The sequence below is a fragment of the Amaranthus tricolor genome, chromosome 8, assembly GCF_026212465.1.
Source record: "Amaranthus tricolor cultivar Red isolate AtriRed21 chromosome 8, ASM2621246v1, whole genome shotgun sequence".
Lineage (NCBI taxonomy): Eukaryota > Viridiplantae > Streptophyta > Magnoliopsida > Caryophyllales > Amaranthaceae > Amaranthus > Amaranthus tricolor.
This window is the reverse complement of record NC_080054.1, coordinates 22,698,263-22,769,102: the sequence shown is the minus strand read 5'-3', so window position 1 is coordinate 22,769,102 and position 70,840 is coordinate 22,698,263. Positions and strand designations below refer to the sequence as shown.

At 33.6% G+C, this 70,840-nt stretch overlaps 8 protein-coding genes and 1 long non-coding RNA gene across 10 annotated transcripts in view; 1 reads left to right on the top strand and 8 right to left on the bottom strand.

The window, feature by feature from the left end:
* Positions 1–305, bottom strand: part of LOC130821001 (BTB/POZ domain-containing protein At5g66560-like) — a 3,568-nt gene extending 3,263 nt beyond the window's left edge. Inside the window, exon 1 of the mRNA XM_057686592.1 lies at positions 1–305. This exon is cut by the window's left edge and continues 128 nt beyond it. The gene's annotated coding sequence lies outside the window, so the exon portion shown is untranslated.
* A 5,867-nt stretch (positions 306–6,172) lies between these two features.
* On the bottom strand, positions 6,173–12,077 carry LOC130821234 (uncharacterized). Its single transcript, XM_057686916.1, has 6 exons — positions 11,698–12,077; positions 8,189–8,448; positions 7,739–7,939; positions 7,503–7,593; positions 6,834–7,104; positions 6,173–6,685 (listed from the first exon to the last, which is right to left on the bottom strand). Exons 1-6 carry the CDS (start codon positions 11,979–11,981, stop codon positions 6,380–6,382), a joined length of 1,413 nt encoding a protein of 470 aa, XP_057542899.1. The 5' UTR covers positions 11,982–12,077; the 3' UTR covers positions 6,173–6,379.
* A 2,615-nt stretch (positions 12,078–14,692) lies between these two features.
* On the bottom strand, positions 14,693–22,181 carry LOC130820575 (wall-associated receptor kinase-like 14). The gene is made up of 3 exons (XM_057686003.1): positions 21,020–22,181; positions 16,851–16,922; positions 14,693–16,321 (listed from the first exon to the last, which is right to left on the bottom strand). The coding sequence occupies exons 1-3, from the start codon at positions 21,729–21,731 to the stop codon at positions 15,021–15,023; spliced, it is 2,085 nt and encodes a 694-aa protein (XP_057541986.1). The 5' UTR covers positions 21,732–22,181; the 3' UTR covers positions 14,693–15,020.
* Positions 22,182–27,609: 5,428 nt separating this feature from the next.
* On the bottom strand, positions 27,610–28,136 carry LOC130821658 (uncharacterized mitochondrial protein AtMg00810-like). Its single transcript, XM_057687447.1, has 2 exons — positions 27,766–28,136; positions 27,610–27,700 (listed from the first exon to the last, which is right to left on the bottom strand). Exons 1-2 carry the CDS (start codon positions 28,134–28,136, stop codon positions 27,610–27,612), a joined length of 462 nt encoding a protein of 153 aa, XP_057543430.1.
* Positions 28,137–33,213: 5,077 nt separating this feature from the next.
* On the bottom strand, positions 33,214–35,799 carry LOC130821029 (anthocyanidin 3-O-glucosyltransferase 2-like). The gene is made up of 2 exons (XM_057686630.1): positions 34,603–35,799; positions 33,214–33,850 (listed from the first exon to the last, which is right to left on the bottom strand). Exons 1-2 carry the CDS (start codon positions 35,654–35,656, stop codon positions 33,408–33,410), a joined length of 1,497 nt encoding a protein of 498 aa, XP_057542613.1. The 5' UTR covers positions 35,657–35,799; the 3' UTR covers positions 33,214–33,407.
* Positions 35,800–49,752: 13,953 nt separating this feature from the next.
* Positions 49,753–59,611, bottom strand: LOC130820846 (CDT1-like protein a, chloroplastic). Of its 2 annotated transcripts, XM_057686386.1 has the most exons (7): positions 59,279–59,611; positions 59,066–59,185; positions 52,990–53,218; positions 51,768–52,397; positions 51,166–51,343; positions 50,993–51,083; positions 49,753–50,464 (listed from the first exon to the last, which is right to left on the bottom strand). In XM_057686386.1, exons 1-7 carry the CDS (start codon positions 59,422–59,424, stop codon positions 50,407–50,409), a joined length of 1,452 nt encoding a protein of 483 aa, XP_057542369.1. In that variant the 5' UTR covers positions 59,425–59,611; the 3' UTR covers positions 49,753–50,406. The 2 variants fall into 2 exon arrangements, with proteins under 2 accessions (XP_057542369.1, XP_057542370.1); XM_057686387.1 differs by lacking the exon at positions 59,066–59,185 and having other exon boundaries at positions 59,279–59,561.
* On the top strand, positions 50,334–53,027 carry LOC130820847 (uncharacterized). The gene is made up of 3 exons (XR_009045271.1): positions 50,334–50,466; positions 50,945–52,384; positions 52,892–53,027. It is a non-coding gene; the product is annotated as an uncharacterized LOC130820847 (long non-coding RNA).
* A 2,308-nt stretch (positions 59,612–61,919) lies between the features above and the next one.
* Positions 61,920–64,235, bottom strand: LOC130821257 (APO protein 1, chloroplastic). The gene is made up of 2 exons (XM_057686945.1): positions 63,551–64,235; positions 61,920–62,962 (listed from the first exon to the last, which is right to left on the bottom strand). The coding sequence occupies exons 1-2, from the start codon at positions 64,009–64,011 to the stop codon at positions 62,131–62,133; spliced, it is 1,293 nt and encodes a 430-aa protein (XP_057542928.1). The 5' UTR covers positions 64,012–64,235; the 3' UTR covers positions 61,920–62,130.
* A 1,219-nt stretch (positions 64,236–65,454) lies between these two features.
* Positions 65,455–69,134, bottom strand: LOC130820737 (uncharacterized protein At2g23090-like). The gene is made up of 3 exons (XM_057686236.1): positions 68,949–69,134; positions 68,792–68,832; positions 65,455–65,793 (listed from the first exon to the last, which is right to left on the bottom strand). The coding sequence occupies exons 1-3, from the start codon at positions 69,019–69,021 to the stop codon at positions 65,674–65,676; spliced, it is 234 nt and encodes a 77-aa protein (XP_057542219.1). The 5' UTR covers positions 69,022–69,134; the 3' UTR covers positions 65,455–65,673.
* Between the last annotated feature and the right edge of the window lie 1,706 nt (positions 69,135–70,840).

The window sequence follows — 70,840 nt, the reverse complement described above, 5'->3', positions numbered from 1 at the left end:
TTTTTTTGGAAACTTAAAAGAGAAATGATAGAGATGCAGATGTATGGAAAAGCATGAGGGAACTGAAACTGAAAGTGTGTAGAAAGAAGGAAAATACAGAGTGGGTGAATGGTGAATTGGTGATGATATTTGTGAAAGTGGGAAATGAATGATAAAAATTGTATGGAGAGTGGAGGACGGAGAAACAAAAGAAAAGTGGTTTTGAAGATGAAACAAGGATTTTACTGAGTTCTATATTTCATATACTCCGACTTCAAATTTGTACTAGTATTTTTTTTATTCCAAATAATTTACGAATATTTATTCCTCCATATTAAAATAAGGTTATTCGACTTTAAAAACTTTCAAATAATTAAGTTAAATAATATAATTTTAAGGAAAATTTGCAAAGAAACACCTTATAAAACCAGTTTTTTTTTAAAAAAACACCTTTTAAGAGACTTTTTATTAAAAAACACCTTAAATCAGTTTCCGGTGACTTTTGTCAACTTTCAGGTGTTGACTATGCCATTTGAGCTCAAAAGTCAACGCCTGAAAGTTGACAAATGGCATAGTCAACGCTTGAAAGTTGACAAATGTGTTTTACAAAAACCTGATTTATAAGCTGTTTCTTTGCAAATTACTCTAATTTTAATGGAACAAAAGAAGTATAACATTAAATTTAGACTTTTTGCAAATAATTTTACAAGGTTAGGGCAAGTGAACTAACCATAGTCTTTTTCCTTGTATTTATCGTTTACAATATTTTATTGTCATTTTTTTTATATTTGTTGTATTCTTTTGAGTTTTTATATTAAATTTTAAATATATGAGAATTTTTTTAGTCCTAAAATGTAAATTCAAAGAAATAAGGGGAATTATAAACTAATTTTTATTATAATAAAATTTAAAATATCCTTCTATCTGTAATCAAGTTAGAATTTTCAACTTATTATTTATTTATCTAATTTTTATAAAATTTATCAATTGGTAAAAAAGTCAAACAAAAATTTTAAGCTATAATGAAAAGTTAATTTTGTTAAGCTTTTTGATGGCCTTTGGCTTATATGTCTATTTTTTTCTCTAAAACCAATTAACAACCAATAGGTAATTTTATCAATTATTTTCAAAAATAACTAATTTATTAAACTAGTTTAAAAAGTCAATAAAAATAGCTAATATTTTTCGCAGATTAAACAAACCAATTAAAAATCCAACAATCTATAACTAACATCCAACATGCATTTGTCAAACACCATTATAAAGAAATAACAAGAGTGCAAATGGCCGAAAGACTCTCTCTTTTTCACCCCAATTGCTTCATATATTTTTTGCACTCTATCTAATATATTTTTGCAATCTTAATTAATATATCCATTTGTATATAATTAGAAATTATAAAACATTAATATTAAAATTTATATTTAGACAAATCATATAAAATTTCAATTTAGTATGTTTTAACTAATAGTACTAATAATGTATAAAATTACAAATTAAAAGTCATCTAAATTAGTGTAAAAAACAATGCATAATTAGAGACTAGAGTGATTAGGAGGGAACAAAACAACTAATCAGACTGTAACCACTTCTCCTTTTCTTTCTTCTCTCTAAAAAAACTTCTAATCTCTATAGTTGGTTTGAGGCTATCATCAACCATTTGGTTAATGGTAGGGCTCTAAATTTGTCTGTTTTAACCATTCATTAGGTTGATTTTACCCATATATTGGGTTTTGATCTCTCTCTTCATGAGAGTTTGAAGTTATGAAGTTTGGTTTGTAATTGATTTGTTGGTAGCGATAATGCAACAAACACCAAAATTGCAATTACCATCAACTACATTAAATTCAATTCTACCTCAAGACTACAACAGATCGAAAGACCCTCCTCGTAGAAGGCTGTGTCAAACATCGATGTGAAAGAGGACATTCAGAATTGTCAGATCTCATACACAACGATCATAGTTTTGTTAATTTTGAATTATTTTTGGTTAAAGTTGTTATGTATTTGCTAATTTTTAGTTCTAATGTAAATGTCATATGACTCTTTATTAATGAATTTGAAATTATTTAAAAAAAAAAAACAACTAATCAGACTCCTAATTATTATGATAGATTGATTGATGGGTTACGTGGTGATTTTGTACTCATCATTGATCAACTACTAAAACTTGATTACTTGATCAACTTCTAGTGACCAAGTGCATCAATAGATTTTTTATTTTATAATCCTAACTCGAGTCAGTTTTTATAATTTTTTAAAGTAATATTTTTTATCCATTGAAAAATGATGGAATAGTATTTTTATAATTTTACAGAAATGTATAATGTGTAAATACTACTTATACTATAGGGGCTGGTTATCTACCGTTCAAAAACAAGTAGTAGTAGCTTTCTGTTGATTGAAATCAAAGCTATTATGATTATTTTTACTTATTTTTATTAATAATTAATAATTATAATCTATTTATAAGTAAAAGTCTTATATAGACTTAATTTAGACTATTAGTGGTACTACAAACTACAATAACTAGTATTTTCCTTTTTTTCGTAACATTTTACTACATTTTAATTTTTCATACTATTCATACTTTTATTAATTTAATTATTTATATCTTTAATTATATATAATAAAAAATATTAAAAATAATATTAAAAATTATTATATCAAGATGAATCAATAATCAATATCGTCACAGTATCTTTGGGATTAAAGGAGTACATATGGTAGCGTTGATTAGGTATTTACAGATCTTACTCCTGCATCCCCCACATACAGTCATAAATACTAAATAATTAGGTCGGCATTTATTTCGTTCTTTAATGACAAATTTCAATGTCTACATTTTAAATTGAATTGCCATGCTCTACACTCCATTCCTCTAAACAACATTCAAATTAAAATAAATAAATAACACTAAAACATTTTATTGTTTGAATGCTATTAAGTAACTCCCACTTTAAATATAATTTAAAGAGTTGGATGTACGCAATTTTATTCTTATAAGCGATAACATTAATAATTAATACAAAGATTGTTTCTGATTAACTTTTGGTAGCAAACATCAAGTGTATAACTTTACATAAATAAAGAGTGAACATGATTGGATGAACCATTTTACTATAAAGATCTACAATAATAATCTTAGCGATTGCATTAACAATGAATACTTCAACAAATTCTATAATATAATAATCTTAGTATATTTATATGATTTTTATTTTTTCATAAATATTTTATCTCTGTATAAGTATAGTCTTAGTTGTAACAAAAAAAACTAATTTTTATCCGGTAAGATTAATAAAACAGTTTTTACAACTCTGAAATTAAATGAGAGATATCCTTAATAATTCTTTATTTATCATTTGGGTTTATATTTATAACTCAAATACGTGAGAATCTATAACTGCTTTTTAAGTTTAAAAATGCAAACTCAATGGGGGAGATGGGGAGGAATGAGGATTTGCTAAATACTTCATAATGGTGGAATGGAATATGCTCTTCATGGTTATAATTTGTTTGGTAGCTCAAACAAACTAAAATGGTTCGCAATTAAAAACTTGTATGTTTGACGACAATAAGCTTTTAATTTACCAAATGATTGGACAAAAGGTACAACGGCCAATTAGGTACAATACAAACTCATGTGAAGCCAAATCCTTGAAATTAGTACAAGTACTTCAATTAGTTATTGATGGTCAAATAATGATGGCTAGTTGTTATACACTCGTGAATGCTAATCAGATTGCAAGTTGACGTTAAACAACTAATTGTTGTTACATAGAATATACGTATCTAGTTAAAGTTTATTGACTTAATTGTCATGTATGTTAAGAAATTTAGAATATTTGTTATAAATTCAATTTAATTTTTGAAAGACTAGTTAATACTGACATAAGTATAAGATAATAGTGATCTAAATTTAAGTTTTTAACATAATAAAGAGTTATAAAAGCATCGAATGAGACGTTGGTGACAACATGATGAGTCTTTGGTGGCCACATGATGAGTTGTTGGTAGCAGCACGATGAATCATCTATTGTTCAAGACAAGATATAAAGTTTGGGAATACTTGTAAAATTGAGGCAAAGGAACCGACAAGTTATCATTTGTTCTATCCCAAAAAACAACAATGCTTAGGTATGGTTGATGAGTTATCGCCTACATTATAATTGTTCTCATGTTCTTTTACGGTGTGTTCTTGTACAATTAAGTACCATAATATCTTAGTGGTGTATAATTAATTGTTCCATGTAACTAGATGTTTATTGACTATATAAACCCAATGGGATTTACATATTGGATGCTTAGGATAGAATACTCGATGGCGAGTTGCACATTGGATCCTCCTTATGAATTGTCAATAAAGGACTTGTGGTTCTATAAGTTTTTTGGACATAATTTTCTTTGTGAAAAGGCTATCAAACTCTAATAATACATTTAGAAAATGGTATTAATGGTAGGAATGATAATTGAAATGAGAGCTAAGATTGATAAGGTTCGAAGTACCTTGATAAACGATAACATTTGCAATGAACATAACAATGTTTGAAAGAAATTAAAATGCAAAAATTGATACAATGATTTAAGGAGGTTCATCTAATGGTGGCTACGTCCTCCGTGGTGAGTAGTTTCTTGTTTATATTATTTCAATGGAGTAAAAACTTACTCCTACAAACAAAGTATTACAATTGAGTAAGAGAATAACAAAGACTGTGTTTAGGCTTAAGGGTTAGTGTTTTGACATGTTTAGATGAACAAATGAACTCCCTATTTATAGGGGAGATCACACTAAGCAACATTCAATACATTAAAGCTATGAATTAATAACAATGAAACAACTCCAAGGACTTGAAGAGTCAAAAACAACATCCTATGAACGTCGAAAGGTTCGCTCGACCAAAGCAGGGGCTCGCTCGGTCGAGCGGTCTGGTCGAGCGGACTACAGGAAGCTACTGGATAGATTCTGTTTGCTCACTCGACCCAGCCAGGAGCTCGGTCGAGTGGCCTTCAGGAGGCTTCTAGACAGTTTTGCTCAACCTTGCATAGTAGAGCATCTTTTCCACTTCTTCATTAAAACCCATAACTCCCATGATTAAGTCCTACTTCATTACCTTCATAACTCATGAATTAATCCACACTTTAACCACCATCATAAATCACAAATATTAAGTCACAACTTAATACACCCATTCAAGTCAATCATAGGATTCCATTCCATGAATGTACACATCAATTGTGCACTCAAGTCACATTATTCTCAACAATAATGAAAGTTTGATATATTTTAACTAGAAAAACTAATTGAGAAGGTTTATAATCAATATTTTCTTACTCTATCATTCTATTTACTTCAAAAAAGTCATTCTCATCCATTACTACTTATAAAGGTAGTACTAGGTGGTGATAAAAATTATGAAAAAATTATTCATGTTTGAGGGTGAGAACTCCCACTACCACAGCTATAACATAATACATATCATGAAAACTAAAACTTAAAGTATTTCCATTACCACAATTCAATATAAATAACTTAACGGTTTGTAGGTAAATTTCCTTACACTTAGGCCTAGCTAAGTCTTTAAAAGTCTATTAGGCTTGAAAAATGCTCACAAAACAATAATCGAATACCTCACAAATGGTTTATATTGAAAATTTCAGAAATTAGAAATTGTTTTATAAGACGGTTTCACCATAAGACACGCCTAAATTAAAATCACATCTAAGAAGTATATTTTATGAGAATGTGAGCTCTTTAAACTTATTTCTATAGAAATATTGTAATCAATACCTTCATCACCTAAGCAACCTCCCCACCAGGCCAATACAGTTCCCCCAAAGCCACACCACAGGCCACAGCACACGAGACGTTGATATAGGCAACAAAAAGGACCACGACAATCTCAGCTAAGGGATTTCAAAAAATATAAACTATCAGGTCAGGTCTAGGGCCAAATCTTGGAAACTTGTGGGTAATTTTACAAGAAAGTAGCATACATGTATCTTGTAACATAATATCACATACAAATCAATACTAATTACTAATCCGGGTCAATTGGGCAACCATAGCAAATTAATTTGTGTGCAACCGGATGATCCAGATCAAGACACGGGCCACTAAATAGATAACTGCATTTCTGAGGACCTGGGTTGTTGGGTACCCAGTTATAAACACCCCTACCCTCAGCCTTCGTAGGTAGAAATACTAGAGCATACATTAACATAGCCAGCAAACAATTTTGAGGAACCAATTGTCAAACAAAAACTCCTTTTGGGGAATCAAAGCCAAACTAGAATCCAAGATTCTAAGGCATACATGCATAAAATAGTACTACAAAAATATTAAGCTGTTGACGATCAGAATTATCTAACATTCAATTGCACTAATATCTAAAGTTGCTCAAGCAGGAGTGACGGCAGGTCGTTTACTGGCATTTGATTCTACATTTTCAGAACTCAGGTTCACACGCTTCACCCCCCTGCCCACAACACCAAGATGTGTGACTCCATTGGTTCCATTGGCATGAGCAGTGGATACCGTGGGGTGATCAAAATCTCCATTGCCCGCAACACCACCAACACACAATGAACTTACTCCTGCTGAAGCAGAGGTCTGCTCCTTGGCCCTTACTTTCGCCGCTGCCAATCCCAGTATATCAGACAAGATAGATGTTGGGTTCGACACTAATTGATGCAAATCTTCAAGCTGGTGACAGAAGCACAGTTAACTTAGAAGTTTTAGATGAAAATCTAGTAATAGAAACTGTTGAGGAACAGGAAATGTGAGCATATGATTGAGCAATTGCTCTATATCAGCTTGTCTCACATATAGAGAGGGGATAGGGGAAACTTGCCTTCTTCTCCAAATCACTGGAGAGTATCTTCAGTATTTGAATCTCCGCTTGTTTATCAGAAACAGAATTCTTAGAATCAGAGGTAATGGGTGAATGATTGGGACCTTCACCAGCATTGGATGAAGCTGAAGTAGTTGATCCTGGCATGCCTTTCAGTTCATCTACCAGGCGCTGCATCCTTGATTTACAGACGGATACAGCCTTCTCACAATAAGGAATAGCTTCTTGAGCCTTGGAGCCAACCTCTAGACAAAGGCAGATGCGGAAGTTTCTGATATCCATAGTCAAGGTGACAATTGAACAGTGCAATAAATAGAATCTAATTCATATTCTAATAACAGCAAGCATTGGATCCCAAATGAATCACTCCATTTACCAGTTACCACAAGCAGCATTTTAGGCAAAAATATAGCTACCAGGGGAACTAATAATTAACCTTGTTCATAAGGAATGGAGCAGTGTGATTAGGACCATGAATGAGGATATTATAAATAGGCAATGTACAACTAACACTTAGCAGAGCATTCATAATATGTACGAAAAAATGCCTAAAATAATAATTCAGAGGAAGCTAACTCTAGGAGTCAAAATTCATGGTTCCAAACCCAAACTCATAGGAAGATTCAAATCATCAACAATTTCAAACTTCAGTAAAAACTTAAAGGATACAGTTCAGCAATGTGGCGACTGTCCGGTTCAACCAAACTCTCTGCAATAGTGAGAGCTTTTTCATAATCACTGAGAGATATCTCAATATCCTCTGCAAATAGAAACCAACAAATCAGACCACAGTTATTGAAAGACAGTACCATTATAACATAGCTAGAAAACTGAATAGGCAGTGAAATTTTGAGCTAGCAGTTACCCGCCTCTCGGTAATCTTGAAAGAAACAATTAAATGATACCTCTTTCAAGGGAAACTTCAGCGAGAGCTGACAATATATCAACCATGTCCATTGTCTCCCTAAAGTGCTTTTCCGAAATGGCCCTAGCAAGATCAAGCATTTTCCAAGCTAAGTCCAAGTCAGACTCCTCCTCTTCCTCTGCTTCAGCAAGTTCCTCTGTATCGCTTTCCTCGTTTCCATCTCCCTCATCCTTGTTGTTAGCTATCATTAAAGAGAAAAGTCCATCAGGAAAATACTGCCAAAATAATAGTGAGAAAATTTGCAGTTAATGATATGTCTTCACATAACTTTTGTTCAAAAATGTTGTTAAAGCCTCCTAATAATAGAAACATGAACATGTGTTGATAAATCTCAATATTCAAGCTTCTTTACCACGTATCTAGAAAAACAAATTAGTAAAAACTGAACTTTGAGGGAAAAGTATTGAATAACTGACACACTCAGAGTTACCATCATCTGTGTCCTGCTGTTGGTTTGAACTTGCAGATGCAGACAGCTCAGCTTTATTTGATACAGAGGCTATGGATGATTCACCTTTGACAGTGCTCATTGCAGATTCAATCTTAAACGAACATTGACGGGAATCTGCATCCTTCTTTGGCATAGATCCCAAAGGATCAGCTTCCTCCTGTGCTTTGTACAGCAATGCTAAACCAAATTTGTAGTATGATTTAACACATTCAGGTGCTAGTTCACCATGATGAGCAACCCTGAGAAAGCAAGATCAGTTCCAAGAATTTAAATTGTAAGAAAGATCAATCCATTAGCAAAGTCATCCATAAAGATATGAATACAAATGCCTACTTGATTTTCAGATAGGAAGAGGAACTATTTATCTGAGAAAAGCCATTTCGAAGTAAGACGTCATTACAGACACCTTGCTTCCACAATGAAGATACAAGAAACATAACTAGTAGCCAGGGTACAGGACGCAACAAGCATTTTCGTCTTTGACTAATTAGACTTATACCAACAGAAGAAAACATTATTCGGATACAAAAGTTAACAAGAACCAGAAAATTCATAAACAGCTTTGATGCGCTCCAGCAAGCCACTGAGTAATTAATGCCGTCCATAGAAGTAACTACATAACAAATCATATCGATACTTTATACCAACTACAGGATAATCCAACTAAATTTCGTTTTTATACAAGGTGTTAAGACATATACTCCTTTAGTATAAAAAATACATTGCAAATTTATTAGACTTCAACGTAAGAAACTATAAGAGTCACCATTCATATAGTCTTCAGATAACATAACGTGGGATTTTCACATATTCCGTTGGATTGAGAAAAAATGTTCCGACTCTTATAAAAAACCTTGGTAATTCATGTCCTATAGCTAGGGAAGCAATGTCAATATTGTTCATGAACAAAGAAGCAAGGCATAAACTAGTGACCACACAACTCTTCCATAATTTAAACATCCGTAAATCTAGAAAGTGAGTAAAACTCCCTTCCTTTCTCGGACTTACCTCAACCTTTTCTTATTTTCAGGGGGACTTCAACAAATACAGCTCCCTCAACAGTTTACCTTAAAAAACACAAAATATCCTTCATGTTCAACCTTATGCCAACAAAAACCTATACGCTTCTAAATTTAAATAATTCATGCTAAAGATAAGTTTTCCTATCACAAATAAACAAGTAGAAAACTTCAAGTGTTCAACTACCAAGGTAGCTGGGTTAAACATGTATCTTAACCTATTTGTATTTGCCAAAAATCTGCACATCTAATCTTATCATATTTGTATCTGCCGGGAAAATGCCTATATTTTGCAATATCACAAAGATTTCAGTCATAATTTAATTCATCCAAAAATAACAATACTTGAAAGTAGTGTGGCTTGAATTTTTTGGTCATGGTATTACATGAAATATTATGGTAGATGAATATAAGACTTCAAAGGTTGGTAGTTAAGTGTAACAACTTTGTACCAAACCTTGGACATGTGATTCATGGTAAAGAACCGACTCGGCACGTACTTTAAACAAGTGTGGATGGACAAGTATGGGACTAGCCCTTGATGAGCAAGGAAATTTGGTACAATGGTGCAATTATAAAGATTCTTTGGAAGCAAGGGAGACCATCAAAATACGTGGAAGAGAAAACATAACATTAAGCAGGCGCCCGGATCACGCTGCTCGAATAGTCTTTTGGAAGCTCATTTTGTGCGTTCATTTGCATTGTTGTCTGAACGCATCTTAGCTCTAGTCTATTCAAACTATTGTATTCCCGTGTTGCATGAACCAGGCCAAGGGCTTGAGCCTCCATATCCCACTTATCAAATTATGTAATTCTCTACTCCAATGTTTACTTAGTTCCTCACACTCAAATGCTTCAATATGTAATCCTGTCATGTTTGTTTTGAGATTTTAAGCACTCCTATCCTTTAAATACGTATGAAATGCATTAATCTAGTATGGTGTATGTGGCCAACATTTGGTAAACCACCTTAAATCTTTGTGTTATTATTTACATTTCATGCTTAATCTTATTGCTTGTATATTAGTCATGTTCATTAGTGCACCTTCAAGCCATGATTTCAACTATTCTTAGGCACCTTAGATACTGCTCCCACTTCCATTTGGCTTCCTAACAAAATTTACTTCATCTAGTACTAAAAAAATATTCACACCAATCGTTTTATTAGATACTAATAATTTAGTCCATTCAAGCTACGTAAGCATGTCCCAACTCAAAAAAAAGAGTCGAACAAATTCAGATGAAAAGAGTAGTATTATAGCCTAGTCATTTAAAGAAAAAAGCTTTATGCATTATCCATTTAGTTTTAAACCCTTAGTCATTTAAAGAAAAAAGCTCGATGCATTATCAATTTAGTTTTAAACTCTTACTTGAAAAAATTTTACTCCCTTCGTTTCTTTTTGTTCTTCTTGTTTACTTTTAGCATAGTTTTCGAAGTAAATTTTAAACTTTAATAACTCTAAATACACACAATAAAAAATTATAAAAAATACATACTAAAAAAGTATATATTAAGACGAATCTAACGAGATTTTACAAGGATATATTTTATCTTCTAAATATGTGTCAAAAACATTAATCAAATTTCTCTCTCTTTAAGGTGGAATATTCTTAATGGGAAGAACATTAGAGAACGAAGAGAGTACTATTTTTACTATTGCCTAATTATGATTGTATTTATACCATTAATATTAATTTTAAGGCCTAACTTTCATAATAGGGCCTCCGTGTCCAACTGTTGGACACGGCCCTGCATATTACTATCTCTTACCACTGACAATCATTCACAAAATACTAGTACATTTTTCTAAAACCCTAAGCAAGCAACATGTTGTACGACAGCGGAAACAAAGATTGAAAAACAATAATAAAACAATAAAGAAATTCAATGCAAACAATAAAAACAACACCAAGAATTTAAATGTGGTTTACTATGAATGTAATAGTTACATCCACAGGTACCGAGAACAAATAATCTCACTATAAACTGCAATGATTACAAAAATGAATCAAGCTCTCACAAAACCATGGCTCAATTTGTGTATTCTCTCTATTTTATGGCTTTAAACCCTAGTAAATCCCAAGAAAAAGAGGCTTGGGCTCCAACAAAACAAAGAAACCTCAAAAAACAGTGAAAAACCTACATTCCCCCAAAACCACAAGAAGCGACGAGCCGTTGCTCATAAGCAGCGACTCACCCATGTGATGACTCACCGCATACAATCTGGAAAACTTCAATCTCCACGGTCAACATCCCTTGATTCATCAACACCATGACTTAGACTCTAGTTGGAGTCACTCAACCATCAACACAACAGTATAGCATCACCAAACAAGATCTAAATTCTAAACCTATTAACAATCACTTCAAATTTCAAGCAAAACATCATCCAAAAACAAAACGGTCGTCAAAATAGCACATATCCAACTAAAACGGATTCTTCAAACTAACAGAATGAAAACCCGAACCTGATTTCTAGGGCACGGCTAAAGAGATCAGCTGCTTCAGGGAAATCGCCTTCTTTAAAAGCTGAGTTTCCTTTCTCCATCAAATCGTCAGCGAATTCCAAAGACTTCTCATAATCATCGACGGTAGAGATTCCGGAGGTTTTCGGGTTTTTAATTGAGGATTCAGAGTGTTCGGGAGCATTAGACTGGTCTGTCGCCCCATTTGTCATTTCGGAAGGATTAGGGTTTGCATCTACCTCCATTTTCGGAGAGGAATTTTGGATTGGAGGTTGTTCTTCCACCATGGGAGTTGGCAAGTAATGAGATAGAACGGGGTCAATTTTTAGAGAAACGAAAATGGAAAAATGAAAAACCCTTATAAGTTATGAGTGCTGTGGCGGAAAAATTTTAATTTAAATTTAAGTTATGACTGGTTTTTATTCGAGACTCGAGTTCCCATGTCTAAAATTTAAATTTGAGTAATCGGTAAAAAAAATTTAAAATACAAAAAGTATGTTGACTCGAGATTTGGGATGTCAATGGATTCAGAATTCGTGGACCCGTACATGTTTTTGCAGATCTGGGTCCTAAAAATTTGGACTCATCAGATCTGAATTTGTTTGTATTTCACGGATTCGAATCTGTAAGGATCGAATGGGGTCACTACGACACCCACAAAGTCACACAAACAAGACAACAAACAAAATCAACACACACAAGTTATACGTGGAAAACCCCTTCGATGTGAAGGATAAAAACCACGGGACCTCTTGAGGAGTCCACCCTATCTTCTCTTATTGATAAATTGAGGGAAAAAGAACCTCAAAACAGTACAAAAAGGTTCACGCACCCACAACAACAACAACCAAGAACAATATGAGATGAATTAGAGAGCAAAAGGAGTGAAATCACTAAAAATACAGCATTCTGTCCAAAGACGATTCTGACCAAACCAAAGCTCAAAAGACGATCTCCACCGTCCCAAATGAAGCCCTTTATGTCAGGAACAAGCTGTCAAAATTTGGGGACGATCCAACAGTGCAATTTCCGACAAGCGGCAGTTTTCTGATGGCTACCCTCAAAGCTACGAGCACCCTCTTCTCTCTTTTTCTCCTCCTTTCTTTTTTTTTTGTATGTTTTTCTGATTTTCTTTTTTTGATTACATCCAGCCAAGTAAAAAAAATGACCCTTAAGCTTCTCTTAGAAGCCACATAAATAAGTCCATTAATAAAAACCAAAAAAAAAAATTACCCAAAACAATACAAGTATTGGATAAATGGGCTGAACCCATAACAGAATCTAAATCTCAAAAAAATACTCCGACCTAAAACCGTGGAACCTAAAGACTTGTTTTCTTTTAATAAACCCTAGTAGTATCTACATTAAGTAGTGACTTTCAACCACAATTATTATAAGATATGTCAAGATATGAACTCACAAAGTGACTATAAATGATTCAAACAACTTCTGCAGAAGGTACTATATATTGACCATTGTACAATATGCTGATGCTCGAATGTCAATATACTACATTCACTCACAATATGACTGTAATGTCATAATCATTCAGCAACACAAAATTGTACTATATTCACTTATTTTATCACATTAAATGTGAATAGTGTATTATTCTTATTTCATTATCTATGTTTTAATTTATATAAGAAGCAACTTTAATTTATTAGTTTGGTATTTTCAATACTGTTTTAAGTTGTATAATGTTATTTTGTATGATCGATTGTGAATTTATATGTATTATTATCATTAGTCAATAAATATAACTTTAACGCAATCTCAATATAATCCAAAATTGCCAAAAACAAACTAGACCCGTTTGGAACCCATATTCGATACTGGATCCGTAGGATCCATAGATTCGGATATGGGTCTTGAATATTTAGACCTGCGGATCCAGATATGGATCCGGGTCCTACATGTGAAAACGGATATCCGAGTCCACTTGAATCCGGTTCAAATCCGACCCATTGTCATCCCTACTTGAGATGTGATGTTAGCAATGACGCCCCACCCTCAAACATCTGGGGTCATCTCTAGCTAATAATAAATTTGGTAATATTCAAGGAGAGCTAAATTTAATTTAGCTCTTGTTCTAAAAAATTATCCAACTAACTTTCATAATGTTTTTTTTTTGATAGTTTACGCACTATATATACTCACAACTTGTTTTTGATTTTGATTTCATCCAAATCCATGCATTAGGCGCCATATTCATTTTTAGTTTAGTGTTAGTTAGTCTTTAGTTTTCATCTTTGTTCGTAATATAATGTTATCTTTCTCCACTCAAATAGAACTTTCACCGTTAAGTAGTTCAATCATTTTCTAATTTATTATTTTAAACTGTAATAGTTGTTAAATTTGAGTTTAATTTAAGCATTTTATGCGTTCTTTTAGATTCTTAACATTTTTTATTCCTCTTAAAAACAATTCTTAGTGAACTAAATTTATTGTATATACTTTCAATATAGATGAAATCAATGTTGAAATTAGCATGCACTAGACACATAAACAGCCTTTGTAATCATAATAACACAAATTACCAAAAGAGATAAATTTAAACCTAATTTATATTCTCTTAATTAATAAATAATAGTAGTTAACTTCTCAATATTATAGTATATGTGTATGTATTAATTTTCTTAAATCAAAGTACTTTGCTAAAACATATTAGTTCCTTATTGTTTTAACATGTATGGTGTATTGTAATGATTAATATTTCATTAACATCATTTAAATTGACAATAAAAATCTATTGTCCATTCAGTAAAAATAAATTATTAATATATTGATTATTCTTCAAGCAATTTCACCAATGACTTATGTGAAACAAAAATTAGGATTATCTTAATTATGATTCATCATCGTCAAGGCAATATTCTGCTTGAAAACAGAGTCCAAATAAGAAAACATAACGGACAATCTATATTCATACTTCTTTTATAGAAAAGCTCGAAAGAATGCGGTTAATTTTACCCCAAATAGTAAGAGTTTGCCTATAGAGAATTATGAGCAACATATATGAATGTTACTTCATTGGAATCATGAAGGCACACACATTTCCATAAAAAGTGCCCAAAATTGTGGAAGAACTATAAGACCTCCTTTAGACATGTAAAATAAATAAATGAATCCTGAAAATATACAAAAACAAGGCATATCCTATACTATAATGTGTACAATTGTTTCACTTTCCACTTTGCAATTCTAGGTATGTAGCGGTAGTCCGGTACCACCATCTCGTGTGTACAACTAGAGGCAAAATAACGCGGACGACCAGATTGAGCGAAAATATACCAGTTTCATAGAATGATATTACTTGATCGGGCTTACTGTATTGTGTTATCCAACAAGCTATTTGCTGAAGGTGAGCTTTGTTCACTAACCCAAGGATCATAAACTGATACGGGTGAACCATCTTTACCTTCCTCTAATGAAGCTAAATGATCTATTGCCTTCTGTGGAACGATAACCCTTTGGCTTCCAACTACCGACTTCTTCATTGATAAACCACCGAATGATCTCTCGCTCCCATTAAAGGGCGAGGAACAAGAAGACGCAACCGATGATCCAATGCACACGTTCTCCTCAAGAGAGGCCCACCCGCTTTGCCGAATTTGCTCTAGTTCATGAGCAACTTCCATCATGGATGGCCTCATGTCTCTGTGATATGCTAGGCATCTAAAAGCAAGCTCCGCTACCTTATGAACAGAAGCCAGAGTCCAAGCATCCCGGTGGAGATCGATGAACGGGTCAATTATCTCGTCGATTCTTCCTTTTCCGATCTTGTCAATAGCTAGGGCAGCCAAATTGACCTCGGTATGAGGCCGGTTGAAATCGACCACTTTCATTGCGGTTATAATCTCAACTAGGACAACCCCAAAACTGTAAACATCACTTTTATCGGAAAGATGGAAGTTTTGATGGTATTGAGGATCAACATATCCAGGAGTTCCTTGAGGGGCAGTTGAGATATGCGATAATTCCATTTCCATCATCCCGAGTCTAGAAAGGCCAAAATCTGCTACCTTTGATTTATAATCAACATCCAAGAGTATGTTGCTCGATTTTATGTCTCGGTGGTATATTGGAGGATTCATGGCCGAGTGAAGATAGGAGATTGCTTGGGCAGTTTCTGATGCAATTTTAAGCCGTACTGTCCACGGAAGGGCCTTACCGTTCTCTCTTTCTCGTTGCAGATGCTGGGAAAGAGTTCCATTCGGCATAAATTCATAAACAAGGATCTGCTCACCGTTCTCTATGCAGCAACCAAGAAGACGGACAAGATTCGGATGACTGACAGAGGAGAGAAGCTTAATCTCATTCATGACTTGCTCGATACTATCGGTGTCTCGATGTTTGATCTTTTTAATCGCCACACATTCATTGTTGTTAAATCTTCCCGAATAAACTGTGCCATATGCTCCAGTTCCCAACCTTTGTTTTTCAGAAAAGCCGTTTGTGGCTCTTTCGATTTCCTTATACGGGTACAGAGGAACAGGAGTGTTGCCAGCAGCATCGGAAAGAAGAAGCCTCATGCTCATCCGACTTTTGAAAAACGTAGAACGACGTCGACAAAAGTAACAAATAACAGCCAAGATAACCATCGAAGCAGCACCAACAACAATGCCTGCAAATTGTGTTCAACATTATACCCATGTTAGCAAACACAATAGATTCAATAATTTAGTCGTAATTTGTACATGTATTCTCTTGCCTTAATACCACAAAGTTCCGCAAATTCGGTGATATAGTGGGTGGCAATTTGGTACTCCACGTTCATTGATCTGTGTTTACCGAATAAGGAATGATGCAACTAATTTAAAACTTCTAAATAAGGAAATTTTGCAAAAGAGGGCATATAATGAAATGATCACACGGAAGATTGGTGAAGGCGAAGTATTACAAGCTAGCACAGTCGGTAAAAGATAAGTGTGAAAATTGACGAGCATGATTCGGAAGAAAAAGGCATTGCTAAATGCTGGGTCATCAGTTTACACTTTCTATTAGAGTTAAACTAGAACCTGTACAAGCAAGATCAAGAATGTAAAAAGAAGGCAGAGAACTTCACACACAAATCTAAACGATACAGTGTAACTGAAGCTGAAAAAAAAGCATGTTGACACAAATAATCTTGTTCTGCTGTAGACATGGAGTACCTCCAATAAGAACGGGATATTTAGTTGATCCAGAATGTATATGGACAGGATGCACAGAAGCTGCAGTCGATCCTGTTCAATGTCCCAAGAAAATAATGTCAAATAACACAGCCAACTGAGTGTTCGCAAAGAATTAGACATTCTAGAGATTAAATCCCATATTTAGTAGTAAAATAAAAAATTAAAGAACGAACTAGAATTTATAACCATAACATCAAATATCTCAAAAATCCAACTGGGCAAAGCCATATCAATTCCCTTCAGAATAGAGTAAAGACACAGTATGATATTCCACCACAAATGAACTGAAGGTAAAGGAAATGATATGAAAGCATAACTGTCGCTTTATAACGGACTTTGAGCTTATCGATCCGCCAAACCCCGTTATGCCGTTACATAACCCATGATTAAAAATTAGGGAGTAACAACCATTATAAGTTGTTATTCTAAGATATTAGCCATTTAAATCTTTCTCAATATGTATTAGGTTTTAAAAGGTCTATTATGAGCTTTGATATTGAATATATGTATTACTATGATAAAATGGAAATTTTTTTCAAGTTAACAATTCACATTGCGATATTCCTGAAATGAGTTGTAACACCGCAAGGTGCCGTGTCTATGACATCACATGCGTTACTGCAATCACGACAAAATCTGTGATTTTTTTTCTATGTATGAAAGAGAATAAGGATGAGCTATCTTGTACATAATTTGTTGGTAATCTGTCCTGATGTCCTCGAGTAAAAGTCAAATCCAGAAGGCAAACTATTATAGTTTGCTTTCATTCACGTACTTGTGGACCATAAAGCTTGATTAAGTTTTCTTTTCCTCGGTTCGTTCCCAAATGCCTAAGTGCTACCTCCAGTTTTTCACATACAATGAAATGCAGTTACTTTCTTATATAGTACTTTCTACAAAAGCTGCAGGAGCCACAAGTCCTAAAGTTGTGTATCACATAATAAAACAAAAAAATTAATTATTTTTTCATTTTTAGACTACATCCAATTGTCTTCTCTTCTTATTCTTTGTAAAAATAATAAAAAGATCCATTGCATCTCAGATTGGCATTCTATTGTAAATGTTAACAGTCTCTTTTCAATCTTCGGGCATACATCGGCATATATTGTCGTTCTAAGGGCCCCTAAAACACAAAAGTTGCGGTGAAAAGGTATTATGTAGAAATAATCCTTCTCTGCTCCTAGATCATTCTCCCTCGAACACTCTCCACTTTTATGAACCCTAGAAAATTAACCCGAATTATAAAAAAACATATTGCGAATCCCCTCTTTGTTCAAGGTTTTCTCATCGAATTCAATCTCTTCTCCCAATTTATCTTCAATTCTATAAAGGTAAAGTCTGTTTGCTTAATTTTATTTTCCCTATCGATTTTTCGGTTTAAGAATTTCTTGCTTGTTTCATCTAATATATAACTTATTGATCTATTAAAGAAACCTCGTGGTGTAGAAGTTGGGTTTCTTGCTTGTTTCATCTTATATATCAACAAGATTTTACAATCAGATCTAATGAATTGCAAATCTTTTGACATTTCCTCACTATGGGGTTCATATATAACCAAACAATGTGATGAGCTCACCCCTTACACAAGCCATGGAGAACCCAAAACATCTTTTAAGATCTTAGTCCAAATAAGTATTCTCTGGTCCATAACTAAGACTAAATATAATGAGGGCTTTGTTTGACTAGAAAAGTAGACACTAACCAATTTTAACTTATATCTGCATTAAATGAGTCTATGACCTTATCCTCTTCTTCCCATTTCTATGTATTATCTAATTTTTTTTATCTACATTTCTCCATTTTTCTTGGATGGGGGCAATTAATCGCCGCCTCACCGGACGTTTTGGGGTTGCCCATGCCACATAATTGATCACAATTTTTTTAAGAACAGGGTTGGACGAAAAAAGAGGACTAGAGGTGGTGAGAATCGAAACAAGAACCTTACATAAAAAAAGTAGTTTATGCACCCACTAAGACAAGTCCTGTTTCTCAATCTGATCACAATTTTCATTACTTGGTATACCGACATAGACAAAAAGTCAAAAATAACACATGAATCCCCATATTTTAACACATATTTGTGTTTGACCCTTCAAAAAAATAGTTTACTATTGTCAATGCCCCTAGTACACCTAAATCATTAATATAACAAATTAAACAATTAAACTAGAATATCAAACTCTACCCCATGTGCCTTCAGCAGCCCATCAACTTCCTAGAAATCCCCATCAAAAATACTACTCCTATGTCCTACATTTCAATGGTTTCAATTCCATATTAAATTAGGTGGAGCAAAATCCCCTTTTATTTACTCATCCTTAGTCAAATATGTCCATATCTTGTGACCCAAGCATTTTGGCTGCTCATAACCACTCACTAACCCGTGACCCAACCCTATCAACTCAACAAACCCAAATCAAAGGACACCTAAACTTCCATATCATAATTTGATTTACATAATTCCTAAATTTTTACAGTGTTATAGACAAAATTTTTTAGTGATTAAAGATTTTTGTTATAACAATGCCAAAGTATATAAAAACCAAACAAGCCTACTCCCTCGATTCCATCTCATTTAGCATTATTTTCCATTTATGGCAATAACTCTCATTTTGCATCATTTCTATTTATGATAATGATGAACTGCATTCTTCTAATCTCATCCATACGTTTTAAGTCTTTTAAATTTCATTCATACGATTAGAGGTGTTCATTCGGGTGATCGAGTCGGTTTCAGACGGGTGTCATTCGGTTTAGTTGTATTTCAGATCGGTCATTTTTCAGATGCGTGTTACGGCGAGTCACACTCGAGTCAGGTCGGTTGGTCACGGTTCAATTGAAGATCAGTTATTTGAGCTATCGGGTTAGCATCGGTTCGGTGTCGGTTGAAGTTCGTGTCGAGTAGTCAATCGGTCTCGGACTGTCATCGGTTAATAATTGGTTCGGTTTTATCGGGTACAGATAGGTTTCGGGTATTAATTTCCAGTAGAATTCGGCTACGAATTAATAATTATTATAGATCGAGTCAATATCAAATTAATTGTTCGCATTTTTTAATTGCTGATAAGATTCCCCTTAGTTAAGACAAAATAGTTAAAATGCAAATGAATTAATGATTATTACTTTATTACTTTTACTTGTTTGGATGTAAATTAAAATTAAAGTTTTATCATTTTTCATCTAAATTGATTAAAAATAGTTAAATAAACATTGACCATTGATTATTAACTCTAAATATATGAAACCATGTATGTATAAAATTTAATTTATTAAAATTTTTATTACTTTATTAGATTAAATAATAAGATGATTGAATATGAGTCGATCATACCTCTATGTTAAAAACTCGTTCAGGTTTATGGTATTACGATTAAAAATTCCTTCGGTTTTAGCCGGATCAAGTTCGGTTTTGAGCATGATTCGGGTCGGGTATGACTCTGGTCGGTCACTATTAGTTACGGGTAATCTCGGTTAACAATTATATGTTGATTATAAAAATCGGTCGCAGTTCGGGTTCGATTTTACGATTTTTGGTCGTAAATCGGTTCGGGCACAACTTTGATTCGGATAATAACGGTTCAATAAACCTAAAAAAGAAACATATTTTCGGGTCGGTTAACTTTTGATTTCGGTTTGGATTTTCGGGTTGGGCCACATTTGAACAGCTCTACATACAATTCATTCTTTCTCTCTGTTCATTATCAAATTTCTACATTTTCCTTAAAAACAACTCATTTTACTACTATCTAGAGATATAAATGTATATAAATAAAATTAGTTATACGTTCTATCTAATTAAATAAATATCACTCGTTAGTGAGCAGTAAACAACTATTCCTAGGGGTGTTTGGTTTTGAAATTTATTATCTAGATAAAACAATTTAAATGAAAAATTTAGATATTTAGGTGTTGTTCTTATATATTTTCCTCCAAAAATATCGAAAAAGCGGTGAGAATCAAACTTGGTTTCCGTCAAACCAAACAAAGAAAATTAATCAAAATTTGAGTTTTCCATTCCAAATTGATTTTGAAGAAAATTATTTTGAAATAAATGTTAAAGGCAGTAAATACAATATAATAAAACTATGCATAAGCCAAAATTTATATAAATTAGTGGAATTGATAAATAAAAAAAAAAAAAAACTTACCGTTACGACAACCTTCGCCGTCGACGAAGCCATCGCCAATAAAACCATCACTACACCGGCACCGGAAACCAGAAGCTCCGATGGGATCACAAACAGCTTTGGAGTGACATCGACAAGTTCCGGTTAACCACCAATCAAGCTGAACAGTCTGAAACTCCAACAAAGCATCAGAACCGCCATTATCGATATCATCAACAACAATCGACGAATACAAAACCCCACATCCAGCTTTTTTCACATCTTCATACCTCAAAATCCCACCTCCTCCTTTCGGATTCTGTGTTGTATAACAACTCATATTCTCTTTTCTCTTATCACACCCTCCAAACTTAATCTCCACTAAACCCGCTGGAATTATGCATCCGTTTAATGGTGTACTGCAATTCTGTAGAAGTAAACCATTTCTTGTAGTCAACGCGTAGTTTTTCCCGAATAGATGTCGTATTTCATGAATTTTTCGTGTACAATTTGGTAATAGATTCAACGACATGGTATTCCAAGATAAGTTCCTAATTTCTAAACCCATGAATTCCATTTTTTCATTGAGGGTACAATTCAACTGAAACTCGCAATTATCGGAGAACCCAAAAGGGTAATTTACTGCTGTTCCGTTACATGATCTAAAGCAAGATGTTGAATTATGGATAGCTTTCGTCACCGAAATGAAAATCAACAAAAACCCTAATCTGTAAATCATCACCGTGAAAACCATCTTCTGTTTTTCTTCTTCAATTCATGAAATTGAGAAGGCAGATAGTTATTACCAATACTTTTTGGGGTTTTCAAAGAGATGTAAGAAGCCGTTGACAAGACGAACACCATAAATTCTGATCGCCCATTAAAGTTTCCGTGATTGTATTAATTGGATACAACTACCTAAAGACTACACAGTTAAAGCTAGTGGAAAGGAAAATTGATGTAAATTTACTGAAAAATTTGAGCTTATTAATTGGTTTAAGGTATAATAATAACTGTTACTTGCGAAAATGATGAGGATTGAAGACAGAGAGTTTTGGATTTGATGATTGAAAGAGGAAAGAGAAAGGAAAAGATAGAGAGGAGAATTGGAAGAAAAGTATACCGTTTCTTTGACGCTCAAAATGGGGACGCGGAGGTAGGGGATGATTGGGGCTCTACATATGCGTTCAAGAGTGGATAATGCTCCTTTTTCATGTTTTATACATCCTCCATTTTGAAATATTTGTTGTATTCCCTTCTATTCAGTTTATGTGTCCCATTTTCTTTTATGGTTAAGTCACCTTAATTGTCTCATTTCTATATTTGGTATAGATTTTTGACTTTTATACCCTTAGTAGCTTTATCCTATTTTCAATTATACCCTTCATTACCCATACTAATTTTCCTCCCTTATATTAAAAACCCATAATACCACTCTCTTTCCTACCCTTAGGGTCCCACTTTTGACTCTCCTTAAAATCCGTAAAAAGTCAAATGGGACTCTTAAGATGAATAGGAGGGAGTATAAGGTTTTAACATTATTCATCATTTAAGCTTATTTTATATGTTGCGATTAATGTATTAGAATAAATATAGTTAAGTGAAATCTTGTTTGAATCATTAATCGCATATTTTCATATTATTAAGTTTTTCTAATTTTTATATGTATATAGTTTAATATATAAATAATCAAAATACGGATATTTCATGATATACCACTGAGTTTCTTCGAAATTCACCATATACCACACGAAATGTTTTAATTCACCATATACCATTGAGTTTACGTCCGTTAGCACAGAATACCATTAATAACAACTGCCGTCAATGTGCTGTTTGTGGTGAATTAATAATTCACCATATACCATTTACTTTTTTTATTTGCGTCAAATACCATATTTGAGAATGACGATGGGACCTTCTCCGAGAGATGGTTATGTGAAAGATTGAGGGTTTCCATGTTTATCAGCTTGGCCTTTCGACAGTCCCTTGCCTAATGAGCAATCAAAACACGCCTAAAATTACAAGGAAAAGAGCTAACTAATTATAATGGCTATAATAGGTCATGTGCTAAACATGTGCTCACTTAAAAAAACAAAACAAAAACTAATATAAGTACTGTCAGAAAGGTTGCTGACTACACGACCTTGCACACGGATTTCAGAGAGCTGTGTGCACTATTAGCATGGTTCTTGGACCTTTATGGCTAGAGCCATGTATAGAGATGACGTCCCCATGATTGGTTAGATCCAGATCTCCATGGTCAAGGCTTGGATCATGCTGCAAGGTGGGTTGGTCAGCGGGTGTTCTGTGGTACTGGGCTGTTGCTGCTGTTGTTGTGCTCTTTTCCTCTGCAGCTGCTGTCTTCTATTTTTGTTCATTCTTATCAAATGTGCTAGTTTTTGTGGGATGTTCATGACGGTTTACACCTATATACATATCTTCAAGTCTGAACCAACAATAATTGCTGCCATTTCTATCCACCCCAGTTCTTGCAGAGTAAAAAGAACTAAAAAGAACTAGTGTGTGTGTGTGTTTGATTGGGGTGGATATAAATGGCAGCAATTATTGTTGGTTCAGACTTGAATGAACATGCTTAAGGTCAACCCTGTGATTGAGCAACCAATTATATCAGAATGTGTGCATTCTGAAGTCAACAAGCAGCAATTTAAATTGTTAATCAATGAATTGTTCAATTCATCATCAACTCAGCATATCAGCACAAGCTCCTGTCCTTGAAGATATGTATATAGATGTAAACCATCATGAACATCCCACAAAAACTAGCACATTTGATAAGAATGAACAAAAACAGAAGACAGCAGCTGCAGAGGAACAGAGCACAACAGCAGCAGCAACAGCCCAGTACCACAGAACACCCGCTGACCAGCCCACCTTGCAGCATGATCCAAGCCTTGACCATGGAGATCTGGATCTAACCAATCATGGGGACGTCATCTCTATACATGGGCCTAGCCATAAAGGTCCAAGAACCATGCTAATAGTGCACACAACTCTCTGAAATCCGTGTGCAAGGTCGTGTAGTCAGCAACCTTTCTGACAGTACTCATATTAGTTTCTGTTTTTCTTTTTTAGGTGAGCACATGTTTAGCACATGACCTATTATAGCCATTATAATTAGTTAGCTCTTTTCCTTGTAATTTTAGGCGTGTTTTGATTGCTCATTAGGCAAGGGACTGTCGAAAGGCCAAGCTGATAAACATGGAAACCCTCAATCTTTCACATAACCATCTCTCGGGGAAGGTCCCATCGTCATTCTCAAATATGGTATTTGACGCAAATAAAAAAAAGTAAATGGTATATGGTGAATTATTAATTCACCACAAACGGCACATTGACGGCAGTTGTCATTAATGGTATTCTGTGCTAACGGACGTAAACTCAATGGTATATGCTGAATTAAAACATTTCGTGTGGTATATGGTGAATTTCGAAGAAACTCAGTGGTATATCATGAAATATCCGATCAAAATAACATATTAGATTGCCTAAAAAGTTAAATGTAATGAATATAGCTAAATGAATAAGTATTTTTTTTATTTTTTATCTAGGTCTCGAAAAAGAGTAGAGATGATAATGGGGGGTTACATCGAACAATTGAAATATTTTCCCCAACTGAAATTGTTTGAGCTCGATTTAGAATGGCCCGACCTTCAGTTTAACGAAGGTTGTAAAATTTAGGTTGATATTGCTAATAAGATTCGAACTGCAAACCGATTCACCAAACTATACGCTTCCACTGAATCGTCTAATTCTTTGGAACCAAAAAATAAGTTCGTTTGAAGCTCAAAACCACTCGTTGGAAGGGTATGCTATATATATATATATATATATATATATATATATATATATATATATATATATATATATATGTGTGTGTGTGTGTGTGTGTGTGTTGTTTTTGACATTCTCATCCACACCACCGCTCGCTCCTCCTACCACTATCTAATTCTCTCATTATTTGCTCTTTTTATTACTTATTTAAGTAATTATTCTCTTAATTACATAATTAGTCTTCTAATTATTTAAATTAGTATGGCAAATATAAAGCATTTAAGCGACAAAGTTGTTTTGTCGCTTATTTTGTCACCAAAGGTATTTAGCGACAAAACGCTTTGTCGTTTAATTTTTTGTTGCCAAAGATAGTTTTTATCGCCTATTTTGTCGCTAAAATACTTTACATGTTATAAAAAAAAGTTGAATATTTGTTATTATTACCAAATAATAATAGTAAATATTACCATTATTATTTAACAATAATAACAAATATTCAATTTTTTTTATAAATAATACATAAAAATAATATGTACAATACACACCAGAAGTGAATAAAATTAAATTTTAACTAAAAAGCAAAAATATATTACAATATTATTTAGATTAATATATATATATATATATATATAATAATAATAAATATTATCATTATAATATTACAAAATTGTTTAAATTAATATATATATATATATATATATATATATATATATATATATATATATATATATATATATATATATAATAAAAAATGTTAAAATACAAAGCTTAAAAAAAACCACCAGATCCACCTGGGCTACTACCACCAGAACTCGAACATGCATACAAAAAAACATTATTTAGTAAATATGCAACATACAATTGGCCATAAAATTCGAAACAAAAAAAAAAGGCATAATTAAGGGAATACCTTTGAAGATGGACAAGAGCAACATTTGAAAATCGACATTGCATATGCATTCAAGAAAACAACAAAAATCAAGATACATTAACAAAATAATTCAAAAAAACAACAAAATTACACAATTTGGAATCGAAAATGCTTGAAAAAGAAGAAAAATCTCGCCAAAAAATGCCTGAAAAAGTCACAGGAGGAAAAAAGGATTGAAGTGTGATTTATGTAATAGATTGAAGATATAAATGGTGAATTTTTGGAGATAAGAAGATGAATAAGTTATAAGTTAGAGAAGAAGATGAACGAGTTTGAAGTGTGAGTAAAGTATCAGAGGAAAGTGCATTTATATAGGAAAAATAGAAGGATGATAAGCGACAAAGAGTTTGCCACCTAACTTGTGGTATAAAGGTTAACCATTCAAATTTTGAATTCAAAAAGGTTTAGATGACAAATTAAGCGTCAAACGCTTTGTCGCATAATGGTTTGGTGACAAAACAAGCGACAAAAAGTGTTTGTCACTATTTTGTCACCAGCTTGTGACAAAGAATTTGCCACGTATTTTGTCCGTAAACCTCTTTCTTCAGAATTATATTTTGTCTCCAAATTGATATGTTTTTCTAGTGCAGTCTTTTAAATATTTTACTTGTTTCTTTAATTTAACGGTATTAATGTCTTTCTTCATGGAATAAATCACAAAGCAGTTAGTAAGGTGGCAAAATCATAGGAGGAATATTTCTACTCCGACGGGATCAACAACACCATCGCTTAGTAACTATAAACGAAATTTTCAAGGTTACAATTAGAGGTGCACAAAGAAATCCGATTTGCAAAATTCGACCCAGAATATCCGGTATCCGATTGTTAAAACCGGATAATTAACCCGAATTGCCAAAAACGGATATTCCAGATCGGGTACCCGATTTATAAATCGGATATTCGAGTCAGATCCGAATACCATTTTTATAAATCCGGATACCCGGTATCCTTTTTCTTTTTCAAAAAAAAAAAAATTAAAGTGAGGCAGTGACTTGAGTGAGTGAGGCAGCAACTTCAAGCTTGGGATTTGTTATTTCTAAACCTAATTTCATAATTGCAGTTCATCACCATCAGCAGCGTCTTCCACTCCAAACTCTTCCCTACTTCAATCTTCATCATCATCAGCGCCGTCCTTCATCAATTCATCACCATCTTTGCCCTTCATCTTCGTCCTTCATTCCTGAAAGATTAAGGAAGTTGAAATTGGGATAATGAATACAGTGTTTTTGTATTGATTTAATTATAATTACAGCTCTAATATTTATACAAAAGCTAAGAATTAATTCAGGAAAAACTTAGCTTGGGAAATCAGTAATTACCTAAAAATATTGGACTAAAAAAGGTAAATAAAGATCCTAAGAAATCAGTAATAATATTCCCACACTCCCCCTCAAGTTAGGTCATGGGATTCCCAATACCTAACTTGGATAAAGTAGTTTCGAACACTTCTGCTGGAACGACGTTTGTGAGAATATCTGCAAGCTGATCTTCTGATTTCACATATGGGATATGGATTATTTTTTTCTCTAGTTTCTCTTTTATGAAGTGTCTGTCGATTTCTACGTGTTTCGTTCGATCATGTTGGACTGGGTTTTCTGATATGCCAATAGCTGCCTTATTATCACAAAATAATTTGCATGCTTTTGTAGGTGGAAAGTTTAGTTCACATAAGAGTTTCTTGAGCCATAGTACCTCTATTATTCTCTTAGCAACTCCTCTGAATTCTGCTTCTGCACTTGATAGTGCGACCACTTTTTGTTTTTTGCTTCTCCAAGTAACTAAGTTACCTCATACAAGAGTGAAATATCCCGATGTAGATCTCATACTGTCTCGATCACCTGCCCAGTCAGCATCAGTATATGCAATGAGGTCTAGGTGACCATTTTTCTTTTAGAAAACACATTTGTCACTTGTACCCTTTAAGTATCTCAAGATTCTCATGACTGCTTCCATATGAGATGTCTGGGGTAGGTGCATAAATCAACTCACAACTCCAACTGCATAAGATATGTCGGGCCTAGTGTGAGATAGATAGATCAACTTTCCCACCAATTTCTAATACTTTTCTTTGTCGGTTGAGTTTTCTCCTGGTGTTGTTTGTAATCTGTGATTAGTAACAATAGGTGTTTCGGTTGGTTTGCTGTCTATCATACCTATCTCTGCTAGTAGGTAAAAGATATATTTCTTTTGATTGATGAAGATTCCCCTTTTTGATCGAAAAACCTCTATACCAAGGAAGTACTTCAAGTTCCCCAAATCTTTCATCTCGAATTCTTTAAATAATTTCTCCTTATGATCACTAATCTCTTCCTTATTATTCCCTGTTATGATCATATCATCAACATAAATGATTAAGCAAGTGATACGATCTTCTCCTTTCTTCAAGAATAGGGTGTGGTCAGAATTGCTCTGCTCATACCCAAATCTTCTCATAGCTGTGGTAAATCTTCCAAATCAAGCCCTTGGGGATTGTTTTAAACCATACAGAGCTTTCCTCAGGCGACATCCTTCTCCTGGAGCAAATTCATCTGAAAAACCCGGTGGAGCATGCATGTATACTTCTTCTTCGATCTCACCATGAAGGAATGCATTTTTCACATTGAACTGATATAAGGGCCAATCCTTATTAGCGGCTATAGAGAACAGAACTCTGATGGTATCTATCTTTGCAACTGGTGAAAAAGTTTCTGAGTAGTCAATCCCATATGTCTGTGTATACCCCTTTGCTACAAGGAGAGCTTTGTACCTTTCAATCGTCCCATTAGCATGATATTTTATTGTGAACACCCATTTAGAACCGACAGTTTTCTTCCCTTTAGGTAGCACACACTTGTCCCATGTACTATTTTTCTTCAGTGCTACGATCTCTTCTTTCATTGCTTCTTGCCATTTGGGATTTTGGAGAGCTTCTTCAGTATTACGAGGAAGGGAATTTGAGTATAGACTGGTTTGGAACGCCACTGCCATCTGTGCTAATTTATTCATATCACGGCTAACTGGATATCGAGATCTGTGTGACTCAAACTTTGGATCATACCGCTTTGGAGGGATACCTCTTTTGCTTCTTGGAGGTAATTCATACCTGCATGGAGGGTTAACAGTACTGGGTATATCATCAATCCGAGAGTCAGGTTCAATAATTACCTCTTGGGTGTTATGAGTTTCACAAACGACCTCTTGTTCACTGGATGCTTCAGACAAGGTAAGGGGAGTCCGAGGAGAAAGAAGAACTATGTTTTCAGTGGCAACATCTGCGGGACTACCTACTTGCTCTTTGGGGTTCGGACCATCAGTCACAGACTGTGTAAGCCAGCTCAATTCATCACATATAATCTCCGCCTGAGGACAAGGCTGGGAGAAAAAATAGGAGTTCTCAAAAAAATCGCAATCCATTGTGGTATAGAGTTTATTCTGAGTAGGGTCAAAACAGCGATACCCTTTCTGGTGAACACCGTAACCCACAAAGATACACTTAATAGCCCTAGGTTCGAGTTTATTTCTAGCAAGTTTAGGTAAATGGACATACACCACACAACCAAAGATCCAAGGAGGTAAGGAGTGAAGAAAAGGAATGATTTTGTGATTATGGAGGATTTCAAGAGGAGTTTTGAATTTCAAGGCTTTTGAAGGAAGTCGATTTGTGAGATATGTGGCGGAGGCGATAGCTTCGAGCCACAAGTGAGATGGGACATGGGCTTCAAACATGAGGGCTCGGCTTATTTCAAGAAGAGTACGGTTTTTCCTCTCAGCAACCCCGTTTTGTTGTGGTGTATAAGTACAAGAAGTTTGGTGAATAAGTCCATGAGTGGTGAAGAAGTTTTCCATATTTTGATTTATGTATTCCCCCTCCCCCCCCCCCCCCCCCCCATTATCAGATCGAAGAAAATTTGAGGTTTAGTCTTGAATCGGGTAAGAATCATATTATAAAACTTAACAAATGCATCAAAAACTTCAGATTTATATTTCAAAAAATACACCCAACACATCCGAGTACAATCATCAATAAATGAAACAAAATATGAGTAATTGTGATTGCTAAACTCAAGAGCAGGACCCCAAACATCAGAATGTATTAAAACAAAAGGTTCACTACTATGATTATGACTCAAAGGATAAGATTGTTTATTACTTTTGGCAAGAACACATGCTTCACAGTCTAGAGTAACATTACAATTGTTTAATGATGAGAAAAGACGTTTCAGATACCCTACAGACGGATGTCCCAGACGTCGATGCCATGTCCATAACTGCTGATCAGAGAACCCATGAGCAAGTGAAGTATGGCCCTTTTGAGTCGCCTCGTCCACATAGTATAAGCCATCTCGTTCAGTACCACGCCCAATAATCCTCCCGGTCTGAGCATCCTGCACAACACAATCAGAAGAGGTCATAAGCACAGTACAATTTAGTTCCCGAGTCAATTGACTAATCGATAATAACTTATGAGATAAATCAGGAATTAGGAGACAATTATTTAATTTTAGAGACGGAGAGATAGAAACGGGCCCAGATTGATCAACATTTACACATTTTCCATTTGCTGTCTGGATATAGGTGCGCATTTTTGGATGGGTGGATAGGAAATCACGAGGGTCAAATGTCATAGTATCAGTTACCCCACAATCAAATATACACTGAGATGAAACAGGTTTACACATCAGGCCAACTCTTTGAGGTATTATTTTGTGGGTTAGTTCATCAGTCATATCGGAGATGTGAGGAGCACCGGTGGCCATGTTAGCCTTGCCGCCGGTTTTGTTGGTCGGAGCCTTGGTGGCGGCTTTCCGTTGCCGGTGTTCATCCCACTACTCCGGGTAGCCGATAATTTTAAAACATCCCTCCTTTGTGTGTCGACTTCCTCCACAGTGGCTGCATCTTAGGTGAGTCTTGTCCTCCATTTCACGCCGAAATGATGAATTTGACCGGTGGTGTTTGACGACCAACCCACTTCCAATTTCTGAGGGATTTTTTCCCGATGATGAAGCGTGGATCATGATACCACACCTTGAAACCTCTCGCCTGATTATAGCATAAGCCATATCGACAGTTGGGAGTGGATCTAGGTTCAATAAGTCCTTCTTTTCTTTGTCAAACGTCTCATTTATTCCGGCCAAAAATTGAAAAAGACGTTGTTTTTGGATGAAAGTGTTAAAAATGGTGATGTCTTCATCATGTACTATCGGGTGTGGTTGCCGTCGGTCTATTTCCTTCCAGATTGTGGTCAATTTCCCATAAAAGATCTCTAATGGATCTTGGTTCTGTTTCATGTTATTTGCCTGTGAACTCAGATCAAAGATCTGGAGTTCGTCTCTTCCACTGCTTAATAAGACTTCAATTCCCCTCCATAAGTCTTTTGCAATTGTGTAATCTAGAAACTGGTTTACGAGTTCAGTGTCTATATTTGAGATAATCCATGATAGGACTATCGAGTCCTTTTGATTCCATGTTTTGTAATTTGGATCAGTAATGCTAGGGGGGTCGTCAATGATGTGGCTGAGACGACCTCTGCATTCTAAGGCTATCTGCATCATTTTACACCAAGTTGTGTAATTTTGATAGTTTAATTTTTCGGCCATTTTTAAGTCTGGTGAAATAGTTTCGAGGGTTGTGTTTGGTTTTTGCATCTGTTGAAACAATCTGAACATGTGTTCCATTTGTTCCATAGTTATGATTTGGTTTGAGTTTGTTTCTGCCATTGTTACAGGTAAGGTTTTAGGGTAGATGATGATAACCAATGGCGTTGTTGGTCCCGGAAAACACCTTTGACTCTGATACCATAAAAGATTAAGAAAGTTGAAATTGGAATAATGAATACAGTGTTTTTGTATTGATTTAATTATAATTACAGCCCTAATATTTATACAAAAGCTAAGAATTAATTCAGGAAATACTTAGCTTGGGAAATCAGTAATTACCTAAAAATATTGGACTAAAAAAGGTAAATAAAGATCCTAAGAAATCAGTAATAATAATCCCACAATTCCTAACTTCAGCAAAATTTCCTTCACCCAATTTTTTCCCTAATTCGTACTTCCCTACTCTTGTCCTCGTTCCCGGCGTTCTAGTACTCATTTTTTCCGACGCCATTTTTAACACTTTTTTCTTTAAAATATATTTATTTATTAATTTACTTATTTATTTATTCTGGATTTTATTTTGTTTTAAAGGCGGCGATGAAGAAAAAAAAGAAGAGCAAATAAATAAATAAATAGGATGAAGAAGAGGAGAAAAAAAAGGATTAAAAAACAGGTGGGCCCTTTAGGATTTATGTGATTATATACAGAGATTTAGTATTTTAACTTTTTTTGACTAATTAAGTTAAGTATTTATAAAGATTTAGTATTTGAATTATATATAAAAAAATATTAAAAGAAATAAGGAAAGAAAATGTTTTTAGAAAATAAATAAAACCGGATATCCGGTTTCCAACCCGATTTAAATCGGGTCGAAATCGGATCATAATTTTAGATTTCCGAAAAAGTGGGTACCCAGATTTTCAGATCCGGGTTGATCCGGTATCCAATTTTAAACATCCCTAATTACAATTAAAATTTGGATGATTATGCAAATAAAGTGGAAAAGGCTCTTGAAAATTGAAGAAGAAGAGGAAGAAGAGAAGAGGAATCACCAACCCTTAATGTAATTAGAGTTCAAGAATCACCAACAAAATTAGAAAGATTTCAACAACCACAACAAGAACGTGCACAATGCGCCAATTTCAAAAAAATCGATTAGTTTAAATGTCCAATCACAGTTTAATTTAACTTATTAATTTTTTAATAATAGTTTTTTTTTTTTGAATTGTTTCATTCTTTCAAATTTTTTTTTATGCTTTTAGTATTCGAGTATGAGTTTAAGTTTTATTATATAAGAAGATGAAAAACCAATCGGGCAACCTTTTACGACATTGAATAGACAATAATTAGTTTGTTCCAAAAAGAATTAATGCTTTTGAAATAATGCCCAAAAAAACACAATAGTCATAACATAAAATTAAGATTAATAGATATATATAAGAGTTTCATAGGTAACGCGTCAGAAAATATCAAATACATGGAACTTTTATATGACGAACATGCTTAGAGGGAATGCACTCGAACGAGCATTTATCTTAATTTTTTTAAATATTTTTAGTTCAGTTATTTTAAACTAGAAAGACTTAAGTTTAATTATCTTAATTCTTAAACCAGCAATATAATAATTTTCTTTGCGTTAATCACTGTCCTTATTCTTGGTTTATTAATTTGATTATTTCATTTAAAATTCTCAATCCACAAAATTGTACTTCTAATCATCTTTTTACTTTAACATCCACTCAATTAATTCAAATTGTACCAATATTTTTCTTTGTGTTAATTACTAGTCCGTCTCTTTGACTATATTTTTCTTAATTATTTTATTTGAAAATTTTAGGTAAACAAAAATTTATATGACTATGTCTTTTTTAATTATTTTATTTGAGAATTTTTAAGATAAATAAAAATTTATAAAAAAAAAAGAGTACATAAAAGAAATAAAAAAACTATAATTAAAAAATGTTATAATTAGTCAAACTATAATATCGATATTTATTGTGATGCATTATCAAATTTCCCTAAAATATTGATATTGAACAACAACCGGCATTGCTATTGCCTATTAGAGGTGTGCTTGATGCTTAGACCCAAAATCTACGATTGGAATCAGACATCTGATATTAGCAGTTTAGCACCTCTCGGGATCTTTACTCAACACATCTTCAATAAAACGACCAAGCCAATCATAAGAAGATCCACCAATTTCCAAAGCTTCCCTTCCCTTATTCTTCATTTCCCTTGCTTTACTTTTCATCTCTTCATCCAAATTCATAACTTTCTTTATTCCATTCTTAATCTCTTTAGCCTTCACAACAAAATTACCCTTTTTAGTGTTCCATACATATCTATAATCCATCCTTATCTCCACAGAAATCCCCAATTCCTTTACCAACTGAAAAGCATTCAATTGTTGCTCTGCATAAACTGGCCATGTCGCCATTGGAACCCCAAACCACAAACTCTCTAATGTCGAGTTCCATCCACAATGTGACACAAACCCACCAATCGCCGAGTGGGCTAATATCAATGCTTGTGGGGCCCACCCAATGATTTTTCCTCTGTCAGCGGTACCTGTTGAAAAATAACCCGCATGAAATCCACATCATAAAATTTGAAAGGGATTGACTAATATATACTTGATGGGCTACCTTTCCTAATATCCACTGATTTTAAGATGGAAATTCATCGAATTTATATGCCAAGATTTGAAAACAATAAGTTTGTAGAAATATAATTCCCAAAATAAGCTTCTGAAAATTTAATATCTAAATAAGCGTCTTCATGCTAAAGCTGAAGTCAAGTATTTATTCGTTGTTACTAATAGCAAACCAAAAAATTTAACTTCTTTGACCAGTTTTTTGTTTGCTGTTAGTAACAACGAACAAGCCTCGACCTTAGACTCAGACATAAAGATGCTTATTTTGGAAATTATTTCCGAACCTTAATTTAGGAAATTTTTTTCTAAAAAGGCTTTTTATTCTATTTTTCTTTATATGCAGCCAACTCTTTGTTACTGCATCAGCTGGTCTTGAACGAGACCTTATAATAAGACTGTTAATTTAGGCCTGCCCAATTCGCACGTGTAACAACCTGAGCATTTTTTTTTATTTTCTGGAAAATTTTCTATTTTGTCGTTAAAGGTATTAATTTTCAAAATTGATACCTTTACGGTCAAAATTGATAAATTCCCAGAAAATAAAAATATTATTACACGCGCGTGAAATGGGCTGGCCCACACTTCGTCTTAACTTGCAAGGATCTTGTCCAAGTTTTTATGTTAGTGTATCTTGTGGTATGCAAGCCGGTTAACAAATTTATGGTACCATCTATAAAACCCTGAGGCAAGGCCTCCACAAAGGTCTCGTGCAAGCTTGGTGCGCCGTATTTCCCTTCACTTGACGGCGGTTTCCGTAACGACCAAAGGAAACGGTGACCTGAATCATCTAACCCTTTCGCAATCTCTTTAACTTGTTCTTCATCGAAACTTCCCATGCTTCCAAAACAGAGAAACACAACCGACGATGATGGTTGATTATCCAGCCAGTCTACTATAGACTGTACTTCATCTTCCTCATTGGACTCTGATCGGATCTTCTCATCGAGATCTAAAATGGGTCCCACGGGAAAAACTGTAGGGATTTGACCCATTTCAACTTGATCAAACAAAGCTTTGAAACCAACCCTTTCGAGTTCTACATATGAATTAATCAAAATCCCTTTACATTTTCTAAACCTTCTAGCATGTTCTAGAATCATCGAGCACCCACCTTCTACTTCGAGAAATATTCGCGGGACAGCTTTACCCGTAATTTGATTCTCCAATCCAGGCATATTAAAAACTATATCGGGATCACTGAATTTAGTTGCTATATCAATATTTTCAAGATCCGCCATATTTTGAAAATGGAGCATGAGATTCAGAAACCCAGTTCCAGAAGGGAAGAAGATATAAGACGGGATGTTGAGATCTGTTGCTATATCGATCATGGAAGTGCATAACATGTCGAGAATGAAACCGATAGGGGAGGATAACCCGGCCATAGTCCGATCAATTACCGAATGTTTTACGAGTGGGTTATGGAGTTCGATGAAGTTTTTTAAGTAATTAGGGGTGGTGGGATCTGGTGGGTTTGAAAGAGGAGGAAGAATGTGGAAGGTAAGACGAGTTGGGTAGGGATTGTGATGTGATTGAGAGTGAATGTAGGATTTGACCATTGATAGATTCAGGGGGACATTGATGACGATGAAGAGTATGGAGATGGTTTTGTTGCGTTTTAGGATGAGTTTGGCTAGTTTTACGGCGGACATAAGGTGGCCCATTCCTGGGGTTGGGATGAACACTAGCTCTGATGGTGCTCTGTTCTTGTTTATTTCCATTGTTGGTTACTAGATTAGGAAACTTGAATGTTTATGAAGAAAATGTTCTTTTTTGAAATGGGGTTTTGGATGAAAATCAATGTGCAATTTAGACAAGTAACTATATATGTAATGATAAAGGACAATGGAGGTGTATTAATATAAGGATCCAAGCTGATTGTCACTTGTCACTTCCTAATATTATAACTGATATCGTCTCATACTAGAATTTTTATTTATATTAATAATTTTTGTATTTGAAAATTGAGTTTTATAAACGTCATTTCCTAAGAATTGTGATGGGTTTGATTTTGACCTATTTACTTTTAGAGATGAATAAAAATTGAAAAATTTCTAAAAGTTTTTGTATAATTTTAAAAATTATAATATTTTTCTAACAATTTTGTATTATTAATAGGCAAAATATACTATATAATTTAATATGGAGGCCCCTAATTTTTTAGACTATGTGCGTTTAAACATATTGAATATGTTCAGAACCTCCTCAATTCACTTCCCCGGTTGTAATAAAAAATAATCTTTACACTAACACAAATCAAACAAGATACCATTTGATTATGTTTTAACTTCATTTTACATTTTACATTTTAGAAAATTTCATTTCTTGTTCTCCGAAAGCATTTTTTTATTTATTTTATATTTGTTGATATAAAATCTTAGTTTTTAAATGTTTTTTTACTATGTATGATCCTCACATATTTTCTAATTTTTACTAATTTTATTTGACATTTTTATGATGTTTTTGGTCTTCATATGTTTTTCACTAATTTTATTTTAATATTTTTTAATGTTTGCAGAGGCTATATTTTTTTCAATTCACTTTATTTATATATTTGTTAATGCTTATAATCTCTAATTTTTTCTCTAATATTTTCATATTTAATAAAATAATAGATCCACTATGTAAAATTTTAACTTTTTTTAATTCTTGTTAAAGTCGAATAGAACCGAAACATATATAAAAAAGTTAGACAAATTTTTTAATAATGCATTTATATTAATTCTATTTAAATTAAATCATGGCTGCATCATGCTTTTACTAGGAAGGAAATGAAAATGGACATGTGGAATATGGGTCAAATTGATGACGTCACGGCTGAGGTGGGAAGGGTTATTTCTTAACTCTTATAGAAGGAGGAAAAGTGATAAATAGTTAACACCTCACAGTCACACTTGGTATACGTTATTATCAGCTAAATGAATAGAGTATGCCACTTGCAATTTTATATATCTTTCTGCCTTCTGATCGTACTTATTTTATAATTAGATTATACTCCCTCCACACCAATATAAATGTCATATTTGCTTGGGTACGGATATTAAGAGTGGTATAGAGTCTATTAAAAAGGTGGTAGTTGGATAAGTAGTGAAAGGTAATTAGTGAAGAGTAAGTAGTGAAGGGTAATTAGTGAAGAGTAAGTAGTGAAGGGTAATTAGTGAAGGGTAAGTAGTGAAGGGTAATTAGTGAAGGATAATTAGTGAAGAGTAAGTAGTGAAGGGTAATTAGTGAAGAGTAAGTAGTGAAGGGTAATTAGTGAAGAGTAAGTAGTGAAGGGTAATTAGTGAAGGGTAATTAGTGAAGAGTAAGTAGTGAAGGGTAATTAGTGAAGAGTAAGTAGTGAAGGGTAATTAGTGAAGAGTAAGTAGTGAAGGGTAATTAGTGAATAGTAAGTAGTGAAGAGTAATTAGTGAAAAGTAAGTAGTGAAGGGTAATTAGTGAAGAGTAAGTAGTGAAGGGTAATTAGTGAAGGGTAAGTAGTGAAGGGTAGTTGGGTAAGTAAGGTATATGGGGTATATTCATAATTACTTGTGTAAACTAAGGATATTTAGGTAAAAAAAAGATTGACAAAAATAGAAATGTGACAATTGATATGGTTTTGCCAAATAAGAAAATGTGACAATTATATTGGTGTGGAGAGAGTATTATAATATAAATTATAATAAAATTAAGTGAGATTTTATTTGATTTGTCTTAATAAAAGTGTTTTGGAGCGAAAAGTTTTAGATTTGCATGGACAAAGGAATCCTTAGCTGGGCTTTATGCCTTTATGTTAGTGTTTTGTTAACAAACTTTTACAATGAAATCTAAAACATTTATTAAGTAGAGTAATGCCACTTAATTTTTATATTTTTAATATTAAAAAATAAAATAATTAACGAATCTCTTGGCTTGATTTTATGCTTTTTAGTTATAATTTTGCGATTTAAATCGTAATTTTAACAATATTGGAGGAAGTAATGATGACTTTTTTAATTAGGAGTTAGTAAAAATTATAAAAAGTTGAATTTAGTAGCTATTTTGACCACCAAAGCAATGCTTTAATAGGGACGTCTCAAGTCTCAACTAGTAATTTAGATAAGAAGTAAGAATTTTCACTAAAAAAATAAGAGTCATATCTCCCACACGTGTTAATCATAAAACAGTCATAATAGTTAAGTGTTTCAATTTAATCATTAGAAAGAAATAAAAAGAGTAGGAATTAAGTTATAGGGATATAGTTGATTGGATGGGTTAAGGCCTAATTTAGTATTTTTGTGAAGTATTTTTAAAATCGTATAAAAGCGATAGAATCATTACATTTTAGTTGTGATTCTACAATTCTATATGATTCTATTTGCTATTCTAATTGATTCTGATTTTGATATCGATTTAAAACGTTATGGTGTATTTGAATTGTAAAATCGTACGATTCTAGTTGCAATTCTACGATTCTATACGATTCCACTTATGATTCTAATTGATTTTAATTTCGGTAACGATTTAGATCATTAGGGTGTAGTAAAATCATACAATTCTACGATTTAAATCGCGATTTTAACAACATTGGATGAAGTACGAGCTGGTAAAGAAATCAAAAAAATTGAATTTAATAGCTATTTTGACTACCATTAGCAATGCTCTAATAGGCAATTCTCCACTCTCAAGTCAACTCTCAAGTCAACTTGTAAAAGGGAATTAAGGACCTTAAGATTTATTTTTCTTTTTCATTTTCCACACTATATTTTCAATTAAGGACCCATCTTCAAAGCTGCTCAACCCGTGCCACAAGGCTCGACCAATCCAATAGTTTCAAGGCCATCTGCTCGATCAAACTCAATGCCACTCGACCAACCCCTGTCTCGCTCAACTGGTCGAGCGGGCTGCAGCATGCCACTGTTTTATTTTGCGATAAATGTTGCAGCTAATTATTAGGGCTGGGCCCTTTCCTCATTTACTCCCATATGTATACGTGTATAAATAGAAGTCCCTACTTAAATTAATTTTATAATATAATAGCTATATTTTATTTTATTTTTTTATTTATTTTAAAAGCTTCATAAATATTCACTAGATGGCTTCACAAAATAAATTCAACAAAATAAGCCTTTATTCAATCTAATAGTTTAAATATTAAATAAAATCTTTAAATTAATAACAAAATTTCAAACGTTAATATTATTAATTAGTTTTAATAATCTTAGTTTACGATGGTAATCAAGGAGCTTAAAATCGCATTTGTTACAGCTCGACCTATCGAGTGAAAGTTCGGGGATGTTCTATTTTGTACGACAATTTCATATCAGTTCATGCACATCCTTATATCTCTTCTCCTGGTTCTAAAGCCTATATAAGGCTATTGTATATCCTTGTACATAGAGAGTGTTAGATCATTTATGTATAACAATTGGGATTTGAGTGGAGAGCCACAAACATATTCTTAGGGTTTTAGTGAGAGGTTTTTGGGATTTGATCTACTCTCTCATTGTGATCAACTCTTCTTATCAAGAGTGGATTATAGTTTATAATCAATACTCTAAGAGGCAATAATATTCATTCAATTGTTACGGGTGGAGTTTTATAGTCTAATATCACATTGATATTAGGATTTTCTCCACTTCCCAAATCTTGTGTTGTTTCTCTTTGTTTTGCAATCTCTGTTTTTGATCTTTGTTGTGTTCTTTCTTGGTTTATTTGGATCAAATTTTAGTAGATTCTAATTTTAAAAATGGTCTGCCACTTTCTTTTAATCTTAATTTATACATACATTTTAACGATCTTTCAATTTCATCAACACAATTTATACTCTCTCTCCATTTATTCTCATTATTTATTTTTTTTAAAAAATAAACTTTTTCTTTGTCTTTGCTTTAATTTTAACCGGACAGAGAGACGAATTCTTTTCTACACATGGTCCAAACAACTTGACACCATCAATTACATAGTAGATTGATACTCGTACAATAACAATAGGAACATCCACAACTTTAATTGACATTATTTTTCCTTGTTCCTCAAGAATATACTAGGTATTAATGTGTAACATTTAACTATTTCTCAAACCCATAATTTTATCATCCTTATCAAAAAGAAAAAAAAAAAAAAAAAAAAAAAAAAAAAAAAAAAAACCAAAAAAGAGTTGATATTCATCCCATCTCCAGGGATGGGTCACTTGATCAACCACCTAATCGAACTTGATCAACGCATCACAATGCTAATCATAATCTTTCACCTTCCCGTTTTCAACATCTCCAACATCGAAACCTATTTAGATTCACAATTACAATAATTAAACCCAAATCAAATCAAATTCCTCGTAAGATTTAAAGAGCCCAGGGCGAAACTTAAATTTGAATCCTCATGATATATCTTTTTTTTTGTTTTTTTACTTGGAACTTTATAATAAAAATATCACAATGAGATATAACTAAAATTATACGTATCAAAAACTATACTCACCTTAAAACCCATAAAAAGTCAAATGAGACTCTTAAAAAATAGAAGGGTATCTATAATACTGAATTTACGTACCAATAAATATGAAATTAACACAAATAAAATTAGTCAAATAAACACATAAGCAAAGCACAATAAAAAAGGAACCAAATCAAAAATATAAGAAAAATTCACATACTTATTAAATTTATAATTGTAGAAAAAGAACTCACAAAAAATTTAAAGTATTTATTAGGAAAATTATAGAATGCTTAATGAATTAAAGTCCACTTAAATCTTGTGTATGTCCGATTGTGCACACTATAATATAATTATTGCAAGTATAAATGTTTAAAATAATTAAACATTGTACTTAACACAAGTATTATGACCTAGTTTAATGGTTAACAATATTATCTTTTACACACTACAAAAATTATGGCGTATATTTACACTTTATTCGCGACACTTAATTAAATGTGATTAGTTCATTTCATTTTGAGACGCTTATTAAATGTAGGGATAATGACAACACTTATAAGCGTACACTATAGGTTTGTGTTCATCCTCATAAAGACAAAATTACAATATTTATTACTGCCTTCCTCGTCTCCAAAACCCACCGGATCCATCCTCGGAAAACTTCAACCGGACTGTCGTCGAGCTCCAAAAGCCGCTTGTTGAAATGGCGGTTCTAAATCGGTAACACCTAGAAGAATCCAACCCGTGGCGGCTTTCGTCTTGGACATGTTATGTGTCACAATGATTGATATTGCGAACAAAATTGGTGTTCCTTCGTACATTTACTTCACTGCAGGGGCTAATCTTTTGAATCTTATGCTTCATTATCAGTCGATTGTTGATGATAAGGAGGATGATTTGTTGTGTTTGTTTGATGATTGTAATGCTAGGTTAAACCTTCCTGGATTTAGGGATTTGGTACCTGCTAAGGTATTACCGCGTTTGATGCTCGATAAGGATAGCGAATGGCGGACTTTTACCGTCGAGATCGCTAGGAGATTCAGAGAAACTAAGGGTATTCTTATAAATACCTTTTAATGAACTAAACCCATTTGCCATTGAAGCTTCTGTTAAGAATGATTTCATTGTTTATCCAGTGGGTTCTATTTTAGCTCTTGATAAAAATGGATCCCAAGAAAATGATGATGATGATGATCATCATCAATCTTCCATTATGTTGTGGTTAGATGAACAACCTTCATTGTCAGTGGTGTTTCTTTGCTTTGGAAGTATGGGAAGTTTTGATGAGGTCTAAAGTAAGAGAAATGAAAAACAAAAGTAGAAAGCTTTGGAACATGGAGGATTATCTTTTGATTCCTTGGCTCGATTTGTACCACATTTGTTTGAAAATAAACATAGGAATTTAATATTAATAATTTAATTTTTTACTTATTTACCGTTAATAATTTCATATTAAAATTTTTTTTAATAATCTAACCTTTATTATATATTTGCCCGTAATATACCATATTCTTAATACTACTAATAGCCGTAATAGGTAATAATAAAATATATTGCTAGCAAGTTAAGACAAAAATTAGTTTATTTATAGCGAACTAAAGATAAATGTTGAATTATTAGAAAATAATATAAAGATGAAATTTTTTTTTCTTGCTTACGAGTAAATTATTAAATTATTAATGTTAATTTTTTTAAAATAAAACTTACTTCATGTATGATTTTCAATGTTAGTTGATCCATTAAAAAAATTTGTGTTAGCCTTATTTATGATTTATTTTTATAAATTTTATTTTTACACACATTGATGATAAGATAATGGGTTTTATTAATAATTGAATAGAAACCTCATACTCATCTATAAGTGTAACACATCTTAAATAAAACAATCAAGACATCATCTCTATTGGGCTGACTCGTGTACATTTAGTATATCAATGTGATCACGTATAACTTTAAAATAATTAATTATAAAAGTAGATTAACCATATGGATTCGATTGAATGATTTGCCTAAGGGATGTTGGAAAATAAAAAAAAATATTCTAACTTTGGTGTTCTCTACAACAAAATAGTGTTCTTTCAAGTAAGGAGTTAATCTAAGCTAAATCATATCCTAACAATTAACTTAATAAATTGCAGTCATGTTGTTATTTATCTTGTATTTATTGTCTTATATTTTTTGATCTCTATGAATAAGAATGTTATTGAGTGATTTGTATAATCACAAATTTGTCAATCAACTCTAAGGTAAACGGTTGATGTTATTATGCTATTTCAATAAGAATATTAAAATATGCTATTTGATGTTTAATTTGTTACTCAATCTGTCAATAAGAATATAACTATGCTATGTTGATCTTTATTTTGTTAGTCAATTTATCAATTGACTTTGTTAAGCAATTCATCAATTGCCAGAAAACGGACTACACTTTATTATCCATTGTTAATGCACTAGTATTTTATTGTGATTGACAGTAAACGAAGAAGATAGTATTATTCACATCAAATTGCTAGTGCACTTTATCAAAGCTTATTATTCACATCAAATTGCTACCTTTTTTAAAATTTTTTTTTATCAATGTTTGCATTTTTTTAAAACAAAAGATCACAAGGATAATGCTATCTTCAATTAGAGATAGCCTTGCACATTGCATATTTGTTAAATTGTTTTTTTTTTTTAGAGAATGTTTGTTGAATTTGGTAATGGTAAATGTGGGTTTTTAGTTGGTTTGACAGGTTTTTTTGACTTTAGTCATGGTAAAGTCAAACAAGTCCTATGGCAGCCTCAACCGATTTGCAAACCAAGGATAGTGGTTTCGACAAACATCTTTATTCATTTTGACTTTTGAACTTGATTGAGATTTTTGGTTCTATGTAGAAGTATTTTTTGGACGTTTGACTCTTTCTATAAGACTTGTGGAATTTTTTTGAATTTGTTTAACGCACATATTTGTTTGACAAAACAACATTATCCTCTTGCAGGTTTGGAATTACCAAACCAAAAGCATGTAGGTTAGTAAAACTATTTAACTATATAAACACCATTTTAAAAATTAAGTTTTAGAAAACACTAAAGTTGAATTTTATTTTATTTTTCAACCTCAATAGACAAATTACTTGATTCGATCTCATATATAACGAGTTGAAAGAGACTCAAACAAAATTATCGGGATATTAAAAATTGAAAAACATGTAGTGGGTTTAAGACAAAAAGCAAGTATATAGAAATGAATATGTGAATGAGAATGTATGATAAAAATATCTGCCAACTAAATAGTAGTAGAAACATAAGAGAGTAAATATTGGTACAATATCCAACGGCATCACCAAAAAAAAAAAAAAATATTCCACGTATGAGCATTGAACTTTCGGTGGTAATATTTTTATAAGATTTTTCCATGTGATAGCATTCAATTTATGCCTTATTTAACTGCCGTAGTATTTTCCGTTAAATTCTTGTCAATTTTCGTTTAATTTACCATTTTGACGTTTCTAGCCTTATTAAGTGTTGGTTGTTATCTTTATAATTTGTCCTAAACCATTTTTATGTTTTCAAATGTTTAATTCATCAACGCTTTCAAATGTTTAAGGCAAATTATAAAGATAAGAACCTACACTTACCAAGAGTAGAAACGCCAAAATGGTGAACTAAACGAAATTGGACAAAAATTTAACGGAAAATGCTACGACAATAAAATAAGGCATAAATTGGATGGTACCATGTGGAAAAATCTTACAAAAATGCTACTACTGGCGTTTCATGAAAGTTCGAGGCTACAGTATGAAATTAAAAAAAAATTACAATTAACTTTAATATATTTTGTTATTTGACAAATAACAAATGTAGACGTGTTCAATTTGATAATCAATTCGATTTTGGATGAGTGTCGATCAATATGTTTAATGTTCATTGCGATTAATTATCAAATAAATGACATGATGGGCCAAAGATTTTTATTTTCAAAAATGTATTGACTTGAATTAGCCAAATTAAATGGGTAATGGATGATCAATTACTTGGTTGAAATTGTTTAATGGAGAAAATAAGAGGATTTTGAGATTTTTTTTATATCTTGAATAAGATTTGGACATAATTTTGGAAAATCAGATAGTTTTGGAAATAATATCAACTATCTCGTCTAATAGGTCTTGAAATAAATATTTTTTTATTTCTATGAGTTTGACGATAAATATATTTTAGTTATCTTTTTTATCTTGCAAGTACTTTGAATTTATCTCCATTAATATTTTTTTTGGTCCTTTTCTATACACCTGGTCTTATTTTTTGATACTTTTAATTATATCTGCACAATTTACTTATTTTTGTTATTATTTTTTAATCGCACAATACTAGTTATTGACATGTTAATAGCTAATAGCCAATAGCACTCGAGGACTAGGGAGTAAGCAACAAGCCCACAGGCCACGGCCACCAAGACAGTAAGCACTAGCAGTAAGCAGAGCCCAAGATGCACAATCACGGAAAATTTGAAAAAAATAAGATTATTTAACAGCTTAATTCCCAAAATAAGTTTCGTGAAAACTTATTTCCCAAAATAAGCTTTCGTACATCAAAGCCTAGTCTCGGGTAAAATCGCTGTTACTTACAGCGAAAGAGGAAAAAAAAATTAAAAGGCCAAAGTCGCTGTTACTAACAGTGACTTTGTCCTTAATTTTTTTTTTATGAACTAAAGTAGCCGTTGTTAATTAGAAAAATAGCCGTTAGGAACTTGAAAATAGCCGTTGTAATGATGCTCTATAAATAGCTCCATCATTTCCCATATTTCATTATATCCATTCTACATCATTCTTCTTCTTTTCAATCAATTTTTAAAGGTAACATCAGGTATTATGTTAGTTTTACTCTCAATTTATAAATGTTAATACTTTTTTTAAAGTTCACTTACGTTACTATATTATATGTATTATGTAGATGTCAAAGGAGCATTATATTGAAGAGCTTTGTGATTGTGGTTATGAAGTTGAGATTAATACAGATTGGAGCGACTTCGATCCTGGGTGCGATTTTGTTGCTTGTCCTTTTTACTTGGTTGAAGGATTAGGATGCGCATACTTTAGATGGATTGATCCGGATGGTACCAAATGGCAGAGACACCTAATAATACGGCTTGAAAAAGAAAAACAAGAGCTTAAAGATGAGGATTGTAATCTCAAGAGACAAATAGATGATATGGCACATAGGAAAGAAGAGACTGAAAGGATTATGAGAAAGTTTAAGAAGCAATCTTAGTTAGCGTCGGTGGTTTAAGTTAACGAATGAACTATGTGATTTGATATGTATTCGTTGAACATGAATGAAATTGTGTAGAATTTTCGAGAGCATTTTTCCTATTTGAATATGATTGTCTGTTTTTTTTTTTGATTAAATTCATACTGCATTCTTGGCGGAATGATTCATCGCCGAAAACTCTGAGTATCTAACATCATTTCATTCATAATAATAAATATGTAATAATACGATAAAAATATATACATGTACATATATATTACAATTTATACACAAAAGACCAAATGTTACAAATATTGAGTATGTACAAATGTTCAATATATACGGTGAGGACCTGGCACCGTAGTCCGGGCACGTTAAGTCAACCTCCTCAAGATGAACGTCGGGGTGATGAGGAGATGACTCGTACTCGTACGTAGTGGTGTGGGGCGCAGTCACTTCCGGAATGAAGTGTTGAAACTGCGTGCCTAGGAGTATGCCTTGGGCAATCTCTCGTACGGGCTCCTCTTGGGAGGAGCTGATGACTGATGCAATGCTTTGTGCCTGCAGTAAGACTTAAGTATTAATGAAATGTATAACGTGTAAGTTGTATGGATAATAATCAATGTTGAAGAATACTCACAAAGTGCGTCATCGTCGGTGCTGCGGGAGCGTACTGGGCTGTCGCCATGATACCTCGTGGTGTCATCCATCGACGAGTGATGGAGAGGAACCACGGCATGTAATCCGCCGTAGTAGGTGCGCCTTCAGCGTCGATCGGCGCACCTTGGGCCCGCAGCTCTAGCCTATGCTCCCAACGAGCGACATGGCGCCAGTTGACCTCCAGCCAGTTCTTGGGATCCCGACCCTTACGAGAGTGGTTGAGCTCCGCCTCTGTGTCACATGGCGGCGGGATGCCCTGTACCATCCCAAATTGGCGCAGTACGCGCTCAGGGAGATGCACTTCGACTATGTCGAAGCAGATCAAAGGTACAGATGCTCTCCACGCCCCTGGCAATATGCCCGAGTGCTGAGGCAATGCAGCGTATGCCTCAGCGGGGTAAGGGTCCCATCGAAACTAAACGTGAAAATTCGATTAATAAATTACGCAATGTGATAGTTACAAAACAAGTTGTAGAGAAGTTGTTACCTGGTCAGCTCGTAGTAGATCGAGTTGATCGCGGTAGAACCCCACGCCCGATGCAGTGTGGGTCCTTGTTCGTCTTTCAAAGGACCACCGCGATCCATATGGCACATGCGGGGGAGGAAGCAGTGGTGGCGCAAATGCACCACGTCCCACACTCCGCATCGGTTGACCAATGAGAACATGCTCCCACGCCCAAAGCTATGAATTACCATTATAAGTAAGTAAAAGAAACACAAAAATATATAATAAATATATTACCACTATAGATGACATACATTTTAAAATCAACAACAAATTCATGAACAAACAACCTCATTATGAAGATCACTATATATGACATATATTTTCAAATCAACAACAAATAAAAAAATTTATAATAAAAACGTACCTCAATAAGCTGTAGATCAACAAGAAGTAGTAAATTGGAAGTTTATGAACCTACATTTATGTAAAAGTTTTTTGAAAAGTTTGTAAACCCTAATTTTTCGAAAATGGAAAAAACACACAAAAAAAAAAACGTACCTTAGGGCAATGTAGGAAGATGACAAAACTAATTAGTGGTACAAACTTGAAATTTGATGAGTTTAGTTGAAGGATTGAATGTGATTTTAAAAGAGGAAAGAAGACGAGAACTCGTAAGTGTGGCAAAGGGAAAACAAAAGGCGTGAACTGAAATGAGGAAGAAGGAAACTGGAAAAAAATATAAGACTTCAGTCGCTGTCAGTAACAGCGACTTTGGCCTTTTCATTTTTTTTTTCCTCTTTCGCTGTTAGTAACAGAGATTTTACCCGAGGCTAGGCTTGGATGTACGGAAGCTTATTTTGGGAAATAAGTTTTCACGAAGCTTATTTTGGGAATTAAGTTGTTAAATAATCTTATTTTTTTCAAATTTTCAGGCAAAGACTCAGTGCTATTGACTTTAAAGTTGGGGGCAATTACTTAAACTGTTGGAGAGGGGAAATAGGCCCTTCTAGTTCTAGTATGGTAGTATATTTTTAGTCTCATTAATAAATTAATTTTTTATGAAAAATAGAAGAAGATATATAAAATAGATGAAGAAGAAAATTAAAAGTGTAAATAAAAATTAAAAAAATTTGTATTATAATCAATACTCATTATAGTAAAAGAGACTAAAAAGAAAATAGTGACAAATTTTATGGGACAAAGATTGTCCTATTACAATTCAGTGGAGCGTCACGTTCGTTATGGGGAATAAAATTTGAAACAAGCAGTCTCTTAAGAGGTCGTCTTTTTTAGAAACGGCTCTTAAGAGCCGAGCACATTAAATTTCATTAAAAAAAAAACTTGCTATCAGGTTAATTTCACTTAAAAAAACTGTTGTCAGGTTCAAAAAATCACGCGTGTGAAAAGGAATGTAAAAGATAACTGTCCATTTTCCTCTTTCCCATGTTTATTACTTCCTCGAAATGAAGAAATCAGTTTTTTTCATCTCCCTTGTACAAGCTTCAACTGTACCATCATTGTTTGCTTCTCAAAACATCTAACAATGGAAGATTTAATGCTTGAATTCAATTGTAATTATGCGAATATAATGCTTTGATTTTTTTTTAATTAAGCTTCATCAATGGTGGAAAACAATGATGTTGAAGAAAACAACAGCGTCTATCATTTGGAAAAAGGTAATAAAAATAATTGTGATTATAAATTCATATATTTGGAGATATAACCAAATATAATTGGTGTTATAACTATGAACATTTGACATTAGGTTAACTGAACAAAATATTTTCTAAAAGGGTTTGGAGTTTTAATTCTAAACATTTGGTAATGTAATTATATGTAATTGGTATTATAATTTATAACTATGTATGTTTGCTTGTATGATCATATACAGTCATATATATAAAAAATATGTCAAGATCCAACTTGAACATATAACCCCAACTAAACTATATTATAACTCCAACTAATCAATGTTATAACCCTTACTAAACTATGTTATAACTCCAACTAAATAATTTTATAATCCCAATTAAACTATGTTATAACCCCAGCGAAACAATGTTATACTCCCAACTACATTATGTTATAGCCCCAACCAAAAAATGATATAACTCATACTAAACAATGTTATACTCTCAACTATATCAACCTATGTCAAATGTTCATAGTTATAATACCAATTATATTTGGTTATATCCCCAAATATATGAATTTATAACCGCAATTGCTTTCATTACCTTCTCCCAAACAGTACACATTGTTATCTTCTTCAACATCATTGTTTCCATTGATGAAGCTTAGTTTTTTTTTTAAAAAAAAGAAACATACCTTTCAAAACAATCGAATTCCACATTAAATATTCCATTGTAATATGATTTGAGAAGTAATTCAAAATGGTATACTTGAAGATGGAGAGGAAGAAAATCAACCCAGAATGATATACTTGAAGAGAAAGAAAAAAAAAATCAATATCAAGGAAGAGAGAGAAATTGAAAAAATCATAAATAGTAGTAATACAATTATTGAGAGAAAGAAGTTTTAAAAATGGAAGAAAGAGAAAGTAATTAATTGTATTTGATTATTTTTTTTAATTATAAAAATGGACTGGCCCAAAATAGGATGTATCTACTAGAGACAATCTTTAGTAAGAATCGGTGAATTTGAAAATATTTAGTTAATAACCAAAGTATTTTCAACTACATTCATTGGTACATTTATATTTATATTGGAGATTTAGAGTATATATAAAACATAACTCCAGACTCAAAAGTTTTTATACGTTTTAAAAAGCCCACAAAAGTGCCAACGAGCCGTTGCCTCGTTGTTAGTTATGACGGGTCGTTAATGATTCTGGACAAAGTTCAAATAATCTTGCAAATAGAGTTGAAGGATCGCCAACATTTATAGGGGCAGATAAATCATCGAATTGTCAGTTACGGGGTAGCTAAGACCCCTTTAACTAGAATCTAAAAGCTTGCATTGCGTAGGTGGCATCGGACAAAAATACGGTAACGGTCGTGATCAAGGTAATAAAACAGTGGTATGAATATAAAAACTGGTAACACAAAAATGCACAAAAACACGCTAATATCACACAAATTAGAGCATCACCATTAATGGGTATAACGCCTACTGCGCTTGTACAGACTTTCGTATAGGGGTGTTCAATGGATCGGGCCGGACTTAAGTAAATATGAGCCGGGCCGAATAAGGGCCCTTCAAAATATTAATAATTTTATTGACATTGTCATTTATAATATTTAAATTATATATTAATTATGCTATTTACAAAGGCCCGTTTTTGGCCCTTATTGAGCCATTTTATAACCCGTTTCATTTTAATTATAGCATAGCCCGTTTTCGGCCCGGCCCATATTAAACCCTTCTTAAAACGGGCCAGATAAGGGCTCAAAATGAGGCCTGGTCCATTGAACACCTCTACACGAGACACAGGCTCAGCCGAACATTCACAAGGCAAGATTCTAGCTAAGAAATAATACTGAGCGTGAAAAGGGTGGAATCGATTCTTGCCCCTTAGGTAATATACCAATATTCATTCCGTGCTGAGAGAATCTAATCTTTCTGTACCTACGATAAGATTTTCAATTAACTTAAATACCCAACATCTATGGAACCCATAACTCATTCAAGAACTAGGAGAGCCTCAAAAACAAAAACATATAGGCTCTTCCTCTATCCTCTTTCCAAGCTCAAAATGATCGGTCACAGGGGCGGCTGTCAGACGGCTCTGTCAAGTTTCAGGCGTAGACTGATCGGATTTAGCGCCTTGTTGATGCTGTAAGTTCATGGAACCATGGGCAAGTTAGATAGAATTTGTTATTAAAATCACGATTAAATCTACGATTTTACGATCCAAAAACAAGCGAGCGATTTACATCGTGGTACAATTGTAAGATGGTAAAATCTTACGATTCTAATTAAAATAAAATTTGTAGAGGTAGAATCATAACACGATTTTACGATCCTATGATTTAACGATTCGATTCTACGGATTTATTCTTAATTTTTATTAATTTTTTTATGTAACATATTTCATTAATTTTTCTTACGATTTAACGATCCATCATCATAATTTTAATAAATAAATTTCTTCATGGGTACGAAGATTTAAACTAATTATTAAATATTTTTCTATTTCATCTTAAAAATGAAAACTTTAATTAATAAAATTAAATTTTTGAGATGAATAATTAGGACTACATAGCAAATTTATGTTTATTGTAGAATCTTACAATTCTACGATTCGATTCTACAGGTCTGAAGATTTTAAGTAAAACTTAGAGCATGTAAAAAAAAGTCTTACGTGTAAAGTATGTTTCCTGAAGGTGAAAACTTGCGGATCATCCATTCAGGGATGATTTCTTGCAGCAGTTTTAGCTGTTCCTCTACTTCAACTGTGAATACAGTTTGAGTCAGTATAAAATGCTTAAGAGTAAATTTCAGATGATGTAAATTGGAAAAAATATGTGTGCTCACTTTCATCGGTGATGTCTAGATGACATTCAGTCAAGGCGTGAATCAATGCCTCTTTTCTAATTGCTGAAGATTTGGGATTCTGAAATAGTATATATATTCTGTCGAAGAGCTTAGGAAGTTTTTTCATCATCTGTTTCCTTTTTACCATTTCTACACTTTGCTTCTCCTTTTCCTTTAGCTGCATCAAGAAATCAGGCAGTCAAATGGATGCCAAAGCCTCAATTCCAACAATACGAGTAGGTTAAGGAAATAGATTCTAGATATACAGAGTGTTAGAATATTTAACATATCCTGAGGCCTCAACCATTAGCTTAAGCTATTGGTTGAGGCCCCAAGATATATTATATATTCCAACACGCCCCCTCACACGAGAACCCTTTGGGCTAGAAGTGTAGATGTAACACAGGTTCTCCTCATACCTGGCGCTAAGTATTCAACTTTAAGTGAGGGCTGGTTGAGATTCAAACCTGTGACCTTTAGTCACATTGGCTTTGATACCATGTCAAGGAACCAACTCAACCAAAAGTTTAAGCTAATGGTTGAGGCCCAATATATATTATATATACTAACACAGAGTATAAAAAAGAAATCCAGAGCAGTACCGATTGTAAAAGATTCTTGGGAAGAATATCGTTAATATTAGAGCATTCAGAGTCGTCAATGTGAAGTTCAATGTGTACATCTCTTGAAGGTTCATCAAATCGAAGTGATCTAGCGCAAGACTGCCGATCAAATACTTTTTTATCTACACTTGAACAAGATCTCTTAGGTGTTCGCAGAAGTGGTGTGGATGGTTTGATTGGAGTTCCAGAAAATTTAATCGGTGTTGCCTGCTCGTGCTGCTCAGGACAAGTATCAATATCTGCCAGAGGTTTGTGCTTCTGTTGACCAGCGGGGAGCTTACAAGGCAGAGTCTCTGGTAGAAGAGGAGTAGATGAATTTGAATTCCCATCATTAGATGGATTCAAAACGGGCATTAATTGTTCTTGGTGCGAGGACACTAATGGATTCTGGAGACTCTTCCTTAATTCGTAGTCTGAACCTCCTCTTGAAAAATGGTTCCTGAAAGATGGAGGAATATGGGATGCTCGTGCTGTATGTAACTCTACAGCTACACCAGAGAAATTCTGCGTGGGAGGACGGGAACTGGAAGGTTTGGAGATACTTAACAATGCATCGTGCCTTTTCTGATTGAATGGTTCAGGCAATTTTTCTTCAGGTATTTCAGTTCCCTATATCAAATGAAATTTGATAATTGTCACATATATTACACAAAATAGAATTAAGTTTCACATTCATGACAAAATCATGAATCTACGAATGTTAATAATGCTTATTATTACCTATTTTAGCTCCTTATACATAGCAGGGCCGTTCTTGACCCTAGGCACGTTAGGCATTTGCCTAGGGCCCAGAGCTAAAAAGGGCCCAAATATTAGAAATTTTGGCTAATGAAGTAGACACTTAAAAAAATTTGCAATTTATAGTTGGTTCTTTTATTGATTAAGTATATAACACGCCTAAGCTACAATTATAATGATAACTATAATATATTCGATCTGTCTCTATTATTTTGTCAAACACCCGTTAAAGTTCACAATTGACTTTCTATAGAGAGGGCCCATTTCGTTTAATTTGCCTAGAGCTCATACAGTGCCAGGAACGGCATTGATACATAGACCTACTGGAACATGGATTTCATTTTCCTGAAAAATTGTTTGAACAGGGGAGTTCATATGGGCGATTGTCTCAGGATATCATTTGCAATAGCATACTTCACCAGAAAGATATGAGCTACTAACATCACAAGCTGGAATTCGTTACCTCAGGATGATCCCTTAGAAACTCCAAGAGCTGTGAAATCAAGTGATATTTTAAACAGGAGTGTTTACTTCCTCGCTTCCTTTTCTTTGCACGAGCCATGGAATTTAATGTGAGATGAAGATCATATTTCATGCAGCGAGTTTCCTGATCAGGCATCAAGACCTTTCTGATTCCAATCTCTTCTGGCAGAAGAAACTTCAATTGCGCCAAGTGTTGATGAGTAAATCTCCTAAATTAATTCAAATTATGAAATTACTAGAAATCAAAATTATTGTATCAAATTTACAGAGCTTCATATCCATTACTATCTACTCTTAGTGACTAGTGCGGGAGGTTCGCAGAGTCAATACTTCAACTTCAGTGCAAACAACACATTACTTTAAACCTAACCTCTTTCTGTCATTTTTTCCTCCCTCAAATCACATAACACTATTTGGCAGTTATGTCATAAAAAAGATGTAACAATTCAACACCATTAGTACCCTAGAAATCCATTGTTCTGTTAAGTGTTAATACACAATTAGATAGAAATTGAGGAGTATGAAAAATCGTAATAAACCCAAATAATATTGTATTACATAATTATTGACATCTTACAAGCTAAAATAATAATTATATCACAAAACGTATAAACAATATTTTTAGTGGACACTTGTTGCACACTTCTATAATTCTTATACTTCAATTTTTTGAACTCATGTCTCACAGCGAGCTCTTATCTCACCTTTACTATCTCTCTATTCTTTTGCAATTTTTAGTGGTTCGAGCACATGACTCGACCTTATCCCCTTGGTTAAAGATCTTGGCTTTACCCATTTTCTCTTATTTTGTTGATTTCTCTTTTTGGTTCCTTGCTCATTTATGAAAATGCTCAATTGCTTATTTACAGTTCCTAGTGATGGTTTTCCTGGTCTTGCTTACCATAGCTCCACATCCCTCTAGAAGCTTCATTTGCTTAAAACCTTAAAGGGCATGATGCAATGTGTACATTGTTCTAAATGTTTCTTTTGCATGTGCTCTTCCGACTTCTTTCACCGCAGTTATCTTATACTCCCTCCGTTTCTTTTCAAACGTTTTATTACTTTTTACACATTTGCCAACATACTAATTTAATCTTTAATATCTCTAATTGTACATAATTAAAAATATAAATAATAGATATTAATATACCTTATGTTGAGATTGATCAAACAAGATCTCATTTAACTATTTTTAATTTATAGATTAAGAATAAATTACAAATTAAGAGTGATTGATGAATATAACTCAAATAGCAAATGGGACGTTTGAAAAGTAACGGTGGGAGTATATCTTTACCCAATTGGTATATTTTATTCTCTTTCTAAATTTTTTCTAAAAATATCTCCAATGAGCTAACATTTGTACTTCAGTGATTTTACTAGAATCATTAAACCAAAGACCCCTCCTTTATAAAAAATTGAACAGGTAATACAGCTATAGCATATCCCCCACACCCCAAAGCCCAAATATGAAGTATGGATAACTTTTCCTTTCCTACTCTTCTCTTTTAAACTCCTTCCCCTGTCCTCCAAATACAAGTCCTCTAGCAGTCCCCTTATGTAGGATGGTTTCTCCTCTCCCTTCCGCACTGCCTAACCTCCCTACTCCTTGAAACATCATGAATGATTCACCTTCCATGCCCAACATCTGCTATCCCTCGACCTTGAACTTCTTCTCCCTCCCCCTCCCTCTTTCCCTTTGCATTTAATTGTTGCCTCAGTCCCTTGATAATTCCCTAAGATCAATTATCTTTTCATTTTCAGTACTGGATAGCAAACTAATAAAACATTATTTCTCTTAGATTCCCTTCCGACAGTTGCATTCAAAAGTATACCTTATTATGTGATCAAGCTTGCTGGTTAGTTGATTGTTTAAAACAAAAGCAGGAAGCAAGAATCAAATTACACAGTTGTGCCTCCTATTGCAAAACTGCAGCTAATTGAATGAAAATGTCTTCAGAACTAAACCAGTTTTAAACGAATTAAGATAGAAAAAGGAATTTTGGTATTGACAAACCTTGTCCCATTAGTCCTATAATCATCTTGAGCAACCCCTACATAATAAATCAAGAAATGCATCCTCTTTAAAAAGCATTCCTGTGAATCAATAATCCTTCAAATCCCTCCTAATTAATTAGGTCTAAAATAAAAACGATAATGAATACTCCAAGATCCTATGGAAATATAACTTTCCCGCTCATGGAGTCATCTTGCATTTTATTTATCAAAACACCCAAAAAGCAAGGTTTTATCACCTTTCAGCTTTTTTGTTGTCTTGGTCATTGGGATGAAGATCAGAAGAGAATTAAGGTTATTCACTCATGTGTAGCCTGTTGGCTTTGCAACAATCACAGAAGAATAATGAAATTCTTTGGTGTCGCACACTCATGTGATAGTGTCTTTTTCCTGTTTAGAATATCTTGTAGGGTGCTGTTGAAGGGAACCTATCGTGATGTATCCAACCAACATCTAGTTTTCCTTTTAAAAAAAAAAATTAAGGCTTTGTCATTGTTATTCAACTACTTTGTGTGGTAAACCTCGGGCTACATGAAAAAAAGTCACACGCCATGCAAGGTGAAAGATAAGAAGGGAAGCAAATACCACTTGAGTGTGATTGACTAATTGTTATAGTGTGAGGTCTTGAACCCAAAAACTCTTCAAATACAGGTGGCACTCCTAAATCCTAACCTCTTGTTAAAGCCTAGGTTAGGTTTTCCTAATTTGATTTGCCTCTATGAACTAGAGGACTCAAAGGCTTACTATAATTTTTCACTTTTCACAAAGAAGCGATACCCCAAAGTACTCTCAAGTTGATGTATTTTTGCAGGAGCAACAAATACAAATTGATAAAATGCAATTCACCAAGGCACTCAACCAAGAATCATAAGATCTAGAATAAAGAGGATGTATGAGAGTTAGTATTGTTGTATCATATACCCTTGTATAACATTTAATAGACCCAAACAATTACTCCTTATTTTTAGGTATCATAAAACCATGCTATCCCTGAGTTGCACCTCTCTGACTAAGGATAAAAGTATAGTTAGAGATGTCGGATTCATGTCGGAAAACCTTTTCCTTTCCTACTCTTCGCTTTTGAACTCCTTCACCTGTCCTCCAAATACAACTCCCCTACTCCTAGAACTCCCCTCATGTAGGATGGTTTCTCCTCTCCCTTCCGCACTGCCTAACCTCCCTGATCCCTCAAACATCATGAATGATTCACCTAGCATGCCCAACATCTGCTATCCTTCGATCTTCAGCTTCTTCTCCCTCCCCCTCTCTCTTTCCCTTTGCATTTAATTGTTGCCTCAGTCCCTTGTTAATTCCCTAAGATCAATAATCTTTTCATTTTCAGTACTGGACTGCAAACTAATAAAACAATATTTCTCTTAGATTCCGTTCTGACAGTTGCATTCGAAAGTATACCTTATTGTGTGATCAAGCTTGCTGGTTAGTTGATTGTTTAAAACAAAAGCAGGAAGCAAGAGTCAAATCTTGTCCATTAGTCCTACAATCATGTTGTGCAACCCCTACATAATAAAACAAGAAATGCATCCTCTTTAAAAGCATTCCTGTAAATCAATAATCCTTTAATTATCCCCTAATTAATTAGGTCTAAAACAAAAACGTTAATGAATACTCCACGATCCTATGGAAATATAACTTTCCCTCTTATGGAGTCACCTCACATTTTCTTTATCAAAACACCCAAAAGGCAAGGTTGTATCACCTTCTGGCTTTTTTGTCATTGGGACGAAGATCAAAAGAGAATTGAGGTTATTCACTCATGTGTAGCCTGTAGGCTTTGCAAAAAGCACATAAGAAAATTGAAATTCATTGGTGTCGCACACTCATGTAATACTGTCATTTTTCCTGTTTAGAATATCTTGTAGGGTGCTGTTGAAGGGAACCTATCGTGATGTATCCAACCAACATCTAGTTTTCCTTTTTTTTAAAAAAAAAATCAAGGCTTTGTCATTGTTATTCAACTACTTTGTGTGGTAAACCTCGGGCTACATGAAAAAAAAAAGTCACACCCTATACAAGGTGAAGGGTAAGGAGGGAAGCAAATACCACTTGAGTGAGATTGACTAATTGTTATGTTGTGAAATCTTGAACCCAAAACCTCTTCAAATACATGTGAGACTCTTCAAAACCTAACCACTTGTTAAAGCCCGGTTAGATTATCGTAATTTGATTTGTCTCTAAGAACTAAAGGAATCAAAGGCTTATTATAATTTTTACTATTTCACAAAGTACTCTCAAGTTGATCTATTTATGCAGGAGCAACAAATACAAATTAATAAAATGCAATTCACCAAGGTACTCAACAAAGAATCACAAGATCTAGCATAAAAAGGATGTATGAGAATTATTATTGTTGTATCATATACCATTGTATGACATTTATTAGACCCACACAATTACTCCTTATTTTTAGGTATCATAAAACCATGTTATCCCTGAGTTGCACCTCTCTGACTAGGGATAAAAGTATAGTTAGAGATGTTGGATTCATGTCCTAGATCATTTGCCGTGTTTATTTTTGTACCTTTTCGGATTGTTATTTATTTTCTTATGTTACTCCTATTAACCTTGCTACTTGCCTAGTCTTGCTCATGGGGTGTACTGAATAATTTGTTTTAGGTCATTTTCGAGTTGAGAGTCTCACTAACCACAATCTCCTTATTTTTTTTTTATAGATTCTATTGTCATCTAACCTACCCCAAACCCTAGTCAAACACTAATTATATCTTTTATGAGCGGGATATACCAAGTATGATGATGATAATAAAACCGTATTATCCCATCTAACTTCTAAGTAAGGTATCTATATTTTGCGGGTTTTTCAACCATATAAAGTATCAAAATCACTATTCTCAAAACAATATTTTTCCATCAAAGGAATCCATGGCGCAAGACATTCGATTAAAAACCGTATTAAAATTGAATTGTGTAACACATAATTTAGCAAAAATGACGGTCAATGTGGTCAAACATGTATGTAGAGATGAGTGTCCATCCCTCTCTGGCTATACTAGTATGCTCTGAATCGCAATCCCCATTGAGATACCACTGTCAGCGGACTAAATTTCCCGCATCAAATTCATAAATAAAATTCGTAACTTACAAAGGAATTAGAACAAAGATAAAATAACAATAAAAAAAAACCCTTTGAAAACGATGCTATAGTATTAGAGTTCGAATAATGTGTTTCAAACTCCAATGTTGCCAAGATCGAATGTATGAGGTCTTGTGACAAACAAATTACGCTATCAATGATATGGATGTTTGTAGAGAAAGTAATGCAATAAAACGACACAAAGATTTAACGAGGTTCACCCAACTTAGGCTACGTCCTTTGGTGTGTAGTATCTCTTATATTATCAAAGGAGTTCAAAAAACTCTCAAATATGGAGAATTACAATAGAGAAGAGATATAGACTAGTGTTTGGCTTGGGGTGTATTTTTGTGGATATCTTGGATGAGCAAATAAGCTCTCTATTTATAGGAGAGATCACACTAAGTAACATTAAGTACATTAAAACTATGAATAAATGATAATGAAACAGCCCCAAGTACTTGAAGATTAAAAAACAGCATCCTAGGAGTATCAGAGACTTTGCTCGACCAAAACAGGGGCTCGCTCAGTCGAGCGGGCTACAGGAAGTTTCTGGTTGCATTCTGTCTGCTCGCTCGACCCATCCTGGAGCTCGCTCGATCGAGCGAGCAGGTCGAGCGACACTTCAGAGGGCTTCTGACATTATTGCTCGACTTATCTTGAATTAAACCTTTGCACTTCTTCATTAAGTCCCATAACTCCCATGAATAACTCACACTTCGTTACCTCATTAATCCATATCATCATAAATCACAATCATCAAGACTCAACTTAATACACCCACATTAACACACTCATGGATTCCATCCCAAGAGTCACACATGAATGCACACATCAATTTTACACTAATTTGCACTCAAGTCACACCATTCATAATACCCTTGATACATATATAAATCAAACAATACTAAGAAAGCGAAAGGGCATTTACCTCTCTGATATAGTCTCAATCATTACCCTAATTTTACTGAAAACAGGAATTGATTTCCGCAATCGAAGTAACTTCAACGAAGCATCCAATGCATCAAAGAATTTCAAATAAATTTCATACCTTCACATTAAAATATTAAACCAATAAAATTGATTTACTATATATAAATAAACACCAAAAAAAATTACAAACTTTTTCTAATAAAAAGCTTACTTTTCTGGCAATGGAGTAGAACGACGATGATATTTACTTCGTTGTGGAGGATGTAGAAACTTCTTTGGAGTTTTCATGATGACATGATCAGACGGTTGATGTTTCTTCTCCGTTGATTTGAGAAAATTGGAAGGTGTCAATTCCATTGTCAATTAGGGGATGTGGTTTTGATCTGTTGTTGTAGATCTGATTTGATCTGCTTTCCAAAAGTTGAAGTTCGCATTTCATGGGAAGAAGGGGCGTTACTCTTTAGGGTTATTGGCGCTAAATCTGATGTGGAAGATGATGTGTCAATGTGCCAAGTAAGATTTACCGCCAAATTACTTGGAGAAGTAAAATACTTCTAAATTCATCTTAACGATAAATAATTCATCTAACTGAATTTATTTTATTTCAATTGGAGAATATATTTTACTTTTCATTAAAAATCAGTTGTTCATAGTTTGATTTTACATAACTTTCTCCCTTTTTTATTCTACTAATTTCAAAAAAATAATATTCTTTAAGAAAAGTAATATAAAAATTGCCAAAAATTATTCAAAGGAAAATAATATATTCTTGGAAAAATTATCATGATTAATCCAAACTTTGGAGATATTTGCCTAGAGTAAATCAGGAGAATCGATAACATGCTGTAATAGGTCATTTTTGGAAAAAAAAAAAAAAAAACTAAATTAACAACATCACCCTTTCTGTCACCCCTCTAACCAACCTCCTTTGCCCCAACTAAGACACCACCACCCCCTAGCCCACGTGAACACCACATTTCCCTTCCTTCAGCCCCAAGTAACCCCTCTTTAAGTGACAAAAACTAGTAAAGTTAATATTAGATGAAATCCGCAGGATAGAGAAGGAGAGAAGGACAGGGTAGTAGTTTCTAATCAAAGTTGGAGACAATAGTTTCTAATCAAAGTTGCTCGACTAACTAGCTTCATCGCTCGACAAAATAAAGCACATATCGAAGATAATAGGTTATTATTAAATTTGTTCGACCGAGCAAAGAATCCACTCGATTGAGTGATCTAGTCTAATATTCTTGTATGTCTTATGCTAGCTTTGATTGTGTTAGCGACACCATTGAAGATGAATTTAAAGACAACGAGATGGTGTAATTGATCACCAAGAGCGTGCAAGGAGGTTTCAAACAAACAAGTCACACGACTCTAGCTTTAGTTTTTAAATTACTTAGTTTAATTTTTAGTCCATATTAGCTAGGTAGTTATTTCATGTAAGCAAATAAAAAAATTATAAATTTAGTTAGTATCCTAGGTAGTTATTTTCAGTTTTAATGCAAGTAATTAGGAGTTATTTTCGATTTTGTAAGTAATTAATCATGGGACGAAAGTTACGTGAGAATTTACTTGCAGAATGGACACATAGGAGGCGGTTACCAAGAGGTTACTACCGGCCAAATGTGGTAACTACCACACGTTACATGGCCGGCCATACCCACGGTTTCCTAGTCGATTTTTTAGTTAGTTTTCTTTCGTTTGCTTTCCTTTATATATAGTTCAGAATGTATTATGTTTTTATTAGATGATTAATGATAAAGAAAACTTGAAACGCTTTGTTTCAATCCTCGTTGTTTGTATGATTCTTGAATTAAAGTCGTATTTGCAAAAGTTCTTATGCTTAGTGTAATTAACGCCTACACTTGTGTCTTAAGAGCGTCGTTACTTGCTACATGAATTTATAGTGAGTATCGAATTTAGCCATTATCATTTCTTTCATTGCTGTTTCGAAAAGCAATCAAAAACAAACAAAAAGATCAGTTTCCCTTCCATTCGAATTCCACCATTAACATTCCTTCATCGTACTTTATTTCGTTTCTTTGTTTATAGCTTGTAAGAACCCCAAGTTATAGGCGATCTTACAACAGATTATGGCCCTTTTCTTCCTTGTCCTATAATACACCCTTTTGTATGTTTAGGGACTTGAACGAATGTCATATTGTTCCGCCCCATTAATTGCACCATCCACCATATTCATCGTCGTTCCGAAACCATTGCGTATAGCTTTGACAACATTGTCTAATCTTTAAGGTGAGGCGGTGATCAGATAGGACCACGAATGAATCATGGCCAATTATTTAATCTAGAGTGTTGGTTTTGCAATAATAAAAGCGATTTCATCATTTTTGCTTTCAATATTGTAGAAGGTAGGAGCTACTATTTTTTGTGGGTGCAAGAGAAATAAACAACAGAAAATTGCTAGTGAACTTTTGGAAAAATAAATACATTATCCTCTAATTGAAAATATTATTAGAGCTGAATTGGTTTACATTCGGGTGTATAGAGGGATTTCAGATATGATATATCGAGTCGGGTTAATTGCAATTCTTATATGGATATAAATATCTTGACAATCATATTTGAATTTCATATGTAGAGTATTTCGAATTAAAATCACTTTTGATTGATCTAATCAAATTTGAACAACTATTGAGTCACTCAACTCAAGATCAAAAATCCAATCTCTATTTACATCTTCCATTTGTACTGATCAATCCCCCTCGTGTACGGTCTTTCCCCTCTCTTTGGAAGAAGTACATATATGGTATGTCCGCTATCTGTTCCCAATATGAAAATAGTGAATGACGACTATAATTATCGCCAACTAAATGATAAATCAAACCCACTCACCAATTAGCTATTACTATTTATAAAGAATTTTAGTGCAGATAATTTTTGGGTAACCAAACATGGCTATAGTGCTACTCCTAGAGGCTAGAGTGCTACTTTGTACACAATACTAAATTCCACATTCGAATAGTACACGTTGGAAAACTTACTAATAGCACAAGTATTTACACATCCATCTTAGTAGAACTCACTTAAACAAGCCCTCCATTGTCAGACAGCAAAACGAGCTTCCTCAGTATCAGGAAGCACAATGTCAAGCCTCATCATTGGTTTATACTTCTTAGGGATCTTCGCACCAGCTTGTTGGCACACTTCAACCACAGCAGGAGCCTTTCCGTAGAATCTCTTCAGCTCAGTCCTCAACGGAGGCCCTCTAGGATCTCGAACGTGCCACACATAATTGGGTGGGAATACTTCGTCAACAACTGCATCTTGCCACCCATGCTTCCCATCCCTCCACTGATGCTTAAATTCCCCGCAGAGTTTCGCATCATGGCCCCATGGACCCACATGAACTTCAGGGCAATACCCACATGCTTTGACAGAATACTTCGCCATCAGCTTCCTCAAGCCCTTACCAACAGTTTCGTATGCATTCATTGTTTCTTGAGCAATCCTAGGTACGTCTGAGGGCTGTGGTGCTGGGAACCTAAACGAAGAACCCTGGGTATCATAGTCAAGAAGGGCAGAAGAATCTCTAGGATTAGGCATAGGATCCTCGAGGTACCCGCCCCGATCAATTACTTTCTTCCCAATGATTCTGATGGGTTTGGTTCTGCGGCGTGAGGGGTAACCCTGTAAATCTACACCAGCCTGGATACAAAGTTCAACAATGGCAGGGATTCTATCATAGTTGAATCTGGTTTCATGTTTGATTCGTCGACCAAAAGGATCAAAGAGATGGTATGACTCTATAGGAATAAGCACATCATTGATTGATCCCTTAACCCATATGTGAAAACCTCGGCGCTTATTGCTGTTTGAACCATGGCAGTTCTGTATTTGATGCCCATTCTCAGCCACATGAACCTCCGAACACTCACTAAAGAAGAGTCGTCTAATTAGCAATTCGTGATAGTTTGTCATCAAAAAAAGAACACCAAATCGTGTATAAGACCGTCTAACCATGAAACATGTCTATATAATGGGAATAAAAACTAGTGTAATTTTGGTTGAAAAACCTCTTGACTACCTTGATGGTCATGCTTGTCCAACTTCAATCATCTCATTTTCTTCGTAAAGTTCATTTTAATACATTACTAGAGGTGGTATTAGGTGGTAATAGAAATTTGTTAAAAAAAAAAAATTTTTGTGACCAAAGCTTATTACCATGGGATTGATCACTTTAAAACCGTAAATATACATTAGACCATACCAATAGAGATGATCTTAGCTTGAGACCATGTCATTTGAGAATTTGCCAAAAGAATTACTATGGCATGACTTTGAACATAACCAACCAAAAACTAAAATGTTTGTATAGTATGTGAATTGTGAATCTATATTTCAATTAGCTAATATGATACTCAATTGATACCAGCTAATTAGAAATCCACATAATTTTAAACATTACGAACCAAATACTAGCCTGTTTGTGAGTATTTCAAACAAAAAATGAATTCAATCATACCTACAAGCATAGACTGGAATAACGTGCAAGAGTTGTGCAAGACCTTTAATTAGATCTTTCCAAGAATCGAGAACTTCATGTGCAACGGGAATCAGTTCAGGAACCAGTATACCATTTTTAGGAGGTTCAAGAGGCTTTTCAATACCCATTTGAGCAAGTTTCTTGTCTTCCCTTGCCCTTCTCTGAATTTCTGTAATTGGGATTGGATAGGGTTTTTTCTTTTTCTTTGGTAATACGGGTGGAAGATCCACATTCTGAGGATGCCCCTCCTTTTTTACTGATCGATAAGGCTTTTTCTTGTTCTTGAATAACGCAGGTGGAAAATTCACATTCTGTGAAAATCCCTGTTCCATAGTTACCTGATACGCCAATCTTTGCAAACGGCGCTTCGGAACGTTCATACCAGAACGGTACGGAAGCGAGGACCATATCTCCGGCGGAAACGTTCCGATTGCTAACATTGGAACCTTTTAAACTCTCCAAAATTGGTGTTGAGAAGAAGAAAAGATGTAGTCCAAGGAACTAGAACCCTAACAAGAGAGCATACGAAAATACAAGAGAGGAGTTGAAGAAAACTTACCGTCGTTAATGGTGGTTTTGGACTTAGAAGTTCCCCCAAGGTTTTCACAAATGCGCCGCTTTAATTCTATTCTTACTCTCTGGCCTCTCCATCCCAAAAAAAAATAAACTCTAAGTATCATTTTAAGATTATAAATGATTAATTTAATGATAAAATTGACCATCTTTAAGACTTGAAAAATCATCATTTAAAATTATTAGTAATTACTTTAATAAGGCCATTTACTTAAAATGTAATGAAAGATCTATTATGAGTGTTAAATTTATTAATAATTTTAAAGTAATCATTTGAGAAATAAATTAGTTATATGAGTTTGTTTAATGATAACAATCTCACAAAAAAGAAACTAGTTGAAAAAATTAGCTTAAGTATAATTGGGTCAAAATCAAGAAAAATCGGTAAAAATGTACAATAGGTCATTAATAGTACAACTCAATAAAAGTGGTATCACCAGAAAATCGTCTTATTTAAAAATTTGTGAAAAATTAGAGTTATTTATGGACAAATTTGACCAAGAAACAGACTTAACTACCATTAGAAAGGTGGACTAACTTTATTTGCCATTATCTATCTTCTTAATGAGCGGGTAGAACTCGCAGACAAAGAAATTTTTTTTATAGTTAAATATATAATTATTCTTTAAGGAAATCTTCTTAAAATGAAACTTATAATAAAAAGATTAACAATAGCCTCTTAGAAATGCAATATCCAATAAAATTACAAAATAAATAAAGTAATATATATATATATATATATATATATATATATATATATGGGAATGATCTATTGAGAAGGGATTGAAAATAAGAAGAGTAAGAAGGATTCTACAATCTTAATTTCACTAAAATAAAATAAAAATCTACGATCACGATTGAGCCAAAAACTCATAATTGTAAAAGTAACTATGTTACACAGAAAGGTAACTATAAAATAATTTTTAAAATGATCTTAATTTATAACATAGTATCTTTTTTGTATACATAGTAATCAAACAAAAATCCTTCTCACCCTTCTCATTTTAAAATTCTTCTTATTTGATCATATATATATATATATATATATATATAAGCAATAGATAAAAATCTTTTTATAATGATTCATGGTGAGTATAATGGTAAAGGTAGTATGGTGATAAATTTAAATTCATACCCACATGGTAGGAGCAGATGAAATTATTTTATCCGCCATAATTGGTGAGAAGGTGGTGGGTGTGGGTGTGGGTGTGGGTGTGGGCATGGGAGGGGGATATGCACCGCCCGCTATTTTGTCATCCATACGTTTAGGTGAAAGCAATCTTGACAAATCCTTCGATGCATTTGGACTGAAAAGAATAAATCAAAAATATATTTCACACAAATTCTGATTCCATCGACATATTTTAAGCACAAAGTTCACATTAAGCACATCCCCTCCAAGCCATATGAAAATGTAACTCAGGATTTATGCTGCAATTTGATACAAAATACACAGGTTTAGCATGATAAAGGATGAACCGCATTCAGTCAACTTAAACAATCTTGATTAACCATTAGAAAATAAAGGGTCAGTTCTTGAGGTGAGGAAAACATGCATAGACGTCCTGCTTTGGATGCTTTGCTTCAGCGTGTTCACGACATTTCACCTCTGTTGTAGTGCACATGAACGTCTGCATACATACCTTGCACTGCATTCATCAAACGCAAGTTAAAGTACTTTCGAGTCACTGATGCATAAATCCAAAATCAAGTAGCAGATGATGAACTTAGTAGTACTTCGAAGTCAAGCAGTAATTTATGCAATTAAGTAGTTCAAATTTATGACAATATCTTACCAACTAATTAGTCCAGGTTAATGATAGTTTCCTACCAATTTACCCAGATGTCGTAGTCCTTTGAAATAAAGTTGCAAGTCAAAAAGTGTTAACCCTCATGAGTCACGAGTCACGAATCACAATCTCATATACAATAGACCGATAACTCATCCAAATGTATGGAGAAAATACTTGCAGAGATTTACTCGCTCCATCTTGAAACTTGCAAGTTATCAAGAAGCATTTATAGCTTATGCATCAATCAACTTTCAAAGAAGTAAAGTAACACAAATTTTTATAGTATGTCTTGCAGCTGAAAACATAGAAACCTGGAACATGAAACATAAGCCCATTCCGCAACCCCGATACATCCGTCCTAAATCAATAGTGAAATGCATCCCCAATCTCTCAAGGTGTCGTCCTAGACCTTCAATTTATTTTGTAAAAGATTTTTGGGCCTCCATTTAAAAATTCAAGGAGAGAAAAGGGAGGAAATCATGAGATAAAGCCATAAAGCTTAAAAGTCCGTTTAAAAACAAAATTTTGAAGCACAAAAATCATTTTTATTTCATTTTGATAACTTTACATGTTATACATAATGTTTCAGGTATCTAGTTGTTCCCGAGTCACTCTTGGTTGCGTTCCACATTCCCGTTCCCATTGTGTTCCGGGTAACAACCCTAGCTATTATGTTGGAATGGTGGCCACTATTGCCTTACCATTATACTCACAGACTTGACAACTTCAGGCTATCGACTTATCAATGGAGTTTGTTTAAGTGTCAAAGCAATTAATGGTGGAACACTTTAAGCTGGGGAATTTTTTTTTTTATTCTTTGAAGCTAAGGCTATTTTATAGATTCACATCAATTTTCGACAGCAAAAGTAAAATAAAACAAACAAATCTTCAATTGATTGTTTGATAGTTATTATCAAAAAGTTACACAACTCTCACAGTCTCTTTCGTTATTGTATGAAATACTATCTATTGTAGCTATTTTGGTACATACATACCAAATTTGTCGTTTTGGTAGATAGTTTTTCCAATTTAGTCATGTTGGTAGACAGTTTTTCCAAATTAGTCATTTTGGTAGGTAGTTTTCAAATCAATCATTTTAGTAGAAGAACCCAAAAGAGTTTGACATTCTAAGATTTCACTCAAAATAGAAGGCCTTCAAGCATATGAAGAAAACATAATAAGTTTCTTAATTAAGGGCGGTTTCCAAGGGTGTACCCCCTAAAATTTAATATTGCACCAAAAAACGAAAGATAAGTATTCTCTCAAGTCAACTGATGTTAAATCACTACAATGATCTCAACATATCAGCCCTGAGATACTTCCATAATCCATAGTTATTTAGAGTTTAACACATGGCAATTTGAATTTATATATGATTTGAACACATTAAAAACTTGTTTTTGAACTAGTGAGAAAATTTCAGAATGAAATGTCGAACCAATTACAGGGCCTCTATCAACTAAAAGAAGACTCTCCTCATCTTCAGAGCATCAAATCGACAAAATAAAAAATACTCCATCAGTCCTATTTTGCTACTCTTCCCATTGTGACTTGCAATTTTGTTACATTTCTATATTTTTGTTGTGGTGTCAGATTCTCTCCAATCTCATCCACGAAATTATTATTCTTCTTCATTTTATCCGTATATTCTTCCATCCACTTGTTTTTGTGTCTTTTGTATACAAGCCAAAAATTAATATAGCCAACATATTGTTATATACTTATATACAAATCAAAGTGACAAAGAAGGTAGTAGCTATTGACAGCACTTGTTTTCTTCAATAGCGTTATTCAATCTTGTATGATTAGTAACAGGAGCGGATCTATTCATAGGTACCCCTGGCACGTGCCCCAGGGGGAATTTTAATAAAATTCTGAAGTCAGGCGGCAGAAACGCAATTTTCATTGTCTCAAAATTTCAGAAAATGAAAAGTCCTCACTATTTTCTCTTCTCTCTTCTCTCCAAAAAAATAAAACTCTAAATACCCAACTGATGCCGCCGCTGCCAAGTGCTGTCCATACCTACCGCCTGTGGCTGCCCAGTGGGCTCCTGTTTCACATCCTTAAGCCTTAACAAAAACCCAAAAATCAGAATTTTGATTTTTTAAGGTATTTTCACTCTCAATTTTAATCTTAATTTAATCTTAATCTTAAATCTTGATGTTCTACTTTTTAATCTTAATCTTAATCATGATTCTTGAATTTTGTTGGAATGTTATTTATTGATTTTTTTTTATGTTCTTTGAATAATTGAATATTTGTTAATGTAAATGTGTTTGTTAATCTTGAATGATTGAATATTTCTTTTTTTTTTTTGCTTATCTTCTTTGAATAACTGAAGTATTGAACAATTGTAGTTCATTCGTTACCTTTTATATTACTTTGGCTTTGTCTTGGGATTATTGCGCTTCTACAAATCATTTTGTCGAAATAAAAAAATATTATAGTTTGTCCATTCATTGGTGCACCAAGGAACTCTCAACCCTAGATCTGCCACTGATTAGCAATATTTATCGTGCTTATGTTGAAAATCCAAATTCATCATTCAAAATACCCAAATAAGAAAGACAAAACAAAAAGGTTAAGAGTGGTTAATACTGACTACCAATATCCAAATTGTGAAAGCAGCATCGAATCAATCATACAATTTCAGTATGTATGTATTGCGGATCAATTTTACTATCCCAGTATCGCTAGAAGTCAAACTTCCACGTCAACAATAGTTCAATTACACAATTCCAAAAAATTATCCGGATTATATTTCAATTATGTATCATCTTGCAATTTAACACGATCATTAACCCCACAAATCACCAAAATAAAATAGGAGATTACAATAAAGGGATATACATACCTGGATACTCATAGCTTTCTTATTTGTATCAAGTTGGCTACCTGCAGCAGATCAAACAAAACATAAATATGATACAAACATAAATAATCGAATAATGAGTCAATAAATTTGGGGGAAAGTTAAACCACTTTTAAGAGAAATCGAGAGAAGAAAGAACCTTTAGCACCCTTGTTCTTCTCCGCGTTTCTCTCGCGAGCCATCTTAGATTTCTGGGCATTACCACCACCCATGATGTTTCAGACTTTGAGAGCGAATCAAAAACTGCAAACCCTAATTTTGACAAATTTGATGTGAAAGATATAGCTCAGCGCAAGCAAGAAAACAAGTCGTACGAATAGTGAGATTGACGTAAATATTTAATGGAGAAATAAAATTAATTAATTAATTGAAAGTAAATAAAGATGCATTTAAAATAATTAAGATGATTGTAAAAAAGGTAAAATGAACATGAAATAAAAATAATAAATGAAAAAGAAGATGTTCTCGTATTATGGAGGTATTAATTCCTCCACCCTCGCCTAAAATAAATATTTACCCCATAAAATTAAAAGCTTGCTTTATTTATCACCACTTTGCGACCATTCTTCCACCTTTTTAACAATCAAATTTTACTAATTTCTCATTTATCAACTTTGTTTTCTTACTTTGACTTTTTTTACCCCTTTAAATATTTACACCCAATTCAAGCATACTCTTAAAAACACAAAATTTCGTTTAAATGAAATTACAATTTAATTTCTTTAAATTATTATTATTATTATTATTATTATTATTATTATTATTATTATTATTATAGGATAGATCGAGAGGAGTCAATGTTATATATGTATTAGAATTTTACCTGAAAAGCGGAGAAATCTAATTGGTTAAACATTAATTATTTAGTATTAGTGGCGGATCTTCAATACAAAGCCCAGAGGTCGGACCCCTCAACTAATTTTGTATGTTAAAATGCTTAAGCCCTTTAAAATTTTCCGATTATTTGATGAGTATATCAAGTTGGTCACTCAAAAAAAATTGCTCAAGATCTTTCACTTGTGGCAGCTAGATATAAAAATTCTTATAATTTACAGAGTTCTTACTATTAAGATATATAAATATAATATTTAAAAATAAACATGCTATGATGAAGTTATGATGAAATAATAATTGTTAAGATTTGGTCATATGGCAGTGTTTATTTGTGAAATAATTTTAAATGATTTGTAGATGATTAGATAACCTTAAACATGATAAACTTTAACCTGCACAATGGACAAACGAGGGCGGAAAAGGGGTGCTCCGGGGGACCTCCTCCGATGTTTAAGTCAATAAGTATTTAAAACTTAAAAGAGTTGCCTAACCTTTCTCTTAAAGTGCACAGTGGTTTTTAGCTCTAAAGAAGAAGTATTAGGGCTTGTTTATTGAAATGAAATCCTTACTTTGAGATTAAACTGATTACTTGAAAGTATGAGTGCTTGGATAATTAAAGTTGACATACCTTATGGTAGTGAATGGCACTGTGTATACATAATAGCGGGTTTTGGAAAGAGGTTTCCAAACCCTAATTACCACATCAATATAGAAGACCTTGACAGAATCTTTCTTGGAATCATACAAAAGGTGTACGGGACCATAAAAATGTTCTACAGAAATTGCGTGGAACTCATTGATCGGCTAATTCTAACTTTACAGTTGTCCCTTTTATCAGCTAGTATTGAATGTGGTAGTACAACACGAGTTAGGTAGTGGTATCTTGCCTTATACAAGTATAGCAGTTATTATCACGTGATTGCAGTTATCATCGGACACATCATCATTATCGATCTTCTCTAGAGTGCAAACACCCCTTTCTTCACTAATGTTCTTCCCAGCACTAGTTTGCCATCCCCGGAGGTTCGATAACCCTGACGTCTTCAAGGTTGGTTGGGTTGACCTTCAAAGTGAAACCTCTGAAATAATCACCGTAAATCTTCTTCCAACTAAAGGAAGCAGTAATGATCTTTCTCTCATGAGAAGGTCTCAAGAATGTCTAAACTTACCCATGAGTGACTTTGCTATGTGTTAAGA

What these genes read in the sequence shown, in the direction of transcription:
- LOC130821234 (XM_057686916.1), bottom strand. Translation starts at nt 11,981, where the DNA reads ATGGTGGAAGAACAACCTCCAATCCAAAATTCCTCTCCGAAAATGGAG. An exon ending in AGTCGCCACATTGCTGAACT is followed by an intron (nt 7,105 to 7,502) that starts GTATCCTTTAAG and finishes TATGGATATCAG; the next exon opens with AAACTTCCGCATCTGCCTTT. An exon ending in CCAGTGATTTGGAGAAGAAG is followed by an intron (nt 6,686 to 6,833) that starts GCAAGTTTCCCC and finishes TTCTGTCACCAG; the next exon opens with CTTGAAGATTTGCATCAATT.
- LOC130820575 (XM_057686003.1), bottom strand. Translation starts at nt 21,731, where the DNA reads ATGGTTTTCACGGTGATGATTTACAGATTAGGGTTTTTGTTGATTTTC. An exon ending in CGGCGAAGGTTGTCGTAACG is followed by an intron (nt 16,923 to 21,019) that starts GTAAGTTTTTTT and finishes GACATTGAACAG; the next exon opens with GATCGACTGCAGCTTCTGTG. An exon ending in ATATCCCGTTCTTATTGGAG is followed by an intron (nt 16,322 to 16,850) that starts GTACTCCATGTC and finishes CACAATTTGCAG; the next exon opens with GCATTGTTGTTGGTGCTGCT.
- LOC130821658 (XM_057687447.1), bottom strand. Translation starts at nt 28,136, where the DNA reads ATGAGAAGATTTGGGTATGAGCAGAGCAATTCTGACCACACCCTATTC. An exon ending in AACTCAACCGACAAAGAAAA is followed by an intron (nt 27,701 to 27,765) that starts GTATTAGAAATT and finishes TATCTTATGCAG; the next exon opens with TTGGAGTTGTGAGTTGATTT.
- LOC130821029 (XM_057686630.1), bottom strand. Translation starts at nt 35,656, where the DNA reads ATGGAAATAAACAAGAACAGAGCACCATCAGAGCTAGTGTTCATCCCA. An exon ending in GCCTCAGGGTTTTATAGATG is followed by an intron (nt 33,851 to 34,602) that starts GTACCATAAATT and finishes ATTTTTCAACAG; the next exon opens with GTACCGCTGACAGAGGAAAA.
- LOC130820846 (XM_057686386.1), bottom strand. Translation starts at nt 59,424, where the DNA reads ATGGAATTGACACCTTCCAATTTTCTCAAATCAACGGAGAAGAAACAT. An exon ending in TCTACTCCATTGCCAGAAAA is followed by an intron (nt 59,186 to 59,278) that starts GTAAGCTTTTTA and finishes TTTAATGTGAAG; the next exon opens with GTATGAAATTTATTTGAAAT. An exon ending in TTCTAAGGGATCATCCTGAG is followed by an intron (nt 52,398 to 52,989) that starts GTAACGAATTCC and finishes CATTTGATATAG; the next exon opens with GGAACTGAAATACCTGAAGA.
- LOC130821257 (XM_057686945.1), bottom strand. Translation starts at nt 64,011, where the DNA reads ATGTTAGCAATCGGAACGTTTCCGCCGGAGATATGGTCCTCGCTTCCG. An exon ending in ATTCCAGTCTATGCTTGTAG is followed by an intron (nt 62,963 to 63,550) that starts GTATGATTGAAT and finishes ACTCTTCTTTAG; the next exon opens with TGAGTGTTCGGAGGTTCATG.
- LOC130820737 (XM_057686236.1), bottom strand. Translation starts at nt 69,021, where the DNA reads ATGGGTGGTGGTAATGCCCAGAAATCTAAGATGGCTCGCGAGAGAAAC. An exon ending in GAAGAACAAGGGTGCTAAAG is followed by an intron (nt 68,833 to 68,948) that starts GTTCTTTCTTCT and finishes GATCTGCTGCAG; the next exon opens with GTAGCCAACTTGATACAAAT. An exon ending in AGAAAGCTATGAGTATCCAG is followed by an intron (nt 65,794 to 68,791) that starts GTATGTATATCC and finishes TGATGAATGCAG; the next exon opens with TGCAAGGTATGTATGCAGAC.